Source organism: Stegostoma tigrinum, chromosome 29 (genome assembly GCF_030684315.1).
Source record: "Stegostoma tigrinum isolate sSteTig4 chromosome 29, sSteTig4.hap1, whole genome shotgun sequence".
In the NCBI taxonomy this organism is placed as follows: Eukaryota; Metazoa; Chordata; class Chondrichthyes; order Orectolobiformes; family Stegostomatidae; genus Stegostoma; species Stegostoma tigrinum.
In genome coordinates this window covers 44175669-44247757 of record NC_081382.1, presented here as the reverse complement: position 1 = coordinate 44247757, position 72089 = coordinate 44175669, and the positions used below count along the sequence as shown (strand labels likewise).

At 48.4% G+C, this 72089-nt stretch overlaps 1 protein-coding gene across 3 annotated transcripts; it reads left to right on the top strand.

Annotated features, from left to right (window-relative positions):
- The first annotated feature begins 18908 nt into the window (after positions 1-18908).
- olfm1b (olfactomedin 1b) lies at positions 18909-62029 on the top strand. 3 transcript variants are annotated; one of them, XM_048558607.2, is made up of 6 exons: positions 18909-19758; positions 28810-28959; positions 36282-36437; positions 41162-41381; positions 42462-42568; positions 58413-62029. In XM_048558607.2, exons 1-6 carry the CDS (start codon positions 19492-19494, stop codon positions 59085-59087), a joined length of 1575 nt encoding a protein of 524 aa, XP_048414564.1. In that variant the 5' UTR covers positions 18909-19491; the 3' UTR covers positions 59088-62029. The 3 variants fall into 3 exon arrangements, with proteins under 3 accessions (XP_048414564.1, XP_048414566.1, XP_048414565.1); XM_048558608.2 differs by lacking the exon at positions 18909-19758 and adding an exon at positions 25253-25593; XM_048558609.2 differs by lacking the exons at positions 41162-41381; positions 42462-42568; positions 58413-62029 and adding an exon at positions 40279-40658 and having other exon boundaries at positions 19350-19758.
- Positions 62030-72089: the final 10060 nt, after the last annotated feature.

Below are 72089 nucleotides of genomic sequence, written 5' to 3'. Positions count from 1 at the left end.
ACTGAGGACGAACGGTCAGTCCTCAGTAAGGGGCTCACCTTTGTCCCCCTACAACCACACATCAACCAATACCAGTCACGATTGGACACAGAGCAGTTTTTCCGCCGTCTTCACCTCCATGCCTACTTCTTCAACCGGGAACCTAACCCTCCCTCCACTGACCCCTTCACCCGCTTCCAACACAAGTCCTCCTCCTGGACACCACCCCCAGGCCTCCTACCCTCCCTCGACCTCTTCATCTCCAACTGCCGTCGAGACATTAACCGCCTCAACCTCTCCACCCCCCTCACCCACTCCAACCTCTCCCCTGCAGAACGGGCAGCCCTCCGCTCCTACCCCAGCCTCACCATCAAACCCGCAGACAAGGGTGGTGCAGTGGCAGTATGGCGCACTGACCTCTACATCGCCGAGGCCAGACGCCAACTCTCCGACACCACCTCCTACCGCCCCCTCAATCATGACCCCACACCCGAGCACCAAACCATCATCTCCAACACCATTCACGACCTCATCACCTCAGGGGACCTCCCACCCACAGCCTCCAACCTCATTGTTCCCCAACCCCGCACGGCCCGTTTCTATCATCTTCCCAAAATCCACAAACCTGCCTGCCCTGGTCGACCCATCGTCTCAGCCTGCTCCTGTCCCACCAAACTCATCTCCACCTATCTGGACTCCATTTTCTCCCCTTTGGTCCAGGAACTTCCCACCTACGTCCGTGACACCACCCACACCCTCCACCTCCTCCAGGACTTCCAATTCCCTGGCCCCCAACACCTCATTTTCACCATGGACGTCCAGTCCCTATACACCTGCATTCCGCATGCAGATGGCCTCAAGGCCCTCCGCTTCTTCCTGTCCCGCAGGCCCGACCAGTTCCCCTCCACGGACACCCTCATCCGCCTAGCCGAACTCGTCCTCACACTTAACAACTTCTCTTTTGACTCCTCCCACTTCCTACAGACTAAGGGGGTGGCCATGGGCACCCGCATGGGCCCCAGCTATGCCTGCCTCTTTGTAGGTTACGTGGAACAGTCCCTCTTCCGCACCTACACAGGCCCCAAACCCCACCTCTTCCTCCGGTACATTGATGACTGTATCGGCGCCGCCTCTTGCTCCCCAGAGGAGCTCGAACAGTTCATCCACTTCACCAACACCTTCCACCCCAACCTTCAGTTCACCTGGGCCATCTCCAGCACATTCCTCACCTTCCTGGATCTCTCAGTCTCCATCTCAGGCAACCAGCTGGTAACTGATGTCCATTTCAAGCCCACCGACTCCCACAGCTACCTAGAATACACCTCCTCCCACCCACCCTCCTGCAAAAATTCCATCCCCTATTCCCAATTCCTCCGCCTCCACCGCATCTGCTCCCACGACAAGACATTCCACTCCCACACATCCCAGATGTCCAAGTTCTTCAAGGACCGCAACTTTCCCCCCACAGTGATCGAGAACGCCCTCGACCGCGTCTCCCGTATTTCCCGCAACACATTCCTCACACCCCGCCCCCGCCACAACCGCCCAAAGAGGATCCCCCTCGTTCTCACACACCACCCCACCAACCTCCGGATACGACGCATCATCCTCCGACACTTCCGCCATCTACAATCCGACCCCACCACCCAAGACATTTTTCCATCCCCACCCCTGTAGGCTTTCCGGAGAGACCACTCTCTCCGTGACTCCCTTGTTCGCTCCACACTGCCCTCCAACCCCACCACACCCGGCACCTTCCCTTGCAACCGCAGGAAATGCTACACTTGCCCCCACACCTCCCCCCTCACCCCTATCCCAGGCCCCAAGATGACATTCCACATTAAGCAGAGGTTCACCTGCACATCTGCCAATGTGGTATACTGCATCCACTGTACCCGGTGCGGCTTTCTCTACATTGGGGGAACCAAGCGGAGGCTTGGAGACCGCTTTGCAGAACGCCTCCGCTCAGTTCGCAATAAACTACTGCACCTCCCAGTCGCAAACCATTTCCACTCCCCCTCCCATTCTTTAGATGACATGTCCATCATGGGCCTCCTGCAGTGCCACAATGATGCCACCCGAAGGTTGCAGGAACAGCAACTCATATTCCACCTGGGAACCCTGCAGCCTAATGGTATCAATGTGGACTTCACCAGCTTCAAAATCTCCCCTTCCCCCACCACATCCCTAAACCAGCCCAGTTCGTCCCCTCCCCCCACTGCACCACACAACCAGCCCAGCTCTTCCCCCGCACCCACTGCATCCCAAAACCAGTCCAACCTGTCTCTGCCTCCCTAACCTGTTCTTCCTCTCACCCATCCCTTCCTCCCACCCCAAGCTGCACCCCCATCTACCTACTAACCTCATCCCACCTCCTTGACCTGTCCGTCTTCCCTGGACTGACCTATCCCCTCCCTACCTCCCCACCTATACTCTCTCCACCTATCTTCTTTTCTCTCCATCTTCGGTCCGCCTCCCCCTCTCTCCCTATTTATTCCAGTTCCCTCTCCCCATCCCCCTCTCTGCTGAAGGGTCTAGGCCCGAAACGTCAGCTTTTGTGCTCCTGAGATGCTGCTTGGCCTGCTGTGTTCATCCAGCCTCACATTTTGTTGTCTTGGATTCTCCAGCATCTGCAGTTCCCATTATCTCAGGGCTCATTATTCTGCTTTTCACACCTTCGCTAGACTGGTGCTTTGCTTCTTCACTGCAACCACCATCATTCCCTTTACTTTTGGGTCCAAGACACCTTTAATACTTAATCATCCCATCCTGCACCTTATCCCATACCTTCCCTTTTGTTCTACCTCACACCCTCTGACCTATGTAAAGCCTATTATGGGTCTGGTGGGAGGCATATGCTGGAAATGAAGTCCCATATCTCCATGAGCCATCCCAAACACACAAATGGCTCATTCACACAAGAACAATGATCAGGATTACTGCTGCGACTGAGTGTCGGTGGTGGAGGGAGTGGGATGTTTGTGGATGTGATGCCAATCAAGTGGCTGCTTTGTCCTGGATGGGGTCAAGCCTCTTCAGTGTTGCTGGAGCTTCTCACATCCAGGCAAGTGGGGAGTATTCCATCCCACTCCTGACTTGTGCCTTGTAGATGGAGGACAGGCTTTGGGGATTCAGCCACTGACCTACTCATGTATGGACTGTATTTATATGGCAGACCAATGCAGTTTCTGGTCAACAGTAACCCTGGATGTGACTAGGGAATGCTGGGGACCACTGGAGGAGGCTGAGATAGATCATCCACTTAGCACTACTGGCTGAAAATTGCTGCAAATACTTCAGCATTTTGCACTGATGTGCTTGGCTCTTCCATCATTGAGGGTGGATATATTTGTGGAGCCTCCTCCCCCAGTGAGTTATTTAATTATCCACCACCATTCACCACTGGATGTGGCAGGACTGCAGCACTTAGATCTGATCCATTGGTTGTGGGATCGCTTAGCTCTGTCTATACAGAGGCAAAGAGCTGTATAGCATGGAAACAGGCCATTCGGTCTAACTTGTCCCTGCTGACCCGATATCCTAAATTAATCTAGTCCCATTTGCCAGCATTCAGCCCATATCCCTCTAAACCCTTCCTATCCATGTCCCCATCCCGATGCCTTTTAAATGCTGTAACTGTACCAGCCCCCACCACGTCCTCTGGCAGCTCATTCCATACACACACCACCCTCTGTGTGAAAGGGCTGTCCCTTAGGTTGCTTTTAAATCTTTCCCCTGTCACCTTAAACCCATGGCCCTCTAGTTTTGGTGTGTAGCGGCTAGGCCAGGCATGGTCCTCAGTGTTGCTGGAGCTGGGGGTGGAGGGGGGTAGCGGGGTGGGGGGGATGCTCTCCAGGAAGACACACGGCCCCTTCCTACATTAATGACTTTCTTACACTCTTCCCCAATCAACCAATGACAATTCACAGGCTTCAATTTTTTATTATTTAACCTATTTTGCCTAGCCAACTGTTACAGAGACGTTCTTATATACTTCTGGGGCTAGTGGGACTTGAACCTGGGCTGGAGGTAGGATCACTATCACTGCACCATAGGTGGGCCTGCTTGTTACCAATTCACCAGCCAATGCACATTTGACCATTTAGCCATCCCAGAACTTTATTCAATGATGAAAATTTCAGATTGGTTCCTTTTTGTAATTTTGGAATTTCACTGACATAAAGCCCCAACTTATGAATCTTTCTCTCCAAATCCAACCTTCGATAGCCTTCCTTCTCAGTTAAAAACAGCAACTTTTTTGTTTAAAAGAATGGGCTGAAATAAGAAAGGGCTGTTTCAAAGATTGCTGAAAGAGTCCTGTTTAAAAGTAAGTACCAATACTCATTGCATGTGTGGTTTACACAGCTACCGGTTTAAGAAGTGGGGGGATTCTTGTTACAGCTAAGCTGGACCAAGGGGTGTATACGAAAGACAATTCAGTCAGGAACGGGTAGCTGAATGGTCTGTGGAATTGTGACCAGTCATCAATAACAAAGGCCTTCTGCTTGGCAACAGCTCTGCAATTGGCTCCCAAGTGCCTGCACAGCTTATGGGTGTGAAGGTTTTTTCCTGATACCATTATATCACCCGAAAGGAGGAAGCAGTCCCGTTGCTGCAGTTAAAAACACCTCAAGTCTGCAGGAGGTCAGTCTGTTTCCCCTCACCAGTTCCTGGAAGCTGATGTTTTTAATCAATAAAGAAGAAATTTTGTAAGTTGTGAACCAGGCACTACATGTCTCCTGCCGCAGGTGAATGTTCTTAGAGAAGAAAGATTGAGAAGCAGCAATTCCTGACAAGCCAAAAGCATTGTCTCAGTGACCTCCCGCGGTCAAAGGCCATTGAACTGCCTTTGCAGTCTTTCCTGCCACCCAATACACCCACATTTTTGTGAGCGTCTGGCTGTATGTCAGTCAGCGTGTGTGTGTACAGGGAACGTATAAAGCAGTTAGAGTTTTGATAAGTAATTATACATTGATGGTTCATAACTGTCTACCTCTGGCTAAAATCTATTTATTTACAATAATAAGTAATTTTTGTCAAGAACCCGGTCTGTGCTGTCTGTCAAAATGGATCTAAAAGACAGGAAAATTGGGAATGAGAGATAATGGAAACTGCAGATGCTGGAGAATTCCAAGATAATAAAATGTGAGGCTGGATGAACACAGCAGGCCAAGCAGCATCTCAGGAGCACAAAAGCTGACGTTTCGGGCCTAGACCCTTCATCAGAGAGGGGGATGGGGAGAGGGAACTGGAATAAATAGGGAGAGAGGGGGAGGCGGACCGAAGATGGAGAGAAAAGAAGATAGGTGGAGAGAGTATAGGTGGGGAGGTAGGGAGGGGATAGGTCAGTCCAGGGGAGACGGACAGGTCAAGGAGGTGGGATAAGGTTAGAGATTCCCTGAGGTTGGTCCGGAGGGAAATTGGGAATGTTGACTTTTTTAATTCACTCATGGAATGCGAGAGTTGCTGGCCAGGCAGCATTTATTGCCCATTCCTAATTGCCCAGGCGGCTGTCAAGAGCCAACTACGTTGCTGTGGGTATGGAGTCACATGTAGGCCAGACCAGGTAAGGTTGGTGGATTTCCTTCCCTAAAGGGCATTAGTGAACCAGACGAGTATTTCCCAACAACTGACAATGGATTCATGGTCATCATTAGACCTTACAGAAATCATGGGGCTTGATTTCCAGCGCTGCCCAGTGAGGGGTGACACTGTGTCACCTCCCTCTTTCCTCTCTGTGGCTTGTTCAGTTTGCACCCTGCTCAGGCCGTTTCCCCCTGACATGACTCACTTGGGATCATTCCCTGTGGCACAGGAATAACGAACATGGGCTCAAACCCCAGCCAATGAGCTTGGTGAATGTAGAGATTTTTATCTGTACCTTCCAGTAGATGAAATTCAGGATCAAAAACAAAGTTGCTGGAAAAGCTCAGCAGGTCTGGCAGCATCTGTGGAGGAGAAAACTGAGTTAACATTTCGGGTCCAGTGACCCTTCCTCAGAACTGGACCTGAAAATCACCGGGCCCGACACGTTAACTCTGTTTTCTCCTCCACAGATGCTGCCAGACCTGCTGAGCTTTTCCAGCAACTTCTGTTTTGTTCCTGATTTACAGCATCCTCAGTTCTTTTGGTTTTTATTTAATATGAAACTCAGAATCATGAAGGTGAACGTGTCCTCAAGTTAGCTGTACTGAACAGTGTGGCTGCCCACAACATGCCACCCCCAGACTCTACAGCAAACTGGAACAGATGGCAGCTCAGTCACAGACAGCCTGAGAGAGAGCGCATGTGAGAGAGGGAAAAAGAGAGAGAGTGAGTGAAAGAGACATACAGACAGGGACAGAATGTGAAAGAGAGATCATGAGAGAAGGAGTGAGAAAAGAGGGGAATGTGCAAGAGAGAGGAAAAGAGAGAGGGCACATGAGAGAGAGAGGGAGTGAGAGAGAGTAATGTGAAAACATTGCCAGCTGAGCATCACTAAAGAAGGTGAACTGGCTCCAAGAGAAAGCAGTGTTCTCAATCAGATTCTGTGACAGCAGCAGTGTACAGTGCCCACAAATGTTGACAAAGTAATCACTTCTTTCAGGCATGTGGACAACACCATAATAATAGACCAGCACCAGCCATCAATTACTTAGCTCATCATAAGTGGAATTAATTCCATCAGACAATGGAATCAAAACGTGCATTACAAAAATAATTGATTTAAAAGGTTTTGTGAATCCATGCTGAGAGGCACAGAGAGGTGAGCTCAGTCTCACTACAGGATTGCTGGCTGACAGACTCTGTGGCAGAGCAGTGAGGTACAGAACAGGACCCAGCAATGCTCTGCTTTCTGCCTGTTCTATTTAAAGTCATTCAGCAGTAATCACCCACAGACTGCAGAGAGTGGGAACAGCTCACAGCCTGAAAACCTAAATACAGCACGTTACAGTAAAAAAATTGACACTGGATTCTTCACAAAATGCAGCACCCACACTGGGAATTTAAAAAAATCACTTCCATTACATTTCCCAAAGCGCTTCATTTGGTTTGCACTTTATTGCCGGCACAGGCACAGGCCGTTCACCCTATCTGCCCTATGCTGGTGTTTCTGCTCCACCCGAACCATTTTCACTCAATATTATTCCATTTATTTGTCCTTCATGTCTTAATCCATCTTCGCCCTTAAATGTATCAACATGTTTCGCCGTGATCACTCCCTGTGGGACCGAGTTCCACATTCATCCCACTCTCTGGCTAAAAAAAGTATTCTTCTGAATTCCTCATTGGCTTGAATATGGTTGGTTTATACTGATGTTCCTTTATAAGTCAATAAATGAAAACATCTTCTCTACACCCACCATGTCGAAGCCTTTCACAGGTCACTGTTCAAACTTCCCTGTTCTTGAGAAATGAGTTCAAACCAGCTCAGCCTTCCCTGATAGTTACAGCTTCACATTCTGGCGTTGTAGCTCAGAAGAACTTTTGGTAGCTTTCCCATAGCTTTGATAGTCCTCTGGAACAGGGATTTCAGAGTCTGTTATTAAGGATGAGATTGCATAGTGCTTGGAACTGCATGGTAAATTAGGGCCAAGTCAACACAGCTTCATCAAGGGGAGGTCATGTCCGACAAATCTGTTAGAATTCTTTGAAGAAGTAACAAGCAGGTTAGACAAAGGAGAGCCAGTGGATGTGATCTATTTGGATTTCTAGAGGGCCTTTGATAAGGTGCCTCAAAGGAGACTGCCCAATAAGATGGTGTTATGGTCAAAATACTGGCATGGATAGAGGATTGGCTAACTGGCACAAGGCAGAGACTAGGATAAAGGGGCAGTGACTAGTGGAGTTCCATAAGGGTCCATGTTGGGACCACAATTATTTAGGTTATACATTTACAATCCGCACCAAGGAGCTGAGGGCATTGTTAAGTTTGCAGATGGCACAAAGATAGATGGAGGGTCAAGAAGCATTGAGGAAGCAGGAAGGCTGCAGAAGGACTTGGCCAGGCGAGGAGAGTGGGTTAAAGAAATGATAGATGGAATACAGTGTGGGAAAGTGTGAGGTTAAGCAGTTTGGTAGGAAGCATAGAGGCATAGATGATTTTCTAAGTGGGGAAAGGTTTTAGAAATCTGAAGCACAAAGGAAATTGAGAGTCCTAGTTCAGGATTTTCTTACAGTTAACAAACAGGTTCAGTTAGCAGTTAGGAAGGCAAATGCGATATCGGCATTAATCTCAAGAGGGTTAGAATACAGGAGCAGGAATGTACTGCTGAGGCTGTATAAGGCTCTAGTCAGACCGAAGCTGGAATATTGTGAGAAGCTCTGGGCCCAGTATCTAGGCAAGGATTTGGAATTCTGAGGAGGTTTACAAGAACGATCCTGGGGATGAAGGGCTTGTCATATGAGGAGCAGTTGAGGACTCTGGGTCTGTACTCAATCGAGTTTAGAAGGATGAGTGGGGGGGATGGTCTGATTGAAATTTGGAGAATACTGTGAGATTTATATCGGGTGTAAGTGGAGAAGATATTTCCATTAGTGGGAGAGACTGGGACCAGAGGGCACAGACTCAGAGTGAAGGGATGACCCTTTAGAATCGAGGTGAAGACGAATTTCTTCAGCCAGAGGGTGGTGACTCTGTGGAACTCATTGCCACAGAGGTCTGTGGCTGCCAGATCAGTGAGTGTATGTAAGACAGAGATAGATAGTTCTTAATTAGTAAGGGGATCAAGGGCTATGGGAGAAGATAGGAGAATGGGGTCCACAAACATAAGAACTACAATTGAATGACAGCATGGACCTGATGGGCCAAATGGTCTAATTTGCTTCTGTATCTAATGGTCTTATGGGATACTGAAACAGTACCCAATGTCACAACGTGGTTTAACCGAGGCTCTAATGTAATGTTCTGACTTTTCAATTCCAATCCTCTGGAAATGAATCCCAGTGTCTGAAATGCTTTTGCAGCGATAACATACAGAAGGAATTACAATACTCACTGGGGTCAGTAGGTCCTCAATCTGCTATTGGTCATTCTCATTGATGATGAAATCCTGGCTCAGGACCCCAAGAGGTTGCTTAAAAGTGTGAACAGGAAGTAAGATAGAAATTAAGGGAGAGGGAGAGTGAGTGAGAGAGAGGGACAGGGAGAGAGGGAGACTGAGTGAGAGGCTTGAGGATGGAGTTTATATGCAGGGTGGGGGCAGGAAGTGTTCCTCCTTTGGCCTTTTCAATGTTGCTGAGCCAAAAATGTAAAAAGTCCAACTCAAGAAAGACCACTGCTGAATCATGCGATGGGGAAAAGAACAGATGAGATAAAAGGAGTAAGCAGGTGAGATCATTAAGGCAACAGTGAGCACAACATAAAGTTCAAGGCAAAGACCACAAATGACATTAGTGAAATAATGAGCAGGCTGCCCTTGTCTCAGGGATGATAGCTACTCAAGGTCACAGTTTTTGTAGTGGGTCTTCAAGTGACTGAACAGACTGATTCAAGATCTTTGGGTGCATAGGGCAGGATATCCTACGAACTGCTGGGATTTACAGAGCAGGATTTCCTCCTCTATCTTCACTGCAATTGCTCTGTGTCATCATTGAAGTATTTATACTCAAAGTATGATGCAGCCCAATTCATAAACTGACACCAATCTGATCATGTTTTTCTTGGTCATTAATGTCAATAACTGACATTCTTCAATTCAAGTTTCAGGATACCTTTGTAACATTTTCTTTGTTCTTTGGGATTGCTAGATGTTTGAGATAAAACAGGACCTGGTGATGGAGACATATTTCAGGAACCCAGACACGGTATCCAGTCTATCACAGAATCATAGCGTCATACACCGCACTGATAATCTAAATCTATATAGGGCTCAATTTCCAACTCTCGGCCCATAGTCTTGAATGTTATGATATTGCAAGTGTTCATCCAAGTACCTTTTAAAAATTATGAGTTATTCTGTCTGAACTTCGTTCTTGGGAGGCGCATTCCAGAACCACCACCCTCTGGAGCTAATACTCTAAATCCCTTGTCTTTCACTTTAAATGCATGCTCACTTATTATTGATCCTTTGACTAAGGGAAACAGCTATGCTCTATCCATCCTGTCCATGCCCCTCATCTTATATATCTCTATCAGGCTCCCCCTCAACCATATCTGCTCCAAGGAAAACAACCTGGATCTGTCCAGCCTCTCTTTGTCACTGAAATGCCTCATCCCAGGGAACATCCCTTCCAGGAGAAGCAACACTTCACCTGCACTTCCCAGATCCAGTCTACTGCATTCACTGCTTACAAGGTGGTCTCCTCTACATTGGGGAAATGAAGCATAGACTAGGTGACCAGTTTGCAGAACATCTAAGTTCTGCTCGCAAAAAAGACCCTGAACTACCCATTACCTGCCACTTTAAAGCATCACCCAGCTCCTTGACCAACATGTCTATCTCTGGCTTGCTGCAGTGTTCCAGCGAAGCTCAGTGCGAACTAGAAGAACGACACCTCATTTTCCACTTTGGGACCCTGCAGACCTCTGGACTCAATGATGAGTTCAATAATTTTAGGGCCTAAACTCTCCCATGTCCCAGCCCCCTACCCCACACACCAGGCCTTATTAACACAATGCTTGCCATTATAGTCTACCTGTTATTAGTTGCTAATAGTCCCCATTAACAACTATTCACCGCCCAACCTGATCATTATCAACACTTTGTCTGTCCAACTGCTCTTCTTTCTCTTTAGGCTCCATCCTATCGTTTACTGTCTACCCCACCCCTTCCCCCTTTCTCTGCATATAAACTTCCCAGCCACCATCTTTTCTGAGGAAGGGTCACCAGAACCAAAACATTAACTCTGATTTTTCCTTCACAGATGCTGCCAGACCGGCTGACCTTTTCCAGCAACTTTGTTTTTGTAACTTCATTGGGAATCTTCTCTTCACCCTCTCCAGTGCAATCCTTCCTGTACTGCAGTCACCAGAACTCCAGCTGTGGCCCAACCAAAGTCCTGTACTGTTCCAACATAACCTCCCTGCTCTTGTGATCTGTGCCAAGACTGATAAAGATGTGTCCCAAATGCCTTTTGAACCGATTTAATACCCTGTCCTGTCACTGTCAGAGATCTGGGCACAAGCTCCCAAATATCAATCTGTTCCTCTGCGTTTCTTAGTATTCTGCCATTCAGTTAGTACTCCCATGTCTTGTTTCTTTTTCCAAAGGGTAACACCTCACATTTACCAGGGTTAAGTTCTGTCTGTCACTGACCTGCCCGTCTGACCAATCCATCTATATCCTTCTGTAACTAATATCTTCCTCTTGACTGTCGACAATTCAGCCAACCTTTGTGTCATTCACAAACTCACCTATCATCCTTCAACATTTTCATCTGCATCATTAATGAATGTCACAAACAAAGCGGTCCCCAGTGCTGATCCCCCTGGGACACGACCACACACCAGGCTCCAGCTGCATAAGCAGCCTGTAGCACCACCCTCTGTCTCTACAAAACCCTGGTGAGACCACACTTGGAATATTGTGTCCAGTTCTGGTCACCCTATTATAGGAAGGATGTGGAGGCTTTGGAGAGGGTGCAAAGGAGGTTTACCAGGATGCTGCCTGGACTGAAGAGCTTGTCTTACGAGGAGAGGTTGACTTTTCTCTCTGGAGAGAAGGAGGAAGAGAGGTGACCTGATCGAGGCGTACAAGGTAATGAGAGGCATGGATAGAGTCGATAGCCAGAGACTTTTCCCCAGGGCAGGACTGACTGCCACGAGTGGTTTTAAGGTGTTAGGAGGAAGGTATAGAGGAGACGTCAGAGGGAGGTTCTTCACCCAGAGAGTTGTGAGCGCATGGAATAGTTTGCCAGTGGTAGTCATGGAAGCGGAGTCATTAGTGACATTTAAGCGACTGCTGGGCGTGCACATGGACAGCAGTGAATTGAGGGGAATGTAGGTGAGGTTATTTTATTTTTGGATTAGGATTATTCCACGGCACAACATCGTGGGCCGAAGGGCCTGTACTGTGCTGTACTGTTCTATGTTCTACGTCCTATGTCTCCTGTCACTAAACCAGGTTAGAAACTAGCATTTTGCCAGGGTTTTGCCTGAGACCTGCTGGAGTTGGTTTAGCATTTATTCAAAGAACGTCCCATTGAATCCAGGGAATGCAGCTGAGGTATTCCTGATGGAACTTCTCTCGTCTTGCTGTATGTCGCTAATACATGGCCCTAGCCTCACTGCAGAGCAGGAGCGTGGTGGCAGCACTTGCTCTGTTGGACAGTTGATGACCCGTGTCAGTCTTTGTTGTCAAACACTTACTGACGAGGCCTGTCAAAGGCTGAGCTGGTGCAACTGGTCCACTGTTGGTTCTCGTTGTCAATGGTCACCTCCTTGAGGAGTGGCTTCCAAAGTCTGGGAAGAGCTCCCTCCTGCTTGTGTGTTAACGCAAAGGGGACATTGTCTAGTCCTGCATCACAGCTTTGCTGATAACCAGCATGGCCCCTTGTACAAAGCTTAACTTAGTTTCTAATAAGCAAATTATTTTTGAGTTGACTTAGATAATTTGGCTAAAGTGTCTCTTGTACTCGCTAGTAGTAGTAAAGAGAAACAAAATAATTATTTTCTCACATTAAATAAGAATTTTCAGTTTCGGTACAACTCCTGGAATTGTGCAGTTTCCAACAGACTCCTCCCATCAGTGTCAGAACAATATCATTCTGTCAAGGGCCGGAAGAGGCCACTCAGCCCATTGTAACTGCTCCCCCATGAAACAGGATGATTGCTGATCCAATTACTCCACATTCCCGCTCACCTGATAAACTTCCACCACTCCCCATACACTCTTGCTTATCAAGAATACATCTGCCACTGCCTTCTACATATTCACATTCTGCTCCCATTGCCTTCTTATTAACGACCCTCTGTGCGAACAAGTTTCACTTCACCTCTGTTTAGAATCAGCAACCCTTCATTTTTAAACAGTGACCCCTGGTTTTAGACTCTCCCAAAACAGGAAATATCCTTTTCATGTTTATTCATCAAATCAGCTCAACATCTGATATGGTTCTTGATTAGTAAGGGGATCGAACATTACAGGGAGAAGGCAGGGGAATGAGGTAAAGAAACATATCACCTATGACTGAGTGGTGGAGCAGACCCAATGGGCCATATGGTCTAATTCTGCTCCTATATTTTATGATCTTACAGATATGTTTTGATCAGATTACCTTATTTAAACTCCAGCACATACAAGCTTCATCAATCTAAAATGTTTCCACATAAGACAACCTGCCTATTATAAATATTACTCCAGTAAAGCTCATGTGAAATACCTCCAATACATTTACATCCTTCCTTCATTAATATTGTACACAGCACACTAAATTTGGTCTCGCCAGGGACCTATACAACTGATGAACAACCTCTCTACTTATGTATTCAATTCCCCTAGCAATAAATAATAACATTCTAGGAGTTTTCCTAAGTAATTGTATCTGTACAATGACCTTCTGTCTCTCCAGCCAAGTGGCTGATAGAAATTGTAAACATTGAAGCCCCAGAACTGACCACTGTGGCACACCACCCATACATCTGCCAGCTATAAAAAGACTAATTCATGCCTACACCCTGCTTCCTGTAAGCAAGTAAATCTTGTATCCATGTCAAAACATTACTCTGCATTTTCATTTTCCACAATAATCTTTGATGTGGCACCTTTTGAAACGCCTCGGGAAAGCTCAGTCCAGTTCTCTCGCTGGTTCACCTTTATACGCTGCACACATTCTTTCTTTAAAGACCTCCAAAAACTTGATCAAACATGATTTTCCCTTCATTAGCCACATTGATGCTGCCTGATTACTTTGAACTTTGTGCCCTGCTATGATGTCTTTGATAATAATTTCTAATGTTTTCCCCCGTCAGGTGGTGAGCTAACAAACCTGCAGCTTTCTCTTTATGAATAAAAGAGTTATATTCATTATTTTTTGATCTTGTCTTGTCGGTTCCTACATGGACCATGATGACGGAATTCTCCCTCCCAACCTCCCATTATAGTCACTAGGGTTGGTTCAGTGCAGTGATGTAGAAATGTGTCACACTCTGGCAGAAAAATAAGCAGCTTTCCTTGAGGGAAAGAACAACTCAAGGTGACAAGTCAAGGAGGCAAAGTTTGAACAGCTTAAGGCTGGCACCCAAAGACGAATCAGGGACGGAAAAGACAAGTGATGGATCCAAATGTCAGTTTATAGTCGTGACATGAAATGCTCTTCTGAAGACATTGGTATTACCTATAGACAGGGACTAAAGAACAAAACCTTCTTCACTTAATGGGAGGGGTGTTTCCATGCTTCAGAATGACAATACCATCCATCAAAGGGCAAGTGAATACTTTGGAAACAAGATTATGTTAAGGCAACGAGAATGGAGTAATGGGAAATACTGACAATAAAACAAAACATTTATAACATCGATCAGTAACATTTCAGGAAAAATCTACTCAACTGGAAAGCAAGAACAGATCACACATGGTAGATGAATACAAAACTGGCAGGAAAATTGGAATGAAAGAATAAGAAGCCACTCAGGTAAACAGAAATTAGAGGATGATGATTGGGAATACAAAGAGGTTGGGAAAATGTCAAAAAAAAATGAAGAAAGCAAACAGAAAAGACAAAATAAAATTAACGTAGTGCAGAGATAGAAATAAAAGATATCAGGTTTGGGACAGAGTCCCAAAGAGATACATTTGATAAACATATAGACCATGAGAGCAAAATGGCAAAAATATTTAATATTTACTTTGTCTCTTTATTTACTGGAGCAGCTAATATAACATTGGATTGTGTAGGATTTACAGACCATTCCAGCCTCCAGTGTGTGCCAACACTTATGTTCCACTCAAGCATCATCCCATCTTTCTTCGTTGAATTCTGACTGGGCAAAAAGGGATCATTTGACCCATTGAATTTTCACTGGCCCTCTGAAGAATATCCCACCAAAATCAGCCCCTATCCCTATCCCCGTATTACCCATGGCTAGTCCACCTAACCTACACATTCCCATGTACTATGAGCAACTTAGCATGGCCAGTCCACTTAACCTGCACATCTTCAGACTGTGGGAGGAAACCGGAGCACAGAGACCTTGCAAACTCGACAGATGTTTGCCTGAAGCTGGAAGTGAACCTGGATCTTCTGATGCTGTGAGGCAGCAGGGCTAACTACTGAGGCGCCTCACTCCATTGTAGTCAGCTATTCCCTTCTCCCTTATTTGCTGCCTAACTTCCCTGAAATCCTTCTCAGAATCACAGACAGTTACAGCACAGAAGGAGGCCATTTAGCCCATTGTGTCTATGCTGATCCTCTGAAGGAGAAATGCACCTTGTACCACGGTCCTGCCTGTTCTCTGTCTCTGTAAAATTCTCCATTTTGGGTAATGACCCAGTTCCCTTTGGAAAGTTATCCAATCCTTTTCCAACTTCCCACGTGGGGCATTCTAGCCCCTAACCACTGAGAATGTGAAAATATGTTTCCACATATCACTTTGCTTCTTTTACTAATTCTTTATTTTAAAACTTTTTACTTATCCTTTAACAAATTACTTTGGCCAACTATTCTGCTCTGGTTCTCAAAACTTCTAGCCAATGGGAACAGCTTTCATTCTGTCTCCTGTCCAGATCCTTCATGGTTTTGGCCACCTTCTCTCAGTCTCCACACCTCCAAGGAGAACAGTCCCAACTGCTCCAATCCATCCTCATCACTGAAATTCCTTATCCCTGGAGCATTCTCAGGAATCTTCTCTGTATTGTCTTTGCTGCCTTCCCATCCATCCTACAATGAGATGCCCAGAACTGACAGAATACGCCAACTGATGCTGAGCCAACTGTTCATACAATTTAAGAACATGTCCTTGCTCTTGGACTCTGTACCCCTATTACTAAAACTGAGGACACTGTATGCCTTATTTACAGCCGCCTCCACCCGTTCTGCCCACCTCAATTATCTATGCACATATACCTCCAGGTCCTTCTGCTCCCGCAAGCCCTTTTGAGTGGTATCCCTTATTTCATCTTATCCCTCCATGTGTTTTTTACTGAAGTGCATCAACTTATATTTCTTCACATTATGCCTCTGCAACCTATCCCCAATTTGTCAATGCTATTTTAAAGTTTTACGCTGCCCTCCTCATATGTTACAATGTTTTCCAACTTTGAAATTGCTTTGAACACCTATATCCAGATCATTGGTATATATCAGAGAAAGCAAGGGTCCCAGGGCCGACCCTGGAAAAATCCAATACAAATCTTATTCCAATCTGAAAAATATCCATTAACTATCACTCTCTGTTTCCTGGCACTCAGCCAATGTCGTATTGATGTTGCTACTGCCCCTTTTATTCCACAAACCCTAAGTTTGCTCACAGGTCTGTTGTGAGGCATTGTTTCAAATGCCTTCTGAAAGTACATAGACAACACGTCCACAGTATTACTTTCATCAACTCTCTTTGTTACTCCATCAGAAAAAAACTACCAGAGAGTTATTTCAACGTGATTATCTTTTACAGAATTTATATGTCCATGAGGCTGTTAATTTGGCCCAAACTAGAAGGTTCCTCACCCCGGGGTGAACTGACTGGCTTATGGCTGTTGAGCTTATCTTTCTGAGCTTTCTTGATCGAGCGTGTAATATTTGCAATTCTCCAATCCTTCAGCACTACCCAAGTATAAGGACGACCAGAGAATTGATGGCTGCAATTTCCATTCTTACTTCCCTCAGTAACATTGGATACATCTCATCCAATCCTAGTGCTTGAGAATTTTAAGTACAGGCAGTTTCTCCAATATCACTTCCTTATCACTTTTAAACTGTTCTGGTAACTGAAATATCTCCTCTTTAACCTGACCTGGGTAGCAACTTGCTCAATAAAGATGGATGCAAACTATTCATTTAATACCACAACCTTATCACCTGCCTCCTTGTGTAAATCTCTAATCAGCCTTGCTCCTCTTTTTACCGGTTAGAGGCACTTAGAAGAGTTTTGGATCCCTTTCCTTGTTAACTGCCAGTGTCTGTTCATATTCTCTCTTTGATTCTCTTTTTCTAATCGCCTCTTAAATTTCTTACTCAGCAGTGTTTTCTGTTATATTGTCATTGGGGAAAATCGTAATTAATTAACTTTAATGAATTATTTCAAGAAGTAATAGAAAGGGCAGATAAAGTAATGCATCAAGTATAATATATTTAGATTTTCAAATGGCCTTTGATAATGTTCCATACTGGTAGATCGTTGGTCTAGTTGTGTTATTGTTAGGCCATTCATACAGAGACCCGGTACAGTTCTGGGGATCCGGGTACAAATCCTGTCAGGGCAGGTAGTCGAATTTGAATTCAGTAAAAATCTGGAATTGAGAGTCAAATAAGGACCATGAAACCATTGTCAACTGTTGGAAAAATCCATCCAGTTCAACTAATGTCTTTTAGGAAGGGAAATCTGCCATCCTTACTTGGTCTGGCCTACTTGTGAATCCAGACTCGCAACAATGCAGTTGACAAAACTGCCCACTGGGCAATTAGGAATGGGCAATGAATGTTGGCCTCATCAATGATGCCCACATCTTCTGAACAAATGAAAAAAGAGGCACATAAGGTCTGGGGATAGATACACAATAGGTAGAAAGCTGGTGAGGAAACAGAAAGCAGAGAACAGGGTCTTAAGTTGCTTATTTAAGCTGGAAAAATATTGACATGTAGTTTCCACATGAGGATTGTAGAGAAATGGTTGATCTAATTAAATACTAGAAGAACTGTGGGTGCCGTAAATCAGGAACAAAAGCAGAAGTTGCTGGAAAAGCTCAGCAGCTCTAGCAGCATCTGTGAAGAAAAATCAGAGTTATTGATTTGGGTCCAGTGACCATGCCCCAGAGTCAGTTCTGAGGAAGGGTCACTGGACCTGAAACATTAACTCTGACTTGCTTTCACAGGTGCTGCCAGAGCTGTTGTGGTTGATCTCACTCCAGAGGGTTCCACAGACTCCCAACCCTCAGAGAGAAGAAATTATTCCTCATCTCCACCTTTAAAGAGAGGCCCCTCATCTATAAACTGCGCAACCTTATTCTAGATTATCCCACAAGGGAAACAACTGCTGAGCAGTTATCCTGTCTGAACCTCTCTGCACCTCACTTCAATATGAACATGTTTCAGTTAGAATAAAATCATTCATGGGCTGTGGCCATTGCTGGCAATTTAATTTTTGCCCATCCCTTGTCGCCCAGAGGGCAGTCAGGAGTCAACCACATTGCTATGGATCTGGAATCACATGTAGGCCAGACCAGGTAAGGATGGCAGATTTCCTTCCATAAAGTGATATAGTGAAGCAGATGGGTTTATGACTATCAGCAGGTAGACAGTTAATGTTCTTCGATTCTTCATTCTTCTAAATTCCAATCAATATAAGGCCAACTTGCTCAACATTTTCTGAGCTGACAAATCTTTCCCCAAGGAATCAGCCGAGTTAAACCCTCTCTGATATGTCTGCAATCTTTAAATAAAGGTTGTGGAGACTATGCCCAGTATTCCAGGTGTGCTCTGAGCAAAGCCTTGTACAGCTGCAACAAGACTTCCCTGGTTTAACAGTCCACCCGCCTTGATTAAACATTTACTGCAGCCCTTCCATTTGCTTTTCCTATTCCCTTACTGGAGCTGAATATTAATGTTTGTAACTCACTGACCATGACAGACAAAAGCCTCTCTTTGCAACAGCAATCTGCTTTTGTGTTCCTCTTGATAGTCACAAGAAACCTCTTCAATCCCTGAGCCTCTTCAATTCTCTCTCTCTCTCTCTGTGGCTGTGCCCTCTCTCCATCCCCATTTCTCTCTCTCTCTCTCTCTCTCTCTCTCTGTGGCTGTGCCCTCTCTCCATCCCCATTTCTCTCTCTCTCTCTCTCTGTGGCTGTGCCCTCTCTCCATCCCCATTTCCCTCTCTCTGTGGCTGTGCCTTCTCTCCATCCCCATTTCTCTCTCTCTCTCTCTATCTCTGTGGCTGTGCCCTCTCTCCATCCCCATTTCTCTCTCTCTCTCTCTCTCTCTGTGGCTGTGCCCTCTCTCCATCCCCATTTCTCTCTCTCTGTGGCTGTGCCCTCTCTCCATCCCCATTTCTCTCTCTTTCTCTCTCTCTGTGGCTGTGCCCTCTCTCCATCCCCATTTCTCTCTCTCTCTCTATCTCTCTCTCTGTGGCTGTGCCCTCTCTCCATCCCCATTTCTCTCTCTCTCTCTATCTCTGTGGCTGTGCCCTCTCTCCATCCCCATTTCTCTCTCTCTGTGGCTGTGCCCTCTCTCCATCCCCATTTCTCTCTCTCTCTCTCTCTCTCTCTCTCTCTGTGGCTGTGCCCTCTCTCCATCCCCATTTCTCTCTCTCTCTCTCTCTCTCTCTCTCTCTCTGTGGCTGTGCCCTCTCTCCATCCCCATTTCTCTCTCTTTCTCTCTCTCTGTGGCTGTGCCCTCTCTCCATCCCCATTTCTCTCTCTCTCCCTCTCTCTCTCCGGATTGATGTCACATCCTGTAGCTGCTCTTGGATCCAGCTCCAGCTCCGGCTTTCGGGGATTCGCTCCGGATCCTCGGCTCCCGGTGCCCCCGGGGCTGACATGCGGCTGCGGCCGGGAGCCTGAACGGGACCGAAGCGCCGAGAGAGCGGGGGCCGTGCGGAGACACCGGCAGCGGAGCGGGAGAGGGATGGAGCCGGAGCAAGGGAGGGGGCGCGGCCGCGTCCGGATCCTCACCCTCGGGATTTTGCTGCTCAGCAGCCAGCTCAGCCAGGTAGCGGCCCCCGGCCCTGGGGGGTGGAGGGGACAGGGTCCGGGGAGAGGAGGGGGAGCGGGGATATGGCCCCGGGTGGGGGTGACGGGGAGGGCAGGGGGTCCGGAGGGATGTTGATTGAGTCTACAGCACCCTGGGGGGGGAGGGAGTTGGTGTTGTGGGGGGGGGGGTGTGGGTGATGAAACAGGGCCTGGGCTCCCAGTTTGAGGGCTCCCGATGTGTTGTTGGGGCGTTGGGTGGGGAGCGGGGTGTCGGTGTTGTAGAGCCTGCGGGCTGCTTTTTTGCCCCGGCTTTGTTCCTGGGACGGCCCCCATGGAGAGTGGGCTCACGCGGGAACAAGAGTGAGACTGTGGATGCAAAGTGATTGTGGAAAAATGACTGCAGCAAACTTAACCATAACTCGTTCGGAGAGGAGTAATTCCAGAACCGATCGTATCAAAAGCAGTTTAAACCGCGAGGAGGAAAGGGAATGAGAGGGGAAAGAGAAATAAAGTGAGGGCGGTGAGCGCTGGAGAGGCAGAGACAGTGAACGGCGGGAAGATAAGGAGCTCAATTACAATGGCGGTGAGAGAGAGGGAGAGATGGAAAGAAAGTGGGAGAGAGGGAGAAAGAGAAGTGAAGGAGTTAGAGAAAAGACGAGCGGCAGAGACGGACAGAGCTGAAGGCTCCGGCGGAGCAGGTCAGGACCACGGAGAGCGACAACGTTGGCAACGAGAGGCCAGAGCCGGGCGCTGCCCGTGTCCGACTCCCCTGCAGACCCAACGGGGAACTCAGCAAGAGCGTTGGTGGGGAATTGTGTGGGTTTCGTTTTGGCGAAGCTGGATAACCATATGGGAGGGGTGGGATGGGGGGGGGTTTGAAGACCTAGAAGGGTTGGGGTAGAGTGAGATACAGAGTGGATGGAAAGAGGTCCATGTGACGCTGAAACTCCAGCACAAAGAAGGTGGGCCGAATGACCTGTTCCTGTGATGTTAGTGTGTTACTGAGACAGATGTAGTGACAGGAAGGGAAGAGGCAGGAGAGTCGTTAAGAGTACAGTAACCTGTTTCTGGCGGGAGATTGTGTAGTGTTTGATCTGAAATCTGCTGGAACTAATTAATTGTTGCTACAAACCGAGTGCTACGAGGTTAGTTGTGGTTAATGGTGGTTATTGGTGATTAATGATAATTAGTGGTAGTTAATTATGGTTAGTGGTGGTTAGTGATGGGTGGCGTTCGGCGGTTTTAGTGATAGTGGTGATTGGCGTGTGAATGATGATTTATGATGGTGGTTAATGATACCAAGTGCTGGTTAGTAGTGTTAATGATCGGGTGCGCAGTGGTTATTAATGTTTAGTGGTGGTTAACGATAGCTAGTGATGTTAGAAATGGTTAATGTTTAACCCTGTCTTTCTATATTCCTGACCAACAGCCTGATTCTTACGGGTTGCAGATGTAAATCGTTGATTGGGTTATTTTGTGTAAATATTGGGAGGGATTAGTTTTCTTTAGACAGTTTGCTGAAAGATAAACTTCATGTTTGCGATCGTGTGAGATTGTCTGCTGGTTAATATTTCTCGACGTTTACTCAGCGTGTGGTTTGCTGCTTGAGCTGGTGCTCGAATCCGGATCCCACCTACACTCTCTCCACCTATCTTCTTTACTCTCCATCTTCGGTCCGACTCCCCCTCTCTCCCTATTTATTCCAGTTCCCTCCCCCCATCCCCCTCTCTGATGAAGGGTCTAGGCCCGAAACGTCAGCTTTTGTGCTCCTGAGATGCTGCTGGGCCTGCTGTGTTCATCCAGCCTCACATTTCATTATCTCAAATGTTCCGAGGTTTGCTGTACCACCGCCTGCAGCCGCACGGCGGCGACATAGTCCAAACTTTGAAGTCAACGGGCTGCTAATCCTTAAAGTGTCCAGTCACTCCCGTCCTTAAAGCGACAGGCCACCCAATCCTTAAGGTGACTGTCCTCCTCCTTAAGGTGACAGGCCACTGCGTTCTTAAAGTGACAGACTCTGCAAAATCAAAAAGGTACGGGAAGACTATCTAATCCATGCACTATCACAGCACATTAGATCTTATCTTCTCTTAACCATTCTCCTCTACCAAAACTGTTCCATGGTGACACGACTGTAACTATCTTGACTGAGAAATCTGAAAAAGCCTCCTTCAGAAACTAGACTGGTGTGAGAATTAGGCTGTATAGTAGGCCTCATACTGTTTACAGTCTGCCTAGTCAGAGAGTCATAGGGATGTACAGGATGGGAATGGGCCTTTTGGTCCAAATCATCCATGCTGGCTTGATATCCTAACTTAACGTGGTCGCACATGCCAGCATATCGCCCATGTTCCTCTAAACCCTTCCTACTCCTATGCCCAACTGACAGCAAACATTCACCACAAACTTTATTTGCTCTCTACTGTGTGTATGAATTATTACCTGGATGGGAAACTCTTCAGTTCAGTTCCCTCTCCACTAAAACCTACTGACCACTGTAGACATACAGGAGCTACAGAACATGGATGATGTCAGTGTTGGCACCTATTCTGTACTAGATTTTCAAGCTACTCTCTATCTCTTCACTTCCTTATACAAGAGATTTGTTCTGCCCTTGAATATGTTTAAAACAAAACCCGTTTCAGTCAAATATTCCACTTCATGTAAAAATTGAAGGAGAATATACTGAGTATTCCCAAGGTTTTGGAAGCCACTCCTCAAGGAGGTGACCATTGACAACGAGAACCAACAGTGGACCAGTTGCACCAGCTCAGCCTTTGACAGGCCTCGTCAGTAAGTGTTTGACAACAAAGACTGACACGGGTCATCAACTGTCCAACAGAGCAAGTGCTGCCACCACGCTCCTGCTCTGCAGTGAGGCTAGGGCCATGTATTAACGACATATAAGAGAGATAGATTAATTAAAAACTGTTGCTGCACTTTTTGGATTCAGTGGGATTCAACAAATGTTAGTGTCTTTTTTTGAAGTTAATTCTACCAGCATTCAGTCATGAAGCATTCAGCAAACCAACTGTGATCAAAACACCACTACATCCGGGTGGCGGAGAGGTGTCTCCATCAGGTCCTCAAATAACTAGTGTCCTAGGGAGGACAGTGTAACAATCTGCAGCATTGATCTCAGTACCAGCTCACTGACAAACCTCATCACATGCAGATGTGCACACAAAGATTGTGCATTGATTTAGCACGATAAATCAGGATATATCTCAAAACATTCACAGGAATGAAGGAGTCCTTGCATTGTCGGAGGGACAATGCTGAGGGAGTGCGGCAATGTTGGAGGTCAGTACAGCGGGAGGGCCGCACTGTTAGAGTTTAATTTGTGCAGTGAAGTTCCCTCGACATGTTCCATGGCGGAGCTGCTACCATGCTGCTGTCCATGGTGCTGACTTTGCTCCCCAGCTGAGGGCGCGACTGCTGGCGGCTTGCTGCTGCAGTAAGTACGAGAGATGGCTGCAACATGCTCTGACAAACCGACCATGCCCAGTTTCCATGGCAATACCATGTTTTGAGAATTCAGTGAATGCTAAGATGCTGAAGCAATAAATCTTTCCAGATTCTGAACCGTAAGGCAAATGCAGATTTCATTTTACACTTTGTTGAACCAAGTGACTCTCACTGGGGTATGGGCTCCCACACACACTGACTCTCTCTGGGGTACAGTCCCACACACACGGACTCTCACTGGGGTACAGTCCCATACACACTGACTCTCACTGGGGTACAGTCCCACACACACTGACTCTCACTGGGGTACAGTCCCACACACACTGACTCTCACTGGGGTACATTCCCACACACACTGACTCTCTCTGGGGTACAGTCCCACACACACTGACTCTCACTGGGGTACGGCTCCCACACACACTGACTCTCACTGGGGTACAGTCCCACACACACTGACTCTCACTGGGGTACAGTCCCACACACACACTGACTCTCACTGGGATACAGTCCCACACACACTGACTCTCGATGGGGTACAGTCCGACACACACTGACTCTCTCTGGGGTACAGTCCCACACACACTGACTCTCACTGGGGTACAGTCCCACAAACACTGACCCTCACTGGGGTACAGTCCCACACACACTGACCCTCACTGGGGTACAGTCCCACACACACTGACCCTCACTCGGGTACAGTCGCACACACACTGACCCTCACTGGGGTACAGTCCCACACACACTGACTCTCACTGGGGTACAGTCCCACAAACACTGACTCTCACTGGGGTACAGTCCCACAAACACTGACCCTCACTGGGGTACAGTCCCACAAACACTGACTCTCACTGGGGTACAGTCCCACACACACTGACCCTCACTCGGGTACAGTCCCACACACACTGACCCTCACTGGGGTACAGTCCCACACACACTGACTCTCACTGGGGTACAGTCCCACAAACAGTGACCCTCACTGGGGTACAGTCCCACACACACTGACCCTCACTCGGGTACAGTCCCACACACACACTGACCCTCACTGGGGTACAGTCCCACACACACTGACCCTCACTGGGGTACAGTCCCACACACACTGACCCTCACTGGGGTACAGTCGCACACACACTGACCCTCACTGGGGTACAGTCCCACACACACTGACTCTCACTGGGGTACAGTCCCACAAACACTGACTCTCACTGGGGTACAGTCCCACAAACACTGACTCTCACTGGGGTACAGTCCCACACACACTGACCCTCACTGGGGTACAGTCCCACACACACTGACCCTCACTGGGGTACAGTCGCACAAACACTGACCCTCACTGGGGTACAGTCCCACACACACTGACCCTCACTGGGGTACAGTCCCACAAAAACTGACTCTCACTGGGGTACAGTCCCACAAACACTGACCCTCACTGGGGTACAGTCCCACACACACTGACCCTCACTCGGGTACAGTCCCACACACACACTGACCCTCACTGGGGTACAGTCCCACACACACTGACCCTCACTGGGGTACAGTCCCACACACACTGACCCTCACTGGGGTACAGTCCCACACACACTGACCCTCACTGGGGTACAGTCCCACACACACTGACCCTCACTGGGGTACAGTCGCACACACACTGACCCTCACTGGGGTACAGTCCCACACACACTGACTCTGACTGGGGTACAGTCCCACACACACTGACTCTGACTGGGGTACAGTCCCACACACACTGACTCTCACTGGGGTACAGTCCCACACACACTGACCCTCACTGGGGTACAGTCCCACACACACTGACTCTGACTGGGGTACAGTCCCACACACACTGACTCTCACTGGGGTACAGTCCCACACACACTGACCCTCACTGGGGTACAGTCGCACACACAAACTGCCCCTGAGTTTCTCACTGTCTCTGGTATGAGAGATGCCCTGTGCTCGTTGTGACTGTGACCACGGGCGGGGCTCGGATAAGAATCGTTTTGATTGGACGGAGCTGCAGTCGGTGGGCGTGGCGTGTTGGGGGCGGGGCTGACTGCCGCCTCTCCGGGCCGCAGTCAGTCGGATGCAGGAGGCGGTGAAGGCGGCAGTTCTGGGTCAGTTAGCCTGGTGCACCTTGTCGCTGCTGCAGCATGTCCCGGTGCCAGTGGCGGCCGTGTCCCCCGCCCCGGTGATGCCGGTTTTCCGCTGCCTTTCCTCGCTATGAAAGATCTGCAGAGCCCCCGCAATGACGGTGCCTTTGCTGAAGATCGGAATCGTCCTGAGCACTATGGCCATGATCAGCAACTGGATGTCCCAGACCCTACCGTCTCTGGTTGGCCTCAACGCCACCAGGCTAAGCGCGGCTAGTGCTGGAAGCCTGGACCGCAGCACTGGGGTAAGGGTACTAACTGGACGGTGACGGGGTACCTGGAGGGTAAGGGGTTTTACTGGGGTTGAGGGGGTGCTTGAGGTGTGGTATGTGGAAACAGGTGAGTGAGGAACTGAAGTCACAGACAAAGAGTAACAGGGGTGTGTAAGGGAATGTGTCTAACAGAAGGGTAATGTGTGGTTTGTAACGGGCGTAAGCGACTTGGGGATGTCGTGGTTGGGGGTTGTGGGAGTAACAGAAAGGTAATGGGGTAGGAGGGATAATGGGTAAGGGTTGGGTTAATCAGTGAGTGAAATAGGAGTTGGGGTGCACTGAAAGGTGATTCTGGGGAAAGGCAGCTGGGAACAGGGCAAAGGAGTGAAGGGTAGTTGGGATTGAGACTGGGAGCAGGGCAGGGAGACTGTCATAATGGCAGTAAGTGGAATAATATTGGGGTGGAGGTGGTTGGGAGGGGTCAGTGAGTGATGTGGGAGGGAAATGGGTGAGGGACCAGGTTAGGTTGAGGGAAGGGCTGAGGGAGAGGATCAGTGTTTGGGAGGAGATAAGGATGAGGGAGTGGGAGGGTGAGGGAGGCACTCAATATCTGGGATGTGGTCAGTATGAGGGATGGAGGGTGTCAGTGTGAGTGATATGGTGGAGGTGAGAGTGAGAGTGGGGTTCAGGGTGGGGAGATTGGCAAAGGGAGATTGTGTTCTGCTGCTGGCCATCTGTGGGTGGAGTGTTTTCTGTGGGAGCATCAATTGGGTCAGGTCTGGCCTTGTGCTCTGTAAATCAGACCCCAGTTATCAATTCCACTTTCAATCTTCGAATCTGACAGAGACATTTGTTTCATGAAATCAATTCCAATGCTGGCTTCAGTATAACGCACTAAATGTTAGTGTTGATGTCATTCTGGAGCTAGCCCTGTTGCTCTTGAACGAATCAGCAGTTTGTGATTTTTGCCATAAGGCAGAGCATGGGGGAGGCTGAGGGGTGGAGGAGTACAGCGTGTTACAGTGTGAAAGAATCATGTAAATTATACCAAACAGAAACAGGCCACTCTGGCACGCATTCCTCCCACAGCCCATAATCATTTCAGTCTATCAGCCTCTCCTTCTATTCCTTTCTCCTTCGTGTTTATCCAGCCTACTCTTAAAAATAGTTTATACACTTCACCTTCACTATTCCCTATGGGAGCGAGTTCCACCTTCCCCACTGCTCGCTGGGTGACGAAATTCCTCCTGAATTCCTGATTGGATTTGTTAGGGCCTATGGTGTAACCTGTCCATTTTTAGATTTGTCCTTGGAACTTATATTTACTGTACAGGCAGAGGAGAAACAGCAATCAGGCTTGTGCATGGTATTCCAACTGTGGTCTAACCAAGGTTCCATATCATTTTAATGAAGCTTTTCCACTTTTTAATTCTATCTGTGCCCAAATAAATTCTAGTGAGTACTTCTCTGTGGTTTTACTCAGTGTCATTCTTTTTAGTGATTTGTCTCTGTCTGCCCAGAACCCCCTCTGATCCTCAAATCCATTCGAATTGTTATTCTGCAAGTGATATGTGACTGTTTATTTTAACTGAAATGTGATGCTTCACAGCTACCTTTGTTGAAATTAATTTGCCAGCTATATATCCACTCTGTATTCACATTTTCTTATAATTGAAGAAGACATCCCTGACTCCAGCCCCACCATTTAGTTTTGTCTATGTATTAATTCTATTTTAGATTCCAAGTGACTGTGAAAACAGTGATGCTAGCACAGATCCATTTGAAAACTATTTCCCACTCTCTGCCACTCAAATTGACTGTCCTTTACCCTGGAACCAAAACAAAAAACAATGGATGCCAGAGATCTGAAACAAAAACCAGGAACTGCTGGAGAAACTCAGCAAGTCTGTCAAGGGAAAACAGTTAACTCTATAAAAACCGAAAGAGCTGCAGATGCTATAAATCAGGAACAAAAACAAATTTGCTGGAAAAGCTCAGCAGGTCTGGCAGCATCTATGAAGGAAGAAACACAGTAAACGTTTCAGGTCCGGCCCTGACGAAGGGTTACTGGACCCAAAATGTTAACTCAGTTAACTCTACGAAGGTAAAAACACTATTCTCTGTGTGCAGATGCTGCAAAATTTGCTGACTTTCTCTAGCAATTTCTGCTGTTATTTGGTTTCTTCACCCTGCTCTGGTTGCTATCTTCAGTCAGCTAGACAGCCATTCTACTCTTTGTCCCTGACATTGCTTGCCCTGAATTTATCTCTTTATCTGATACATGGCACCTTACTGAAAGCTCTTAGAAATCTAGATACATTCCATCTCCTACCTTACTCTTATCAAGTTTCATTTCCACTTCTTGAAGGAATTCAATAAAGTTGGTCAGACAAGACTTCTTTTGGAGATCCATGTTGGCTGTTCTTTATTATTTCATATTTCCATGTGAGGGTGCAGATGATGTTCTAAAATTCAACAGGGTGAGTTAAATTGGGTAAAGATGTGAAGAACAATTTATTAAATTTACACCTGTGTAGTTTAAATATCGATTTTAAAGTAATTAATAATTAAATATTTGGCTTTTTCAGTGGATGATTGGTGCAATCAGATGATTTGACAGAGAAACCGTGCAAATGGAATTGATGTCTTGACATTTACAGCATTCAGAATGGTTAGGCAAGGGTGGGAAAGATAATTTATTTTTGACTTTAATTCTGAAGTGTTCAACCCGTAGTGAACTGCAGACAGGCTTGGAATGGTTAGCTCTGGTGCATTCTCGGGAAATGCTATCTATTGAACAGAGGAGCTCTCATCAACAATTGAGCAAATGGGTTTGTAGATAGTGGACAGATTGTAAGTCAGGGGACTGTGTGAAGTAACTCTGGAAACTGTCTATAGATTATTAGGTGCTGCTACAGGCATAGTCCAGGTGGTGGATGTGCGAGGTCTGAGAAACATTAAGGGGGCAGGCAGCACAGATTCCCATGCACAGGCTAAAAACCACAGCCAAACACAGATGGTGTGACTGGTCTATGGTCCAACACAATTTTATGGTGTCTGTATGTGTATTCTGTAAGGCTGGAATGCACTCTAAACCCCTGCTGCATTTGTCCTTTTCATTATCCTTGAGTGGTTTAGTCCAATCAATCCCAGTCTCCAGGGGGTGTCTGACTCTCAGTTTGTTGCTGGCTTTGTGTAATTCGCTCTGATTTGCTTGGTCATTCTCTTTTTCTCGCTGTCCTGCTCCAGGTGTTACCAGACAATGCTGAAGATGGTTGGCGTGTATTCAGCTCTGCCCCAGACAGTGAGGGCAGGTGTATCTGCACTGTGGTGGCACCCCAGCAAACTCTCTGCTCACGTGATGCCCGCACCAAACAGCTGAGGCAGCTCCTGGAGAAGGTAAGGCAGTTCCACAGTGTCTAGGGTCAAGCAGAGACCGCTACCACCCCTCATCCTGCTTCACCATCCCCCAACCCCTTCAACTCCTTCCCGACTCCCACCTCTTCCCCACTACTTCCACCCGCTTCTGGAATGGAGTGAGGAGGCAGTGGCACCAGGATAATGGGCCAGACAGGAGACACATTGGAAATCTTCAAATTGCACCTGCCCTTGAACACATCCTTGCCTTTCAAATCCAAATCTACCTTTCCCAAAATCTTTTGAATCCAGTTTGTTTTCCAGGCAAGTACCAAACAGCACTTTGCCAGTTTCACACTTGACACCCTGCAGGATCATGCTAACTGTGTCTGTCTGTCCCTCCGCCTCTCTCTCTCTGTCTGTCTGTCTCTCTCACTGTGTCTCTTTCCATCTCTCTTTGTCTCCCTCCTCATTGCTCTGTTTGCAGCCTTGAATATTGTTAACCACACTCCTCAATTCTCATGGGGTTAAAGATGAATACAGCATTGATGGAGGCCATTCGGTCCATCTGGTGCATGTTGGCTCTTTCACAGACCAATCTGGTTAGCCTCAGCTGGTGGAGCAGCTCTTGCCTGATGGCAATTTTATTTCTGCAATTACAGCCACATGATCAGCTACCTTGTGATCTCTGCTCCCCTAGGATCTCTCATTGTTCCTCTCTGTTCCTTGCCTACGTGATCCACAATGAGATCATCAGGAAGCTCTAGCAGCTCCCCAAACAATGCCAACAACATCTGGCTATATCTAGCCACCGCCCATTTCAATTCCTCTCTTGGCTGATTTGCCAGGCCTGATTATCTGATTTCCAATATTGGGCAAGCAGAAATTTTCTGCAATTAAATATTGCAAAGATCGAAGCTATTACCTGCTCCTTCTCTGCAAACGTTGCAAATTTCAGCTGTCTACGTGGTTTCTATTCCTGGAAACTGCCTTCAGTTCATTTGAGCTATTTTCGGCTTTGGTGTCGTTTTTGATCCCCAGCTCAGTATCAGAACAGATATCCACCTTGTCACTGCATCTGCTGATTTTCAGCTTGGTAATGTTACTCTATTCTACACCTGCCTCGATCACGCCCCCCCTCCCCCTCCTCTTCCCCCACACCCTCCTTCCCCCTCTCTCTCTCCTTCCCCGTCTCTCTCTTCCCACTCATCCCTCCACAGTCTCTCCGTTCCCCCCCAACCGCTCTCTCTCTTTCTCCTCCCCACCCTGCCTACTTTCCTCCCGCCCACTCTCTCTCCACTCCCCTCCCTCTCTCTCAACAACCTGTGTCCTCCCGCCCTCCTTCGTCCACTCTCTCCCTTCCCTTCCCCCCGTCTTCTCCCTTCGCCCACCCCCTTCCCTTCGCCCACCCCCTTCCCTTCGCCCACCCCCTTCCCTTCGCCCACCCCCTTCCCTTCGCCCACCCCCTTCCCTTCGCCCACCCCCTCGCTTCGCCCACCCCCTCGCTTCGCCCACCCCCTCGCTTCGCCCACCCCCTCGCTTCGCCCACCCCCTCGCTTCGCCCACCCCCTCGCTTCGCCCACCCCCTCGCTTCGCCCACCCCCTCGCTTCGCCCACCCCTTCGCTTCGCCCACCCTTTCGCTTCGCCCACCCCTTCCCTCTCTTGCCCACCTCTTCCCCCATATCTCCCTTCCCCCATCCCCCCCACTCTCCCTTCCCCCTCCCCTCCCGCCCCTCCCGTGTCCACCCCCACTCTCCCCCCCCCCCACCTCTCCCTCCCCCCCCCACCTCTCCCTCCCCCCCCCACCTCTCCCTCCCCCCCCCCACCTCTCCCTCCCCTCCCCCACCGACTCTCCCTTCCCTCCCCCCCTTCCCCGCCCCTTCCCTTCCGCCCCTATCCCTCCCCCCCCTCCCTTGCCCACCCTTCCCTCGCCCTCCCTTCCCCCCCTCGCCCCACACTTCTCCACCCCCTGTCCCTTCCAACCAATCTCCCTTTCCCCCCTTCCCTCCCCCCTCCACCTCCCCCGTCTCCCCCCCCACGCCCGTCTCCCCCCCCACGCCCGTCTCCCCCCCCACGCCCGTCTCCCCCCCCACGCCCGTCTCCCCCCCCACGCCCGTCTCCCCCCCCCACGCCCGTCTCCCCCCCCCACGCCCGTCTCCCCCCCCCACGCCCGTCTCCCCCCCCCACGCCCGTCACCCCCCCACGCCCGTCACCCCCCCCACGCCCGTCTCCCCCCCCCACGCCCGTCTCCCCCCCCCACGCCCGTCTCTCCCCCCCCACGCCCGTCTCTCCCCCCCCACGCCCGTCTCTCCCCCCCCCACGCCCGTCTCTCCCCCCCCCACGCCCGTCTCTCCCCCCCCCACGCCCGTCTCTCCCCCCCCACGCCCGTCTCTCCCCCCCCCACGCCCGTCTCTCCCCCCCCCACGCCCGTCTCTCCCCCCCCCACGCCCGTCTCTCCCCCCCCCACGCCCGTCTCTCCCCCCCCACGCCCGTCTCTCCCCCCCCACGCCCGTCTCTCCCCCCCCACGCCCGTCTCTCCCCCCCCACGCCCGTCTCTCCCCCCCCACGCCCGTCTCTCCCCCCCCCACGCCCGTCTCTCCCCCCCCCACGCCCGTCTCTCCCCCCCCACGCCCGTCTCTCCCCCCCCACGCCCGTCTCTCCCCCCCCACGCCCGTCTCTCCCCCCCCACGCCCGTCTCTCCCCCCCCACGCCCGTCTCTCCCCCCCCACGCCCGTCTCTCCCCCCCCACGCCCGTCTCTCCCCCCCCACGCCCGTCTCTCCCCCCCCACGCCCGTCTCTCCCCCCCCACGCCCGTCTCTCCCCCCCCCACGCCCGTCTCTCCCCCCCCCACGCCCGTCTCTCCCCCCCCCACGCCCGTCTCTCCCCCCCCCACGCCCGTCTCTCCCCCCCCCCACGCCCGTCTCTCCCCCCCCCACGCCCGTCTCTCCCCCCCCCACGCCCGTCTCTCCCCCCCCCACGCCCGTCTCTCCCCCCCCACGCCCGTCTCTCCCCCCCCACGCCCGTCTCTCCCCCCCCACGCCCGTCTCTCCCCCCCCCACGCCCGTCTCTCCCCCCCCCACGCCCGTCTCTCCCCCCCCCACGCCCGTCTCTCCCCCCCCCACGCCCGTCTCTCCCCCCCCCACGCCCGTCTCTCCCCCCCCCACGCCCGTCTCTCCCCCCCCCACGCCCGTCTCTCCCCCCCCCACGCCCGTCTCTCCCCCCCCCCACGCCCGTCTCTCCCCCCCCCCACGCCCGTCTCTCCCCCCCCCCACGCCCGTCTCTCCCCCCCCCACGCCCGTCTCCCCCCCCCCCCGCCCGTCTCCCCCCCCCGCCCGTCTCTCCCCCCCCGCCCGTCTCTCCCCCCCCGCCCGTCTCCCCCCCCCGCCCGTCTCCCCCCCCCGCCCGTCTCCCCCCCCCGCCCGTCTCCCCCCCCCGCCCGTCTCCCCCCCCGCCCGTCTCCCCCCCCGCCCGTCTCCCCCCCGCCCGTCTCCCCCCCCGCCCGTCTCCCCCCCCCGCCCGTCTCCCCCCCCCGCCCGTCTCCCCCCCCCGCCCGTCTCCCCCCCCCCGCCCGTCTCTCCCCCCCGCCCGTCTCTCCCCCCCGCCCGTCTCTCCCCCCCGCCCGTCTCTCCCCCCCGCCCGTCTCTCTCCACCCCCTCCCGTCTCTCCCCTCCCGTCTCTCCCCTCCCGTCTCTCCCCCCACTTCCCCCCCCACTTCCCCCCCCCCTCTCGCCCCCCCCCTCTCGCCCCCCCCCCTCTCGCCCCCCCCCTCTCGCCCCCCCCTCTCGCCCCCCCCCTCTCGCCCCCCCCCTCTCTCGCCCCCCCCCCCTCTCGCCCCCCCCCTCTCGCCCCCCCCCCTCTCGCCCCCCCCCTCCTCGCCCCCCCCCCCTCGCCCCCCCCCCCTCGCCCCCCCCCCCCTCGCCCCCCCCCCCCTCGCCCCCCCCTCCTCTCTCGCCCCCTCCTCTCTCGCCCCCTCCTCTCTCGCCCCCTCCTCTCTCGCCCCCTCCTCTCTCGCCCCCTCCTCTCTCGCCCCCTCCTCTCTCGCCCCCTCCTCTCTCGCCCCCTCCTCTCTCGCCCCCTCCTCTCTCGCCCCCTCCTCTCTCGCCCCCTCCTCTCTCGCCCCCTCCTCTCTCGCCCCCTCCTCTCTCGCCCCCTCCTCTCTCGCCCCCTCCTCTCTCGCCCCCTCCTCTCTCGCCCCCTCCTCTCTCGCCCCCTCCTCTCTCGCCCCCTCCTCTCTCGCCCCCTCCTCTCTCGCCCCCTCCTCTCTCGCCCCCTCCTCTCTCGCCCCCTCCTCTCTCGCCCCCTCCTCTCTCGCCCCCTCCTCTCTCGCCCCCTCCTCTCTCGCCCCCTCCTCTCTCTCGCCCCCTCCTCTCTCGCCCTCTCCATCCTCCTCTATCTCACGCCCTCCCCTCACTTCTCTCCCCCTCTCCACTCCACCCCCCCTGTTTCCCCCCACTCTCTCCCCCCCACTCCTCCTCCTCCTCTCTCTCTCTCTCTCCCTCTCCACCCCCTTCTTCTCCAACCTCCTCTCCCTTCTCTCTCTCTTCCCCCCGCTTTCTCCCCCCTCTCTCTCTCTTTTTCTCCCCGCTTCCTCTCCCCTCTCTCTCTCTTTTTCTCCCCCCTTCCTCTCCCCTCTCTCCTTCTCTCCTCCCTCTGTCTCTGTCTCTTAGCTGGCTAATGGTCTCCAATCCGGCCCTGTTAACATGCCCTCTGTAACCCTCGTACTCTTTGAGAACACTACTGTCTGCATTGCAACTCGCACCAAATCTCATTCATCATTTTTCTCCCATGGACTCCCCCTCTAACAATACCACCTTCTTCAAATCTTTGTGCTGTTTACAAATTCTCCAAGACTCATTCCCCTGCTACCACTGTAACTTTCTCTTTACACATATTGTGTGCACTATCCATCAGTTCAATCCTGGCAGTCGCAGCAGGCACTGGCTGTTAATTGATTATAAATGGATGTGGAGGAAAGTCAGGAGTTTGGCACTCGGTAATAGAACCAACTGCAGCCATAATGGGCCAAATGGCCACCTTCTGCACCATAATAATTTTGTGATTCTGAGCGATTATCTTAACTGACTTATTTAACCCAGGATATGACTCTTTCGTTTGAAGCTTTTGTTTGTCAAGGGAGTGTGTGTTTGTTGAGAATTATGAATTATTTCTTTGAATGTTTGCAGTTTCTCAGCTATCATCCCAACTTTTAATTTCCTTTCCCCAATCCATCCCCATGAACTAATCTCTCAGACCTTAGTCAGGTCTACTTTATTCAGATTTAAAACCTCAATTTCAAATGTAACTACATCACTCTCAAACACCATCTGAAATCCTCTCTCTCTGAACTCTCTGCATAGAGGATTCTTTACAAATTAACTCTCTCATTATATGATGCTAGGTCTAAATTACCCTATTCCATTGTTAGATCCTTGATATACTATTTCAGAGTATGAATGACTGTTCTCCAGCAGACATTGTTGCTCTCTACCGATGTTAATCCAGCTGTCAGACTGTCACTCTGTAACCCCTCTTCCCCTCAGCACCGTGTTACTGATTTCTATCTGTACTGATGTTATACCAGCTTCCTCACACTGTCACTTAGTAACCCATCTCCCCACGTAGTGCACTGTGTTACTGACTGTCTCTGTACTTATGCTAATCCAGCACCCCGACACTGTCACTAAGTAACCCTCTACCACCAGACGGCCCCATCCAGTGCCCTGTGCTACTGATGTGAATGCAATAATTGCATGGTGTTGGGGTTTGGATGAAGAGGCAGTAATTACTGCTACATTTTTGGGGAGTGCTGACTATCTGGGATCATTCTGCTGTCCTCACTACATAGTAATGCATTGAGGTGAATACTTACTCATCGCTTTTTTTATCCCGGTCCCATGGTGTTAAACCTCGGTGTTTGGCAGGAGTATAGAGGGGACCAGGGTCAGTGCTCTCCTACTGCTGAGGTGAGCTGGCAGTGAGAATACCTGCCAGACCCACAGGCACCCAATGCCACATGTTTGTGCTGCCTTGCCAGCTCAGTGAAACAGCCAGAGGTCCATCAAAAACAAAGACTCTCTGCCCAAGGATAGGGCTGCAGCAGGATCCATGGCTCAGGTCACCTCCCTGGGGGAAGGGAGGAGGCTCCTTTAACTCCAAAAAGCCCTAGGCTTTGTCTCTCAACATGTTCAGGGTTGGGTCCATGTCTCTGAAGGTGCTGAGGTGACCTCATGCTCCCCAGCCTGCCTCAGCAGCTTCTCCTAATGGGGCCTTCAGCCTCCACCATGAGCCTGGATGACATTCTGTACTTGGCTGCTTGCTGTGTGCCCTGTCACTCAGAAGGCTGGCTCTCAGTCTGGCCCACAACAAGGTGGACCCCAGGCTTAATTTGGCCCCATGCAAAACCCAACGCATGGTATCTGAGATAATGGGAACTGCAGATGCTGGAGAATCCAAGATAACAAAGTGTGGAGCTGGATGAACACAGCAGGCCAAGCAGCATCTCAGGAACACAAAAGCTGACGTTTTGGGCCTGGACCCTTCATCAGAGAGGCCCTCTGATGAAGGGTCTAGGCCCGAAATGTCAGCTTTTGTGCTCCTGAGATGCTGCTTGGCCTGCTGTGTTCATCCAGCTCCACACTTTGTCAGCATGGTGTCAGTGTCCCTTCAGTTTTAGAATATGAACCATCATTAGGCAGAAGTACAGTCCCTTTGCTAAGTGATTCCATTCTATCCCAACTCACTGTCCATTGCAGAAATGATTTTCATGTAGACAGCCTGTGTCCCAATGCCCTTGGCTCCTGACTGTAACTACACCGGGGAGATAGTGAATGCTGGCCTTTGCACAGTGTCTGTATGTATAATTGTCCCTGTTTACCAGATCACTGCTGTCTCTCTGACCATCCACCCACACACTGAGGTCCCACCACCTTCACTTTATTATTGTTTCATGGGAAAAGGGCATCGTTGGTTAGACAACATTTATTGCCCCTCCCTAGTTGCCCAGAGGCCAGTTATGAGTCAACCACATTGCTGTGGGTTTGGAGTCACATGTCAGCCAGACCAGATAAGAATGGTCGTTTTCTTCCCTAAGGGACACGAGTGAACCAGGTGGGCTTTTACAACAATTGGCAATCAATTCATGATTATCCTTAGATTCTTAACCCCAGATAGCTATTGAATTCAAATTCCACTATCTGCCATGGCAGGATTCGAACCCAAGTCCCCAGAATATTATCTGGGTCTCTGAATTAACAGTCCAGTAATAATACTACAAGGCCATCACCACCTCATTCACTGAGGTCCCTCTGATTTCCCCCCCGCCCTTTCACTGAGGCCCCTCTGACACCCCCATTCACTGTCGCAGGTGCAGAATATGACTCAATCCATCGAAGTTCTGGATCGCCGAACCCAGCGAGATCTGCAGTATGTGGAGAAAATGGAGACACAGATGAGAGGCTTGGAAACAAAATTCAAACAGGTGGAGGAGAGTCACAAAGCGCATCTCTCCCGACAGTTTCAGGTAGATTGGGTGCCACAGTTGATTTATGTTCTGCTTGTGGGGTTACTTCTTGGGACGGAGCAATGTTTGGGGTCATTGAGTAGTTTGTCAGTGTCCAGTGTCACAGACACCCCTTTTCTGAAGGGAGTCCAATGTGCAATTGAGTTGTGATCTCCTCTGTTGCAGGAAATGCCATTGAGCCTGTCAGCCTGTCATGCCACATTTACTATGAAACAAACCCAGTCACAGGCTCCTCCAATATCTTTTACCTTAGCGTGGGGAAAACTGATGGAAATCTCTTAAACTGTGAGCTCTTTCTCAATAGCTAATAAACTTGTCCCCTTCAGAGGTCTCAGAATTAACTTTTGCAGAGGGAGATTCACAATCACTTCCCTCAAGAAGGTACATTAACCTTACATTCACTAATTTTGAAACTTATGGGCAATATATACATAAAACATGAGAGGAGGCCATTCAGCCCATTGTACCCATCCCAGCACTTTGTTAATCAGAGAAAATGCTAGGAATATTGAATAATTAGTTTCCCTGCACCTTTACTGAGAAAACAGAGATGGGGAGCATGACGTTAGATGTCAAAAGTATAAAGCTTATTTAAAATAGGAAAAGGGAAGATAATTAATAAAGTAATCAAATCAGTATAAACCCTGGTCCAGTTGGATTATATCCAATGCATATTAAAGTTCAGGAGGAGAAGCAAAGACACTGGTACGTTTAAAACAATTGGTTAGATATTGTCAGGGCACTTGTGGACAGCTAATGGGATCAATATTTTCAAAAGAAATGTGAAAGAAAACCAGGGGACTATGGAACAGTTAGCTTAATGTCAGTTTTAGGAAAGGTAGTAAATTCCTTGCAAAATAGCAAAAATAAAGAAACGCCAGCAAGAAGACTAAAAGGGAAAGTCATTCCTGACTAACCTTATTGGAGTTTTTGAAGAAGTAACAGACTAGCTAAGGGCAATACAGTGGATGTCATATTGAAACTTTTAGAAGGTCATTGATAAGATACCACAAAGTAGATACATATTAAAGTCAGAACATGTAGAATCAGAGTCAGGTAGCTCAATGCATAGAAAGTTATTGATAAAACACAGATGAGAGCAGTGATTAAAGATAATTATTTAGAATGGCAGGTGATGGGAAGTGTTTTTTTTTTGACCAGGATAAATCTGGGATCATTGCTGTTCTCCATTTCTTTAATGAATTAGATTCATGACTTGGATGTGCAATTTTAAAATTTCTGGCTGGATTTGTTATTTTGAGGAAGACAGCAACACAGTTCAGGTTAAGTTGAATATACATGGAGAAAGGGCCTTAATTGACAATAGTTCAACAGATTGTTTGTTTATTTTTGCTGTTCTTCCACAAAACATTGATATTGCTGGCCAGGCCAGCATTTATTGCTCAATCCTAATTGCCCTTGAACTGAGTGCGCGGATCAGCTATTTCAGAGGGCAGTAAAGAGTGAACTGTGTAGGTTTGGAGTTACATTTTTGCACATTCTCCCCGTGTCTGTGTGGGTTTCCTCCGGGTGCTCAGGTTTCCACCCACAGTCCAGAGATGTGCAGGGTAGGTGGATTGGCCATGCTATATTGTACATGGTGTTCAGGGAGGTGTAGATTAGGGGGTTTATAGGGGGATGGGTCTGGGTGGGATGCTCTTGAGGTTTGGTGTGGAATTGTAGGGCCACTGTAGGGATTCTATGATTCTTTGTGATTCACATGTAGGCCAGACTGGGTGATCTGGAAGGTTCCCTTCCCTTAAGGCCATAAATGAAACAGATAGAATCTGACGCCAATTGCTGAAGGCTTTGTGGTCATCGTTACCCAGACTCCCACTCAGTTTCAGTAGTAGTTGAGACCTATTTCCTTCTGAATATTAGCCTGGACCCCTGGATGACTAGTCCATTGACATTACCGTGACATCTCTCTCCTTCAGTGGCAAATATGGAAAGAGAAATACACACCTGGGATAATTCCAGCCTAAATGGTGCAAAGGGTCAGCGGGCTTTGGGGGACAGAAGCACAAATCATTAAAGTAAGCACTCAGGTCAATAACACCATTAAATAAAACAAACCCTGTGGTTCATTTTTTCAGTGAAGGATTTGAAAAGTAGGGAGGTTCGATTAACCCACTGTAACTCTTTGGTTAAATCACACTTGGAGCAGGGAGTGCAATTCTGGTCTCTATGGTTACATAAGGAATCAAGAGGGGCTGAAGGAAAGCAAGAAAAGATTAACATGGACAATGCCAGAACTGAGAAGCTCCAACCATCACGAACAGCTGAAGAGGCTCGGGTTCCATTTCTGGAAAGATTTCAGTCAGGTAGATTGGCAGGTGTTTTCAACTTGTTGACCAGAAATCAGTGCCTTCAACAGAAGCACACGGCTAACAAATCCAGTTAGGAAGTTGAGGAACCACTTTTACTCAGATTGGGGATGGAACTGAAGAGAGAAAGGAATAGAAAGACAAGAATGAGACAGAGAAGGGGTGTTCGTATGGAGTACAGACACAAGTATGGTGCGGATGGGCTGAAGGGCCTTTCTCTGTCCTGGAAACACAATGCAACGTCCGCAAAACTGTCAGTTCATCCCAAAGGTCAGGAGCTGCCCCTGTCCATCCTCCATATTTGACACCCTGCTTTAGGCTGGGAACACAATGGTAGACACATCCCAGAGGACCTGGACTCTGCACCTCCTCCACCTGCCCATTCCCAGTCACTAAGACTGCTCAGAATTGAGTTGCAATGGGTTTGGCTACACAGTCATCCCAGTTTTAGATCAGTGGGATGCTCTGCTCGTTAGTTTACTGAATGTTGTTCAAGGTGGGTGGAGTATTGATGGAGATAGCATCTCCCACATCCAAATGTCCCAGTGACAGGAGCATTGCTCAAACCTTGTAATTATTACTTAGTTATCTTAAGCAAATAGTAGAAACCGTTGGAAAGCAGCTAATGCTGACTGCACTGGGGGTAATGAATCTGAAATACTCCTGTTCTCAATTGCACCTACACAATGCAGCTGTTTCTAAGTTCATTGCAGGTACAATCAGACACATTTGGAAAATCCTAAATTTGGCAATAAATTCAACATAAAAGTTTCTCAATCATATTCCCAGAGTCCATAGGAGCTGTACCCCAGTGAGAGTCAGTGTGTGTGGGAGCTGTACCCCAGTGAGAGTCAGTGTGTGTGGGAGCTGTACCCCAGTGAGAGTCAGTGTGTGTGGGAGCTGTACCCCAGTGAGAGTCAGTGTGTGTGGGAGCTGTACCCCAGTGAGGGTCAGTGTGTGTGGGACTGTACCCCAGTGAGGGTCAGTGTGTGTGGGACTGTACCCCAGTGAGAGTCAGTGTGTGTGGGACTGTACCCCAGGGAGAGTCAGTGTGTGTGGGACTGTACCCCAGTGACAGTCAGTGTGTGTGGGAGCTGGACCCCAGTGAGAGTCAGTGGGTGTGGGAGCTGGACCCCAGTGAGAGTCAATGCGCGTGGGAGCCGGACCCAAGTGAGGGCCAGTGCGCGTGGGAGCCCGTACCCCAGTGAGGGCCAGTGTGTGTGGAGAAATGACACCACTAATATTTCACTCCATTCTTTACAATAAGCAGTAATAATTTGGGAAGTAATTGTCCTATGTCATTTTGCAAATGCAGTGGGCATCGATTAAAGTATATGTTTCAGCTCAAGCACACCTTACTGATGGAGCGAAATGATGGGAGTCTGGCCTTCCCTGTGTTGCTGTCCAGATTTGTGGAAGTGTCTGGGTTTAAAGTTGTTTCTTGTGTTTCTGGGAGTTTGGAAGATGATAGTAAACTCCTCTATAGTATCGCTCTGACCTTTGTTTGTTTACAGGGCTAAGTTTAAGAAAGTTTTTTTGAAAAGCCGCATTGATTGAACGAAGACACAAGTCCAATTCTTTGTAACCGTGGACTTGGGCTCCCGACCTTGCACTATTATATAGTTTAAAAAAAAATCAAAAAAACCACATGAAAATTTTAAGGCTTTCTTTAATACTTATAAAGCTGACTTGTTAAAGCTTTGCTGTGATTCTCCTGCATGTTAAGCCGTTTAACCATCAATCGTTTTAAAAAAAATAAAAATTTATATATAAATATCAAAAAAAATGTCAATGCATCTCTACGGAATGTCCTTTTGTTACGTGATTTGAAAGCATGTTAACCCAATCGCATTCTAAAAAATAAAAAAAAATAAAGGCTTTTTTTCCCAAATTATTCTGTTGTAGTGTTCACTGTCTGCTCCTTCAAACAGAAAAGAGCCAGTGCCCCTGGTAGCCAGAGCCCAGGGACTGTCAGCACCACACTCCTACACACAGGTCTGAACACAATCCAGGCTGGTATTCCAGTGCAATACTGAGGGAGCCCAACACTCTCAGAGGGCTCCTGTCTTTCCAATGTTAAGTTAAACTGATGCCCCCTGCTCCCAGCGCTGTCAAGGATGTGTGCAATCTCTTCCCCAGTGCCCCGACCCTTCCCAAGATCATTGACACTGATTACCTGGCCCTGGCCGCTGGTGGGATCTTGCTGTCTGCATACCTGCTGCAGGAAATGCGACAGCCATGACTAGAATTCAGAAGTGCTTCATTGGCCATAAGGCACTCTGAGATGTCCTGAAGTCAAGGAAGGAACAGGGATTCTTTAGAAGGGGTCTTGGGGAGCTGTTGGGATTTTTATTTTCCACGCTTGCGACTGAATGGAGATTATTTTACCCGTTGCAGGCCCTAAAATCGAGAATGGATGAACTGTTGCCTTTAATCCCCGTGCTGGAACAGTATAAAGCTGACGCCAAGTTGGTGTTGCAGTTTAAGGCGGAGGCGACGAACCTGACGGCTGTATTGGCCGAGCTTCAGGAGGAGATCGGGCCGTTCGACTACGAGGAGCTCCTGGCCAGAGTCTCCAATCTGGAGAACAGGTTACGAGCCTGCATGCAAAAATTAGGTAGGCCCCGTACCGCGCGTCTGGAATGGCTTATGTGGAATTGGCTGTCACCCATCCCCACCCCACCTCGCAGGTTGAGAAGGGGTGCTGCTGAATCGCGGATTAGTGGGGGCCACAGATTCTCTGAATGCCACCCCCATCCCACTGCCCATCCTCCCAACACATGCACACACAGGCAAAGGCGGGGTAACATCTCCTCACCCTCAAAAACAAAATCAGCATTTCACCCAACTCCTTCCCTGACCCTTCGTGGTCACATTTCCACAACTTCTTAATAACCCCTTCCGAGTGATGGGGGCAAAGTAGGCTAAGAGCATTGCTAATGGCTGATGGACCCTTGAAGATTTGTAGCCAAACCTTGTTCCTGATCATGGTGAAGGCTTTGCAGGTCTGCAAGGTGAGAGTATCCTGGGGGAGGCACAGAGGCGAGAAGGGATCATGGTCAGTGTCAGTATTTGAGTTTGTTGGGATCTTTCCCTGATTATTTACTTCAAGATGAGATGTGTTGCCTCAGTACTGACTGAGGCTGGAATTTGAGATTCCCCTGCTCCCTGACAGGAAGGGGATGTTTGATCACTGTATCAGGACAATGGACATGGCCCTCTCATTCCTAAACTGGCTGGCTGCTCAGGTAGATCACCACAGTGAGAGTCAACTGTGAGGGGCATCGCCATGGGACTGCTGCATTCAGGATGGTGTCCTTTCTGGCTAGGAACACCCAATGAGACAAGGCCAGTGCCACTCCCCACTCCCCCCCCCCGCCCCTTACTGCCAGTGGGACAGTGCCCAGTGAGGAACCAGGTCACAGTGTCCAATTGCCACCCAGAGCTTCATGACATAAACCAATCAAAGTGTGCACAGAATCATCCCACAATCTCACTATCAGCTCGCAACCAAGCCAGCTACTGTGATCCCACAAGGGACACAGCCCTCTCCCATCCCATTGAGCCACTGGCTGGGAGCTGGGGTGGGGGGGTGGGACGTGGTTGTTTGTGAAGAGTGGAGAATTGTAAACTGAGAGCTTAGCCACATTTGCAATCACTGCCCATCACCACAGTCACACTTTTCCATCAATTCCAGCATGCGGTAAACTGACGGGAATCAGCAACCCATTTACAGTGAAAACATCTGGATCGAGGTTCGGTGCCTGGATGACAGATCCCGCCTCACCAGAGGGGGACACGAAGGTATGTCCCGGCCAGTACCAAATCACTGCTCCCTTCAAACTGAGCTCAGGCTAGTTAATCTCACTGAACGGAGGAGTGGTGCCAGGGTAGCAGACAGAATGAAAAATAGAATGTGGAGGAGAAATTAATCAGAGAGGGGACAAGGAATTTGCAAAAATAAATTGCTGAGTATTTGAAGTAAGCATCTGTCTGAATACAGAGGGTGCAGGGATGAAGAGTTGATGACAGTCTGGAGTGTGGGCATTTTTGTTTGGGATTACTACCCTATTTGATGGGAATTTGAACTGCACTTGACAAGGAAATTATTTTAAACTTTTTTGTAAGAATGCTAAATGGACAATTCTGTATGGAGACAGGAAGGATGCCAATATAACCATTCAAACCTTCACTGCCTACTGCATAAAGCACAGGTTAATGTATGTCTATCTATGAAGAGAACAGACAGGTTAGCATTCAGAGAATGGCCCTGTGACATACATAGGACAATTGACAGGTAATCAATGTGTGAAATGTGAACTAGGAGGAGATGCAAATACATGGGCTGGCATACAGTAGGAGGCTCATTTTGAAAGCAGTGGAATCGATGAGAGTGTCAGTTAGAGCTCGCTGTGACCAGCTGCAAGCTCTGTGTTACAAAGAGGATCTGGAGCTACTGGAGAAAGTGTGAAAGCATTGACAAGATGATTTGCAGGCACACAGTTTCTGTTGTAACTTGAAGAGACTGGGCCTTTCTTTCTTGAAAAAAGAAGGCTTATTGGTGTGGGGAGGGATGGAAGAAGAAAGTGCCATTTTCCAATCCTCTGGGACCCTTGCTGGCTCCAGTCATTCCTGAAAGATCACCACCAATGCCTCTCCAACCTCCTCAGCTACCTCCTTCAGAGCTCTGGAGTGTAGTCTATCCAGTCTGGGTGATTTACGCACTTTCAGACCTTTCAGCTTCCCCAGCACCTTACCCTTAGTGAAGGCCACTATGTTTACCTTTGCCCTTGACTCTCTCAAAGTTCTGGCATGGCACTGGTGTTTTCCCCTTCAACAGGCTGGCAGAGCTCTGGATTCATTCGTTGTACATTTTTGTATTGGAAGAATATACTTTGACTGTCCCCATCTTCTTTGACAGTAGTCCATAGTTCAGCTACTGTTTCTCCTCCAAACGTCTACCTTTGCTTTATTTGACACAGATCCATTCTTATCCACTGATGTCTTCCCCATTTGATGTTTCTTCACCTATATAGTTTATTGTGCCTTTCCAGAGTCAGTCTAAATTTTATGTTACAACAGACACTCTCCCCTAAATGTCCTCCCATTGTCTCTTGATCTCCAACCTCATTCCCAGGAGCATGGCCTCCTTTCTCATTGTAATAGACATATACTATTTGAGGAAACTCTCCTGAACAGGCTGGCAGAATGCATTCCCCTTGGCCCATTATACCGCTCCTATCCCAGTCTGATAATTAAAGTATTCAATAATTACTGCACTATAACTATTATCTTGCTGTAACTTCTTTGCATATTTGTTCCTCTCCACCTTTTACACTAGTGAGTGGTCAGTGGAATACATCGAGAAATTTAGTTGCCTCTTTTCTGTTAATTAGCTCCAGCCAAATAGATTGTGTCCTTGACTCCTCTGGGATATTCACGTTCTCCAACAGGGCAATGCTCTCATCCCCATTTCCACTGTGTGCAGCAATATTGAACACCTAGTCCTGTCTTAATTTGAGCCAGGATTCTTATCACAGCAGCATCACATTTCCACTTGTCAATTTGCACCTGTACCTCACCAATCTATTTACCACAATGCATACGTTCACACACATGCCCTGGAACAATGATTTAGACTTACCTTCTCTTGCACTCTGAGCCCACTGAATAACCTACTGCTCTTATTCTGGTGTCATCTTTTTCTCCCAGTACCCTCACTAACTCTCTATTCAATCATCTCCTGTTTCTAACACTCTTTTCCCAATAGCAAAAACCAATCAGCCCAGGCCAAGTTAATCAAACAGAATTTGAACCACAGAATGAGATAGATTGGATGGAGCTGATGATCTCAGTCAGCGAGGTGGATTTTATTTATTAGATTCCCTATGGTGTGGAAACAGGCCCTTCAGCCCAACAAGTCCACAGCGCCCCTTGGACCATCTCACCCACACCCATCCCCCTATAACCCACACACCCCTGAACACTACGGGCAATTTAGCATGGCTGATCCACCTAGCCTGCACATCTTTGGACTGTGGGAGGAAACCGGAGCACCCGGAGGAAACCCATGCAGACACAGGGAGAATGTGCAAACTCCACACAGAGAGTCACCCGAGGCTGGAATCGAACCCGGGTCCCAGGCGCTGTGAGGCTGCAGTGCTAACCACTGGGCCACAGTGCCACCCCCTTTTAAAGAAGGTCTATGAAAAGGTCAGAGAAGCAGTGGTTTAGTGGGAGAATTTCCAGACCTTGAGGCCACAGTCACTGAAGTCAGGCCCACAAATGGTGCCATGATTAAAATCGGGATTGGGCAGTAGCTGGACGAGATGGAGGAAGGTAAAGGCAATGGACAGAACCCTAACCTAATGGCTAGCTGCTGCCTCCCCGATGGTGAGGTTATACAGTTGATGCTGAGAATGGAGCCACATAATTCAGGAAATAGTTTCATGCTTTAAATTGAGGGGTGATAGATATAGGACAGATGTCAGAGGTAGTTTCTTTACTCAGAGAGTAGTAAGGGAATGGAACGCTTTGCCTGCGATGGTAGTAGATTCGCCAACTTTAGGTACATTTAAGTCTTCATTGGACAAGCATATGGACATACATGGAATAGAGTAGGTTAGATGGGCTTCAGATTGGTATGACAGGTCAGCACATCATCGAGGGCCGAAGGGCCTGTACTGTGCTGAAATGTTCTATGTTCTATGTTCTATGCAAGTTCCTGTCTTTCCTTTTTCCAGCTGAGTTCAGGGATCTGAGCAAATCCAACCTGACCCTGGCCATTTCAGTGAATTCTTAAAGCTACTAAGTATACAATAAAGATAAAGTTCCTATAATGCAACCTGACCATAAGACTGCTGTCTCATTAAACAAAGCGACAGCTGGTTGTGGTATAACCTGAGGGTCATCAGGTGAGGAGGGAGTTAGAAAAAGAGAGTCCTTCATGGTAACCTCAGACTGTGTAGGAATTAAACCCACACTGTTGGTGCCATTCTCCATCACAACCCATCTGCCCAAACAACTGAAATAGGTAAACAACAGCAATTCAACAAAGGTAAAAAAAGGAGGGTCAGTACTGAGGGAGCACCACACTGTCGGACGGTCAGTGCTGAGGAAGCGCCGCACTGTCGGAGGGTCAGTGCTGAGGGAGCACCGCACTGTCGGAGGGTCAGTGCTGAGGGAGCACCGCACTGTCGGAGGGTCAGTGCTGAGGGAGCGGGCACTGTCGGAGGGTCAGTGCTGAGGGAGTGCTGCACTGTCGGAGGGTCAGTGCTGAGGGAGTGGGCACTGTCGGAGGGTCAGTGCTGCACTGTCAGAGGGTAATTGCTGAGGGAGTGCTGCACTGTCGGAGGGTCAGTGCTGCACTGTCAGAGGGTAATTGCTGAGGGAGTGCTGCACTGTCGGAGGGTCGGTGCTGAGGGAGTGCCGCACTGTCGGAGGGTCAGTGCTGAGGGAGTGCCGCACTGTCGGAGGGTAATTGCTGAGGGAGTGCTGCACTGTTGGGAAAGTCAGTGCTGAGGGAGTGCTGCACTGTCGGAGGGTCGGTGCTGAGGGAGTGGGCACTGTCGGAGGGTAATTGCTGAGGGAGTGCTGCACTGTCGGGGGGCAGTGCTGAGGAAGCGCCGCACTGTCGGAGGGTCAGTGCTGAGGGAGTGGGCACTGTCGGAGAGTCAGTGCTGAGGGAGCAGGCACTGTCGGAGAGTCAGCGCTGAGGGAGCACTGCACTGTTGGGAGGGTCAGTGCTGAGAAACACCACACTGTCGGAGAGTCAGTGCTGAGGGAGTGCTGCACTGTCCTAAAGGCTTTAGTGAGGGAGCTTTGTGTTGCTGGATGTTTAATCCTGTTTGGAGTGAAGAGGTTGCATTCCTCTGTCACACTGGTTTAATGCTGTTATTATATGCAGCTTCAGAGATAATGGGAACTGCAGATGCTGGAGATTCCAAGATAATAAAATGTGAGGCTGGATGAACACAGCAGGCCAAGCAGCATCTCAGGAGCACAAAAGCTGACGTTTCAGGCCTAGACCCTTCATCAGAGAGGGGGATGGGGGGAGGGAACTGGAATAAATAGGGAGAGAGGGGGAGGCGGACCAAAGATGGAGAGTAAAGAAGATAGGTGGAGAGGGTGTAGGTGGGGAGGTAGGGAGGGGATAGGTCAGTCCAGGGAAGACGGATAGGTCAAGGAGGTGGGATGAGGTTAGTAGGTAGCTGGGGGTGCGGCTTGGGGTGGGAGGAAGGGATGGGTGAGAGGAAGAACCGGTTAGGGAGGCAGAGACAGGTTGGACTGGTTTTGGGATGCAGTGGGTGGGGGGGAAGAGCTGGGCTGGTTGTGTGGTGCAGTGGGGGGAGGGGATGAACTGGGCTGGTTTAGGGATGCAGTAGGGGAAGGGGAGATTTTGAAACTGGTGAAGTCCACATTGATACCATATGGCTGCAGGGTTCCCAGGCGGAATATGAGTTGCTGTTCCTGCAACCTTCGGGTGGCATCATTGTGGCAGTGCAGGAGGCCCATGATGGACATGTCATCAAGAGAATGGGAGGGGGAGTGGAAATGGTTTGCGACTGGGAGGTGCAGTTGTTTGTTGCGAACTGAGCGGAGGTGTTCTGCAAAGCGGTCCCCAAGGTGGGGTTTGGGGCCTGTGTAGGTGCGGAAGAGGGACTGTTCCACGTAACCTACAAAGAGGCAGGCCCTCCGCTTCTTCCTGTCCCGCAGGCCCGACCAGGCCCCCTCCACCGACACTCTCATCCGCCTAGCTGAACTCGTCCTCACACTCAACAACTTCTCTTTTGACTCCTCCCACTTCCTACAGACTAAGGGGGTGGCCATGGGCACCCGCATGGGCCCCAGCTATGCCTGCCTCTTTGTAGGTTACGTGGAACAGTCCCTCTTCCGCACCTACACAGGCCCCAAACCCCACCTCTTCCTCCGGTACATTGATGACTGTATCGGCGCCGCCTCTTGCTCCCCAGAGGAGCTCGAACAGTTCATCCACTTCACCAACACCTTCCACCCCAACCTTCAGTTCACCTGGGCCATCTCCAGCACATCCCTCACCTTCCTGGACCTCTCAGTCTCCATCTCAGGCAACCAGCTTGTAACTGATGTCCATTTCAAGCCCACCGACTCCCACAGCTACCTAGAATACACCTCCTCCCACCCACCCTCCTGCAAAAATTCCATCCCCTATTCCCAATTCCTCCGCCTCCGCCGCATCTGCTCCCACGATAAGACATTCCACTCCCGCACATCCCAGATGTCCAAGTTCTTTAAGGACCGCAACTTCCCCCCCACGGTGATTGAGAACGCCCTTGACCGCGTCTCCCGCATTTCCCGCGACACATCCCTCACACCCCGCCCCCGCCACAACCGCCCCAAGAGGATCCCCCTCGTTCTCACACACCACCCTACCAACCTCCGGATACAACGCATTATCCTCCGACACTTCCGCCATTTACAATCCGACCCCACCACCCAAGACATTTTTCCATCCCCTCCCCTGTCTGCTTTCCGGAGAGACCACTCTCTCCGTGACTCCCTTGTTCGCTCCACACTGCCCTCCAACCCCACCACACCCGGCACCTTCCCCTGCAACCGCAGGAAATGCTACACTTGTCCCCACACCTCCTCCCTCACCCCCATCCCAGGCCCCAAGATGACATTCCACATTAAGCAGAGGTTCACCTGCACATCTGCCAATGTGGTATACTGCATCCACTGTACCCGGTGCGGCTTCCTCTACATTGGGGAAACCAAGCGGAGGCTTGGGGACCGCTTTGCAGAACACCTCCGCTCAGTTCGCAACAAACAACTGCACCTCCCAGTCGCAAACCATTTCCACTCCCCCTCCCATTCTCTTGATGACATGTCCATCATGGGCCTCCTGCACTGCCACAATGATGCCACCCGAAGGTTGCAGGAACAGCAACTCATATTCCGCCTGGGAACCCTGCAGCCATATGGTATCAATGTGGACTTCACCAGTTTCAAAATCTCCCCTTCCCCTACTGCATCCCTAAACCAGCCCAGTTCATCCCCTCCCCCCACTGCACCACACAACCAGCCCAGCTCTTCCCCCCCACCCACTGCATCCCAAAACCAGTCCAACCTGTCTCTGCCTCCCTAACCGGTTCTTCCTCTCACCCATCCCTTCCTCCCACCCCAAGCCGCACCCCCAGCTACCTACTAACTTCATCCCACCTCCTTGACCTGTCCGTCTTCCCTGGACTGACCTATCCCCTCCCTACCTCCCCACCTACACCCTCTCCACCTATCTTCTTTACTCTCCATCTTTGGTCCGCCTCCCCCTCTCTCCCTATTTATTCCAGTTCCCTCCCCCCATCCCCCTCTCTGATGAAGGGTCTAGGCCCGAAACGTCAGCTTTTGTGCTCCTGAGATGCTGCTTGGCCTGCTGTGTTCATCCAGCCTCACATTTTATTATATGCAGCTTGTTCTGAAGGCTTTCCCCACATTCTCAGTCCCATTAAGATTCTGATGGGAGGTGATGCTACCTCACCGACTGCAGCAAAAGTGTAACTGTTTAGTTTAATTAGCAGAATGGTCAATTGTTTCCCTTTATAACCTTGATCTACAACAAGAGGGTCTTTCAACAGGTTTCTTGAATTTCACAAATATAACTCAATCATATTCTTTAATAGAGTGTCAAGACTGTCTATTAATTAACCAATACTCAGACTTAAACAACTTTTACTCTTAATCCTACCCACATATTTGCCAAGATTTTATGTGTTTCAAAGCAAATGCACAGAGAAAGATGAATTGCCCAGTCAGTCCGGATCCTAGAGCTGGAATAGGGAACAGCTTTCAGTTTTCCATTCCAGGGAGGAGTTGGGTTTGGTGGTGATGTTACTGGATTAATAATCCCAGGACCCAGGCAAATGGTCTGAGGAAAATGGAAATTGCTGGAGAAACTCAGCGGGTTTGATAACATCTGCAGTAAGAGGAACAGAGTTAATGTTTCAAGTCCAGTGACCCTTCTTTAGAACAGATGGCAGCTAGAGAAAGGTGGTACATATGTTGATGACAGGCAGGTGGGAGCAGGGAAGTGAGCACATAGTTGAAGGAGGAATCCAGAGAGAGAGAGAGAGAGAAGCAGAGTTAGTCACTAACTCTGATCTTTTCAGAACTGAAAAGATTATGAAGTCCAGTCCCTATACACCTGCATTCCTCATGCAGATGGCCTCAAGGCCCTCCACTTCTTCCCGTCCCGCAGGCCCGACCAGTCCCCCTCCACTGACAACCTTGTCCACCTAGCTGAACTTGTCCTCACCCTAAACAAGTTCTCTTTCGATTCCTCCCACTTCCTACAGACAAAGGGGGTGGCCATGGGTACCCGCATGGGCCCAAGCTATGCCTGCCTCTTTGTAAGTTATGTGGAACAGTCCCTCTTCCGCACCTCCACTGGCCTCAAACCCCAGCTCTTCCTCCGTTACATTGACCACTGTATCGGCACCGCCTCTTGCTCACAAGAGGAGCTCGAACAGTTCATCCACTTCACCAACACCTTCCACCCCAACCTCAAGTTCACCTGGGCCATCTCCAACACATCCCTCACCTTCCTGGACCTCTCTGTCTCCATCTCAGGCAGCCAGCTAGAAACTAATGTCCATTTCAAGACCACTGGCTCCCACAGCTACCTAGAATACACCTCCTCCCACTCACCCTCCTGCAAAAATTCCATCCCCTATTCCCAATTCCTTCATCTCCACTGGATCTGCTCCCAGGATGAGGCATTCCACTCCCGCACATCCCAGATGTCCGCGTTCTTCAAGGACCGCAACTTCACCCCACAGTGATCGAGAACGCCCTTGACCGTGTCTCCCGCATTTCCCGCAACACACCCCTCACACCCCGCCCCCGCAATAACCATCCAAATACAATCCTCCTAGTACTCTAATACCACCCCACCAACCTCCGGATACAACGCATCATCCTCCGACACTTTCGCCATCTACAATCCGACCCCACCACCCAAGAAATTTTTCCATCCCCACCCTTGTCTGCCTTCCGGAGAGACCACTCTCTGCGGGATTCCCTTGTCCACTCCACACTCCCCTCCAACACCACCACACCCGCACCTTCCCTTGCAACCGCAAGAAGTGCTACACTTGCCCTCACACCTCCTCCCTCACCCCCATCCCAGTCCCAAAGATGACTTTGCACATCAAGCAGATGGTCACCTGCACATCTGCCAATGTGGTATACTGCATCCACTGTACCCGTTGTGGCTTCTTCTATATTGGGAAAACCAAGCGGAGGCTTGGGGACCGCTTTGCAGAACACCTACGCTCGGTTCGCAGTAAACAACTGTACCTCCCAGTCGCAAACCATTTTAACTCCCCCTCCCAATCCTTGGACGACATGTCCATCATGGGCCTACTGCAGTGCCATAATGATGCTACCTGCAGGTTGCAGGAACAGCACCTCACATTCCGCTTGGGAACCCTGCAGCCCAATGGTATCAATGTGGACTTCACAAGCTTCAAAATCTCCCCTTCCCCTACTGCATCCCAAAACCAGCCCAGCTCGTCCCCTCCTCCCTAACCTGTTCTTCCTCTCACCTATCCCCTCCTCCCACCTCAAGCCGCACCTCCATTTCTTACCTACTAACCTCATCCCGCCCCCTTGACCTGTCCATCCTCCCCAGATTGACCTATCCCCTCCCTACTTCCCCACCTATACTCTCCTCTCCACCTATCTTCTCTTCTATCCATGTTTGGTCCGCCTCCCCCTCTCTCCTTCTTTATTTCAGAACCCTCTCCCCATCCCCCTTTCTGATGAAGGGTCTAGGCCCGAAACGTCAGCTTTTGTGCTCCTAAGACGCTGCTTGGCCTGCTGTGTTCATCCAGCTTCACACTTTGTTATCTCTACTCGGAGCGTTAACTCTGTTTCTCTCTCCCAAGGTCTGCTGCCAGACCTGCTGAGTTTCTCCAGCATTCACTGTGTTTTTTTATATATTTACATATATCTATACTCTGATTATAAAGGTGAAAGAAAAATCTTAACATGCTGTCCAAGTCTACAGATCCCCGAAGGTGTACGCACAGGTAATCCAAGTGTGAAGAAGGCAGACGGATGTTTACCTTCATCAGCTCAGGCATAGAATATAGGAGCAAGGAAATCTTGTTACAACTTAATAAAGTATTTGTTAGGCCACAGATAGTGTGGCAACCAGAACTGCACAGTATTCTATCAAGAGAATGTGATTACACTGGAGAAAGTGCAGTGGGCATTCACCAGGATGTTACTTGGGATGAAACATCTCAGCTAAAAGAGAGACTGGACAAGATGGAGCAGGAGGCTGAGGGGGGTGTTGATTGAGGTTTACAATTTTATGAAGGATAGATGAGGTAAATTTTGAGAGCCTCTTCCCCATGGCCAATGTGCCGAAGACCCAAGGGGAAGAGTTTAAGGTGAGGAGTAAATGGTTTAGAGATTTGAAAAATAATTTTTTTCACACAATAAGTGTTGGAGTGTAGAACATGCTGTCTGAAAGTATGGTGGAGGCAGGTAGTCTCACAATGATTAAGAAACATCTGGATGAGCACTTAAAATGCAGGGCAGAGTTGGCTTTAGACCAAGTAAAGAGAAATAGGATTATGGTGTAGGTTGGTGTTTGCTGGGTTGGGGTGGGCCGAAAGGCCTAGGTCTACACAGTGTGACTCTTTGACTTTTTATTAAGAGTTTTCAATTCACTGAGGATTCCTCAGGTCAGTTCTCAACAAACGCATTGCTCATTTGGCAGGATCAGACAATCCCCATTGTAGCAGCTGAGACATGTCACAAGATTGTGACTGGGGACTCCCTGGTCAGAGGCATAGCCAAGTGATTCTGTGGCCGACAGCAAGACATCAGAATGGCATGCTGCCTCCCTGGTGCCTGGATCAAGGATATCTTGGAGAGGGTGCAGAATATTCTCAGAGGGGAGAGGAACCAGCAGGAGGTTGTTGTACACAATGGAACTAACGATGTGAAAAGGGTGGGATTCTGAGGAGAGAATGTAAGACGTTAGGCAGGAATGTAAAAAGGAAATGCTTGAGGACAGTAATATCTGGATTACTCCCAGTGCCATGAGCTAGTGAGGGTAGGAATAGGAGGACAGAGCAGATGAATGTGTGACTGAGGAGCTGGTGCAGGGGAGAAGGATTCATATTTTTTGATCAATTCAATGTCTTCTGGGCCAGAAGTGATCTGTATAAGAAGGACGGATTGCACCTGAATTGAAAGGGGACAAATATATTAGTGGGCAGATTCACTAGAGCTGCCCAGGAGGATTTAAACCAGTAAGGTGAGGTGGAGGGGGGAGGGGGGGGGGGGTGGGGGGCAGAATCCCAAGGACATAGTCAGGAAAATGATCAGTCTGAGACTGATGCAGTTGGGAATCAGAGTAAGTCTAACAGACAGGGCAGGCAGGAACAAAGTAGAGAATGAGGTAGAACTGATAAATTAACCTGCATTTATTTCAATGCAAGACGCCTAACAGGTAAGGGAGATGAACAGGTTTGGGAACATGGGACTGGGATATCATAGCAATTACAGAAACATGGCACAGGGATGGACAGGATTGACAGCTTAATGTTCCAGGGTATAGATACTGTAGGAAAGTTTGAAAGGGAGGCTACAGAGGAGGGGGAGTGGTGTTTTTGATTAGGGATAACAGTACAGCTGTATTTAGGGATGATATTCCTGGGAATACATTCAGGGAAGTTATTTGGGTGGAACTGAGAAATAAGAAAGGGATGATCACCTTATTGGGATTGTACTATAGACCTCCCAGTAGTCAATGGGAGATTGAGAAACAAATTCGTAAGGAGATCTCAGCTATCTGTAAGAATAATAGGGTGGTTATGGTGGGAGTTTTAACTTTCCAAACGTAGACTGAGACTGCCATAGTGTTAAGGCCTTGGATGGAGTGAAATTTAAGTGTGTACAAGAAGATTTCCTGATTCACTACGCGGATGTACCTACTAGAGAAGGTGCAAAACTTGACCTACTGTTGAGAAATAAGGCAGGGCAGGTGACTGAGGTGTCAACGGGAGAGCACTTTGGGATTCAGTGACCGTATTTCTATTTGTTTTAAAATAGTGATAGAAAAGGATAGATCAGATCTAAAAGTTAAAGGCCTAAATTGATGATAGTTGGCAAGAAATTTCAAAAGTTAATTGAGGGCAGAAGTTTGCAGGTAAAGGGATGGTTAGAAAATGGGAAGACTTCAAAATGAGATAACGAAAGTCCACAGACAGTATCAGAAATCACACAACACCAGGTTATGGTCCAACAGGTTTATTTGAAAACACAAGCTTTCAGAGAATATACCTGTTGGACCATAACCTGGTATTGTGTGATTTCTGACCTTGTCCACCGTCATCCAACACCAGCATCTCCACATCAGAGAGACAGTATGATCCTGTTAGGGTAAAGGACAAGGCTGGTAGTTACAGGGAATGTTGGATTACTAGAGAAATTGAAGTTTTGGTTAAGAATAAGAAGGAAGCATATGTCATGTGTAGACAGCAGAGATCAAGTGAATCCCTGCAAAAGTATTAAGAGGGAAATCAGGAGGGCAAAAGAGGACATGAGGTAGCTTTGGCAAATAGGGTTAAAGGAGAATTCAAAGGGATTCCACAAATGCATTAAGGACAAAAGGGTAACTAGGGAGAGAATAGGGCCCCTTAAAGATCAGCAAGGCAACCTATGTGTGGAATCACAGGAGATGGGGGAGATATCGAACGAGTATTTTGCATCAGTGTTTACTGTGGAGAAGGATGTGGAAGATAGGGAACGTGGGAAAATAAATAGCAACATCTTGAAAAATGTCCATATTTCAGAGGAAGTGGTGCTGGACGTTTTAAAACACATAAAGGTAGATAAATCCCTGGGACCTGCTCATGTACCCTAGGACTCAGTGGGAAGTGTGGGAAGTAATTGCTGCATCTTCTTGCTGAGATATTTGTATCATCAACAGCTACCGGTGAAGTGCCAAAAGGCTGCAGGTTGGCTAACATGGTGCCACTATTTAAGAAAGGTGGTAAGGAAAAGCCAGTGTTTAAAGCCTGTTGTGCCTGACATCAGTAGTGCGCAAGTTGTTGGAGGGAATCCTGAGGGACAGGATTTCCATGTATTTGGAATGACAAGGACTGATTAGGGACAGTCTATGTGCATGGGAAATTGTGTCTCACTAACTTGATTGAGTTCTTTGAAGAAGTGACAAAGAGCATTGATGAGTGCAGAGTGGTGGACATGATCTGTATGGACTTCAGTAAGGTGTTCAACAAGTTTCCTTGCAGTAGACTGGTTAGCATGGCTAGACCACACAGAATGGACAGAGGACTAGCCATTTGGATACAAAACTGGCTCAAAGGTAGAAGACAGAAGGTGGTGTTAGAGAGTTGCATTTCAGACTGGAGGCCTGTGGCCAGCGGTGTGGCACAAGGGTTGGTGCTGGGTCCGCTGCCTTTTGTCATTTGTGTAAATGATGTGGGTGTGAACATAGGAGGTATGGTTAGTAAGTTTGCAGATGACACAAAATTGGAGGTATAGTGGACAGCAAAGATGGCTACCTCAGATTACAACAGGGGTCTTTATCAAATGGACCGAGGGGTGGCAGATGGAGTTTCATTTAGTTAAATGTGAGGTGCTGCATTTTGGAAAGGTAAATCAGGGTGGGACTTACACACTCATTGCTAAACAAAGAGACCTTGGAGTGCAGATTCATAGTTCCTTGAAAGTGGAGTCAGAGGTAGATAAGATACTGAAGAAGGCATTTGGCATGCTTGTCTTTATTGGTCAGTGAGTACAGGAGGTGGGAGGTCATGTTGCGGCTGCATAGGACATTGCTTAGGCCACTATTGGAATATTGTGTGCAATTCTCATCTCCCTTCCATAAAAGCATGTTGAGAACTTGAGAGGGTTCAGAAAAGATTTACAAGAATGTTGCCAGGGTTCGAGGGTTTCAGCTATAGGGAGAGGCTGAATAGACTGGGGCTATTTTCCTGGATCGTCAGAGGCTGAGGGGTGACCTTATAGAGGTTTATAAAATCATGAGGGGCATGGATCAGGTAAATAGACAAGGTCTTTTCCCTTGGAATGGCCGGAGTCCAAAACAAGAGGGAATAGGTTTAAGGTGAGAGGGGAAAGGTTTAAAAGGGATCTAAGGGGCAACATTTTCATGCAGAGAGTGGTATAGAATGAGCTTCTAGGAGAATAGTGGAGGCTGATACAATTTCAACATTTAAAAGGCATCTGGATAGGTGTATGAATAGGAAGGGTTTAGAGGGATAAGAACCAAATGTTGGCAAATGGGACTAGATTTATTTAGGATATCTGGTCAGCATGGATGGGTTGGACCAACGGGTCCATTTCTGTGCTGTACATCTCTATGAGTCTATCATGAGGATTCTAAAAATAGTTCACCCTGTCCCCCAGTGTTTACAGCTGTAGGAATGAGAGTGTTTTTCGTTGGCACTTCCCATTTTGATTTGTGGAGCCAGATTGTACAAAGTATTGCAGAATCCCACTTCTAATTGCTTCACCATATTGTCAGGGTTTCACTGTGTTTATGCCCCATTTTTTCCCAGGATTCTTTAATCTTCTTATTCCAATCTGTTCACTAGAGCCATTTCTGTCTCAAAATTTCAACTTCAATTGATCTGTCAATCCATTTCTCCTGTAAAAGTAACTTTATTTCCTGCAAAGCTTCAGCTGAATCGGAGACATCCCACTCTGTCAGCTTTATGACTGTCAACATAATTTGATCACAGACACGGCAACAGACCCTGTGGATTTTCTGAAGAAGGGTCTAAGTCCAAAGTGTCAGCTTTCCTGCTCCTCTGATGCTGCTTGGCCTGCTGTGTTTATCCAGCTCTACACCTTGTTATCTCAGACCCTGTGGTTCCCCAGCTCGCCCACTTCAATAACCCACCAGTCCCCACAGACCCCTCCCCAACCTCTGTACTGAGACACAGTGCCCAGAATTCAACATAATCACTCAACATTTATGTTAAGTTGAAGTTATTGTGGCAACGATTCCCAGCAGTAATGTCAGTGCCGAGTTGAACTAATGAGGTAATCTTTATAAATCATTGATGCAGCAGTATTTACAACACCAGACCCAGTTCAGATTACACAGCATGGCAGGAATATTACAGCTTTAGGGGAGATGGTGATGAGAGCAGTCAGCGAGACCGAGAAATGGCTGATGATGAGTGACTGTGCAAATTGAGCTTGTTGTCACTGGAAAAGAGCAGCCTGCAAGATGGTCTGTTTGTGTTTTGAGCACATTAACAGGGGTGGTAGTGTGTCTTGGTGATGTCCCTGGGTCAGTAATCCAGGCAACCAGGCTAATCCCACCAGGGCAGATGGTGAGATTTGAATTCAGTAAATGCTGTATTTTCAAAAGCAAGACAACTGACAACCATTGGCTAAAAAACCTGAACAGTTTCACTTACATTATTCTGGGAAGGAAATCTGCTGTCTTTACCCCTGTCTGGCTGACATGTGATTCCACAGCGTAACTGCCCCCCTGTGATGGCCAAGCACACTGCTCAGTTCCATCAAAACCACATATAAAAGAACTGAAATGAGATGGTACAGCCATCATCAACCAAGGTACTGTCATGTCTGCAGGGATTGGGGGGGGTTAGTGCTGCCTCACAGACTGGTCAAATAAGGGACATTATGGAACATGATCCGGACACCACCACCACCAGCCCTCTATGTATCCTGTCCCATTGAGGAGCAGGTGAGACCACAGTGAGGAGGGAGTGATCCATTGGGGTTCTCAACATTGACTCTGGACCCATGAAGTCTTATAGTAGCATGACGGATTGAGCTAATTGTGGCCTAAAGGACATAGCTGCTAAACTGGATCTGTGGCAGGTGGTGAGGGAGCCAATAAGAGGGGAAAACATACCTGATCTCATCCTCGCCAATCTGCCGAATACAGACACATCTAACCATGGCAGTCTCAGTAAGAGTGACCACCATACAGAGTGAAGAACTGGTGAGGCAGTGCTGAGTGTCGTTCATTTACAAGCTCAGAAATTTTCTAACCAACCTGTTACAACAGACCTCTGGAGCAAGTGGGACGTGGTCCTGGGCCTCCTGGCTCAGAGATAGGGACTCTACCATCCACCATGAAAGGCTAACACCTTATTTTTGGATGATTGTCATCAAGGGGCAGTGTGTAATTGAAAAACAGGAAAAGCTAAGGGTAAAGCTTGGGGGATAGCAGTGGGAACAGTGTGGGGAAGGTGTGTGTGTGCACGTGTGTGTGTGTGTGGGGCTAGTGTGAGTATGTGAGGGGGGGGCGATGTTATTTGTGATGGTTGAGGTATGATTAGGAGGGACCCAGGCAGGAGCAGTGCCAGACAGTGGGATCATGGTGCATAGGAGAACAGCATGGTCAATGCATCCAACACTGCACACCAGGGTCGTGGGAGAGGTTACCATTGTCAGCGGCTCATGGGATGTCATTTGGGACTTGAATGAGTCATTTTGATCCAGAGACTGGAGGGATCCCAATGTGAAATTCTGGGAAAATTGCGCACTGCTATGAATCAGGCCTTATTTTGATCTACATATTAGTGACAAATTCATCTTGATGCTGTCTTGTCTAATTTTTCTCTAGGTTTACTACATGGATGGTTACCATAACAACCGCTTTGTGCGTGTTTATAAGTCCCTGCAGGATTTCATGGGTACGGACAATTTCACAGTGTACCGTCTGCCTCACCCCTGGTCTGGTACTGGCCAAGTGGTCTACAACCAGACCCTGTATTTTAACAAATACCAGAGCCACATCCTCATCAAGTTCCACATTCCCACTGAGCGGTTGCTGACTCAGAGGAGCCTGGACTACGCCGGCTACAACAACATGTACCCATACTCCTGGGGAGGCCATTCTGACATCGACTTGATGGTGGATGAGGGCGGGCTCTGGGCAGTCTATGCCACCAATCAGAATGCAGGGAACATCGTCATCAGCAAGCTGGACCTGGGAACGCTGGAGGTGATCCGGAGTTGGAATACAGGCTATCCCAAACGGAGTGCAGGGGAAGCATTCATGATCTGTGGCACTCTGTACATGACCAACTCACATCTGGGTGGAGCCAAGGTTTACTATTCTTACAACACCAACACTTCCACCTACGAATACACTGACATCCAGTTCCATAACCAATACTCTCACATCTCCATGCTGGATTATAACCCCAAAGATCGAGCCCTTTACACATGGAATAATGGTCACCAGGTTCTATATAATGTCACGCTATTCCACATCATTAAATCCGATGAGTTATAAGGCCATACAAATTCCTTCCTTTCCACAATGATACAGTCAGTATAGCGATATGTAGATCTGTAAGACCTGTGCTGGCGTTTATATATATTCTGTAGAAAGGACATGTAGCATCACTAAAGTTTTAGTTTGGTCTCTGGGCTGTTCCTGTCTCCACATGAGGGGGTTTACTCAATTAGCTGATGTCCAGCTTAATTCTTGACTCAAAACAGTAAATCAATGGACGAGGTACTACCTCCCTCCCACCTTCCCTCTCTCCCTCTGTGTTCTCATACACTCTTCCTCTATTTCTTCCTTCCCTCTTGTCCATCCTCTCCCTCACCACTTTCCTCCTGATTCCCTCCTCACTCCCCTTTCTCCCCCTCCCTATCTTCCTCTTCTTTCCCCTCCCTCACTTTCTCTCCCTGCCTATTCACCATCTACCCACTTCGCCTTCCTCCACAGAGCTTCCAGTGTTGAGGATGGTAGGACACAGATTGTTGCCGTTGAGCATGGGACCTGCAGCAGGAGCAGCCACAGGAACTAAGCCCACTGATGAGTCAGAGACCTCTTTGCTCAATCTTCAATATTTTGGTGAATTGCAAGGGGCAGGGAGTAGAACAATTCCCCATCTCTCTTCCCCCACAATTGAAAATACCCCACCTCTGCAAAAAACTGTCTCTTCTACCGGTTACCATGGGACTGGCTTATTCTAGACATTCAGCTTTTGGCTAATTGGACTTCACCCTCACTGTCACTGGACTACAACCTTCTGCAGTGTTTCTCAGCTGCCTCATTGTCACCTAAAGGAAGTTACTATTTAATCTGAAGAGATGTAATTATTTGAGAAACAGTTTTAGCATCAAGTCCATTGTGCGATGAATTGTGTGTCACAGCTTGTCAGTGACACAGTGTAAAAGCCCAGTTAACGTCTGTGTGTTGGATAACTACTGTGTCAGCTGCATCAGATTAATTCAACTATATTCCCTATCCTAGCACCTGGTACTTTAAGACTCTGTTCTGAATTCAACCCAGATTGATTTGTAGAGTTTAATATTTCATATCAGTCCGTCCTGATGCGCAAATCACTTCATCACATTAGTTAATTCTCTATCCAATTATCAACTGTCAAAATATTGCTTCATTCTTTTGCAAAGCGGTAGGTTTGTGGGAGTGAAGGTGAGTGAGTGTACCTGTGCATACGTATTTGTGATTGTTTACATTTCTGACGTCAGTCTGTGTGTGCACCATCAATCTGTTCATCTGAGTCTGTCTCGCGTATACCTGTGTTTGTCTCCGTTACTGTATACATGTGTATGTATATGGGGCCATGTTGTGTACATATGGTTGGGTGGGGGGAGGGGTGATGGGGGTGTGTCCATATCCATGAGTGTGTACGTTGGTGTCTACACATCTCTTTTGGCCTCTGCCTGTCAGCGTCTGTCAGTTTATGCAGAAGACCTGGTTTGTATCAGAGTGTTTGATGAATGTGTATCATTGTCTTTACGGGCATCTGGTGTATTGTTTATATGGCAGTGTGTGTATGTCTTTCTCTTTCTGTGACTGGGGATGCCTCAATGTCTGGCAGTTTGTCTCAGTCTGCCAATCCGACAGTATCTGTGTGTGAATGAGATGGTCTGTGTGGGTGCGCCTTGATCTATGTGTGTGTGAGGTTTTGAGTGTATGTACGTGTGTGTGTGTTGATCTGTGTGAGTGTGAGGGTTTGAATATATCTGTGTGTTGTGAGAGTGAATGTTGGTCTGTGTGATTGTGAGGTTTGAGTGTGTCTGTATGTTGGTCTGAGTGTGAGGTTTGAGTCCGTGTTTGTGTATGTGTTGTTCTGTGTGAGTGAGGTTTGAGTATCTGTTGTGTTTGGCTCTGTGTGTGTGAAGGTTTTAATGTGTCTGTGTAAGTGTGTTTGTGTGTTGGTCTGTGTGAGTGTGAGGTTTGTGTGTGTGTTGGTCCGTGTGAGTGTGAGGTTTGAGTATGTCTTTGTGTGTGTTTGTCTGTGTGAAGCTTGAGTGTGTCTGTGTGTGTGTTGGTCTGTGAGTGTGAGGTTTGAGTGTGTGTGTGCCCGTGTGTGTGTTAGTCTGTGCGAATGTGAGGTTTCAGTGTGTCTGTGTGTGTTGGTCTGAGTGAGTGTGAGGTTTTGATTGTGTCTGTGTGTGTGAAATTTGAGTGTGCATGTGGTGATCTGTGTGACTGTGAGGGTTTGAGTGTGTCTGTGTGAATATGAGGTTTGAATGTGTGTGTGTCGGTGTGTGTGAGGGTTTGAGAGTATCTGTGTGAGTGTGAGGTTTGAGTGTCTGCGTGTGTGTTGGTCTGTGTGACTGTGAGGGTTTGCGTGTGTCTGTGTGAGTGTGAGGTTTGAATGTGTGTGTGTCGGTGTGTGTGAGGGTTTGACAGTATCTGTGTGAGTGTGAGGTTTGAGTGTCTGCGTGTGTGTTGGTCTGTGTGACTGTGAGGGTTTGCGTGTGTCTGTGTGAGTGTGAGGTTTTGAATGTGTCTGTGTGAGTATGAGGTTTGAATGTTTGTGTGTCTGTATGTGTGAGGGTTTGCGTATGTCTGAGTGTGTTGGTCTGTGTGAGTGTAAGCTTTTAAGTGTGTCTGTTGGTCTGTGTGAGTGTAAGGTTTTAAGTGTGTCTGTTGGTCTGTGTGAGTGTAAGGTTTTGAGTGTGTTTGTGTGTGCGTTGGTCTGTGAAGTTTTAAGTATGTCCGTGTGAATGTGAGGGTTTGAGTGTGTCTTTGTGTGTGTTGGTCTGTGTGAGTGTGAGGGTTTGAGTGTGTTGGTTTGTGTTTCCTTAGAATTTTATCTCTTGTTCTCCACCAATGGCAGTGAAGAGAGGGGTTGGCATGTGCTGCTACTGACTGTTGTAACAGGAAGACAGTGCGACTGTTAAAGTCAACCTCTGTATTTGCCTCTTTCTATTTTATCATTAAAAGGAGTCCAAGAAGAGTTATAAACAGCCCCTGTGAATCCTTAAGTCTTTGTGCATTTGATCAGAGACTTTTACTTGACACATTCCTTACCCTGTGGAAGGTGATGTGGCTGTGGTACCTGTATTCCTTACCCTGTTGTAATTTCCACAGTGACCTGCAAATTCCCCCTTTTGCAGTATTTCTCCAACTCCTTTTTGGCAAGTTCCTGTTGAATCGGTTGCCACTACTCTCAGGCAGCAATTCCCAGATCACAACCATCCACTGTGTCAAAAACATTCCCCATCTCTCCCGCTCTGGCTCACTGACCAGTTCCTTTTCTCTAGTGATAATGGGAACTGCAGATGCTGGAGAATCCAAGACAATAAAATGCGAGGCTGGATGAACACAGCAGGCCCAGCAGCATCTCAGGAGCTCTAGTTACTGAGTGTCCAGGCACTGCAGACTCTTTATTACTTGAACAACATTCCATCAAGTGGACACCTTGAAATTTTCCTTTGCCTCCACTCTAAGGGGAACACACCCAATGTCTCTGGTCAGTCGTGCAGAAACCTCAAACTCTCTCTCTCTCTAACCCCTGTTGATTAAGCTTTGGCAGTAATTGATGGGATAGTTAATAGAATTACAGAAAGTAGTTACACCTTGGAGAGAGACCTTTTAGCCTGCCATGTCTATGCTAGCCTTCTAAGGAGCAATTTACCTTGTGACACTCACCTGCCTTTTGCCCATGATGCTGCATGTTTAACATCACAAATGATGATCCCATTTCCTTTCAAAAGTCTCCACTGACCCTGCCTCCACCATACTCATGGGCAGCACATTCCAGAGCCCAATCACTCACTGGGTGAAGACATTTTGTCTCATTTACTCAGTGCTTCTTTGGCCACTTGCCTCTGCTTCTCAATCCTTTTGCCAATGACAGCCCATCAGCTCTGTCCTGATCCCTTTGTTTTTGAACACCTCAGTCGTCTCCTTCCAGCCTTCTCTTCTCCAAGGACAATAGTCCCAGCTTCCCTGACCTACCTACCCAGTGAAGGTCCTCATCCCTGAAATTCTTTCCAGACTCTCTAATGCCCTCACAGTACACAGTCCTCCAGCTGAGGCCACACCACGGTTTTGGAACAGATTTAGCACAGTGGCCACGCTCTTGTACTCTACTCTCTGATGAATAAAACCAAGAAGACTGCATACTTTATCAACTGTCCTGCCACTCTCCGTTACTGATGCACATTTATCCCAAGCCCCCCGATTCCTGTACTCCCTGTAGATCTGTACCATTTATATTTGAGTGTTTCTCTACATTCTTCCTACCAAAATCCATCACTTCTCAATGCTCAGCATGGAATTTCATCTTTTGCTTGACAACCCATTCCATTGAGCCATTTATATCCTTCATCCCACTCAGTTCACAATGTTTCCAAAATTTTCTATCAGATACAAATGTTAAAATTGTACGCCATTCCCAATACAGGTGCTGTCTCAAGGAGAGCAGAGGTCCAACACAGAGCTTGGGGAAACTTCATGTCATAGCATCCCCTAGCACAGAATACATCCTGTGACCATTCCTCTCTTTCCTGTCATTCAGCCAATTCTGTTTTCATGTTGCTCCTTTCATTTTGGCTCCATGAACTATAACCTTGCTATCAAAATTGTTGTGCACCATGTTATAAATGCCCTTCTGGAAGATTAGGTTTACCAGATCAACAGCACACCCCCTCAGCATTGAGTCCTTCCATTATCTCATCATTAAGAACCTCTATCACCTTCTCAAAAAAAAAATGACAGGTCTGTAAACACAATTTCACCTTTATGAATTTATGTGAACTTTTTTTGATTAACTCACATTTGTATATAGAAAAATATATAAACTTTATCTAAACCTGTGCTGTCCCTGTCCTGGAGTGTTTGATGGAGACAGTGTAGAGGGAGCTTTAGTTTCAGTTTAAAAATGTAAAAAGAGCTTTTTTTTAATTACACATGGTATTGGGTGTCACTGGCTTGGCCCACATTTATTGCCTCTTCCTAGCTGTCATTGAGAAACTGGTGGTGTTTTGATTTGATTTGATTTATTGTGGTCACGTGTGCCTAAGTACAGTGAAAAGATTTGTTTAGCAAGTAGGACAGCAGATCAAACAAGGACATACAGATCATTGGGTGCTAGATGGAGCAAGGCATACAAGGTTACGGCTGCATAAAGCAAGATCAACATTACTTGAAGTTGGAGAGGTCCATTCAGCAGTCTCATAACAGCAGGGAAGAAGCTGTTCTTGAACCTGTTGGTGTGTGTGTTCAAGCTTCTGTATCTTCTGCCTGATGGAAGAGGTTGTCAGAGAGCATTACTGGGATGGGAGGAGTCTTTGATGATATCAGCAGCCGTTCTACAGCAGTGAGAAGGGTAAGTGGAGTCCATGGATGGGAGGTCGGTTTCCATGATGGTCTGGGCTGGACACATAACTTTCTGTAGTTTCTTACAGCCCTGGGCAGAGCATTGGTGGTAGAGGGAGTGAATGTTTGTAGAAGTGGTGCCAATCAAGCAGCTGCTTTGTCTTGGATGGTGTCTTGAGTGTTGTTGGGGCTGCTCTCATCCAGGCAAGTGGAGAGTGTTCCATCACATTCCTGACTTGTGCTTTGTAGATGGTGGACAGGCTTTGGGGAATCAGGAGGTGAGATACTCGCCACAGTATTCCCAGCTTCTGGCCTGCTCTTGTAGCCACCGTATCTATGTAGTGAGTCCAGTTGAGTTTCTGGTCAATGATAGTCCCCAAGATGTTCATAATGGAGACATTCAGTGGTGGTAACACCATTAGATTTCAGGGGGTGGCGATTAGATTGTCTCTTATTGATGATAGTTATAGCCTGGCATTTCTGTGGCATGAACATTATTTGCCACTTGTCAGCCCAAGCCTGGATATTGTCCAGATCTTGTTGCATTTGCACATGGACTGCTTCAGTATCTGAGGATGGTGCTGAAGACTGTGCAATCAGCAGTGAACATCTGCATATCTGACCTTATGATGAAGGGAAGGTCATTGATGAAGCAGCTGAAGATGGTTGGGTCTAGGATACTACCCTGAGCAACTCGTGCAGAGATGTTCTGCAGCTGAGATGACTGACCTCCAACAACCACAACCATCTTCCTACATGTCAGGTCTGACTTTAACCATGGGAGACTTTACCCCCTGATACCCATATTGATTCCAGTTTTGCTCGGGCTCTGTAATGCCACATTAGGTTGAATGCAGCCTTGATATCAAGGGCTGTCACTCTCACCTCACCTCTGGAATTAAGCTCTTTTGTCCATGTTTGAACCACAGCTGTAATGAGGTCAGGAGCTGAGTGGCCCTGATGGAACCCAAACTGAGCGTCACTGAGCAGGTTAGTGCTGACCAGGTGCTACTTAATAGCACTGTTGGTGACACTTTCCATCACTTTACTGATGATTGAGAGTAGTCTGATGTGTCAATAATTGGCCAGGTTGGATTTATCCTGTTTTTTCTGTATAGGACATGCCCGTACATTTTTCCACATTGTTGGATAGATACCAGTGTTGTAACTGGAACAGCTTGGCTAGCAGAGCAGCACTTTTTAGAACAAAAGTCTTCAGTACTATTGCCGTTGAACTATCCAGTGTGTCCAACTGTTTCTTGATGTCATGTAGAGTGAATTGGCTGAAGACTGCTATCTATGGCCCTGGGGACCACTGGAGGAGGCTGAGATAGATCATCCACTTAGCACTACTGGCTGAAGATTGCTGCAAATACTTCAGCATTTTGCACTGATGTGCTTGGCTCTTCCATCATTGAGGATGGATATATTTGTGGAGCCTCCTCCCCCAGTGAGTTATTTAATTGTCCACCACCATTCACCACTGGATGTGGCAGGACTGCAGCACTTAGATCTGATCCATTGGTTGTGGGATCACTTAGCTCTGTCTATCACTTGCTGCTTCCACTGTTTGGTATGCAAGTAGTCCTGTTTGGTGGCTTCACCAGCTTGACACCTCATCTTCGGGTATGCCTAGTGCTAATCCTGGCATGACCTCCTGCACTCTCCATTGAACCAGTGTTGATCCCCTGGCTTGGTGGTAATGACTGAGTCGGGGATATGCCAGGCAATGAGGTTGCAGATTGTGCTGGAGTACAAATCTGCTGCTGCTGATCACCCACAGTGCCACATGGATGCCCAGTCTTGAGTTGCTAAATCTATTTGGTCTGTCCCATTTAGCATGGTGATATTGCCACAGAACACGATGGAGATTATTCTCAATGTGAAGGCGGGAATTTGTCTCCACAAGGACTATGTAATGGTCACTCTTACCGATACTGTCATGGACAGATGAGTCTGCAGCTGGCAGATTAGTAAAGATGAGGCCAAATACGATTTTCTTTCTTGTTGGTTCTCTCACCATTTGTTGCAGACCCAATCTAGCAGCTATGACCTTTAGACCCCAAACAGTTCAATCTGTCGTGGTGTTGCTGAGCCACTCTTGGTGGTGGACATTGAAACCCCCACCCATATTACATTTTGTACCTTCCCGACCCTCAGTACTTCCTCCAACTGTTATTCAACATGGAGGATTATTAATTTATCAGTTGAGGGAGAACAATGTGTGGTAATCAGCGGGAGGTTTCCTTGCCTATATGTTTAACTTGAAGCAATGAGACTTCATGGGGTCCGGAGTCAATGTTGAAGACTTCCACAGCAACAATGACTTGGACGAGGGAATTGAAGGATGGGTCAGCAAGTTTGCAGACGACACAAAGGTCGGAGGTGTCGTTGACAGTGTAGAGGGCTGTTGTAGGCTGCAGCGGGACATTGACAGGATGCAGAGATGGGCTGAGAGGTGGCAGATGGAGTTCAACCTGGATAAATGCGAGGTGATGCATTTTGGAAGGTCGAATTTGAAAGCTGAGTACAGGATTAAGGATAGGATTCTTGGCAGCGTGGAGGAACAGAGGGATCTTGGTGTGCAGATACATAGATCCCTTAAAATGGCCACCCAAGTGGACAGGGTTGTTAAGAAAGCATATGGTGTTTTGGCTTTCATTAACAGGGGGATTGAGTTTAAGAGTCGTGAGATCTTGTTGCAGCTCTATAAAACTTTGGTTAGACCGCACTTGGAATACTGCGTCCAGTTCTGGGCGCCCTATTATAGGAAAGATGTGGATGCTTTGGAGAGGGTTCAGAGGAGGTTTACCAGGATGCTGCCTGGACTGGAGGGCTTATCTTATGAAGAGAGGTTGACTGAGCTCGGTCTCTTTTCATTGGAGAAAAGGAGGAGGAGAGGGGACCTAATTGAGGTATACAAGATAATGAGAGGCATAGATAGAGTCGATAGCCAGAGACTATTTCCCAGGGCAGAAATGGCTAGCACGAGGGGTCATAGTTTTAAGCTGGTTGGTGGAAAGTATAGAGGGGATGTCAGAGGCAGGTTCTTTACGCAGAGAGTTGTGAGAGCATGGAATGCGTTGCCAGCAGCAGTTGTGGAAGCAAGGTCATTGGGGTCATTTAAGAGACTGCTGGACATGCATATGGTCACAGAAATTTGAGGGTGCATCCATGAGGATCAATGGTCGGCACAACATTGTGGGCTGAAGGGCCTGTTCTGTGCTGTACTGTTCTATGTTCTATGTTCTAACACCCTCATGACTGTATACTACTGTGATGCCACCTGTGCTGCGTCTGTCCTGCCGGTGGAACAGGACATATCCAGGGAAATAATGGTGGTGTCTGGGACATTGTCTGTAAGGTATGATTCTGTGAATATGACTACGTCAGGCTGTTGCTTCACTAGTCTGTGAGACAGCTCTCCTAGTTTTGGCACTAACCCCCAGATGTTAGTGAGGAGGACTTTGTATAGTTGACAGGGCTGTTTCTGCCATTGTCTTTTCCGGTGCCTAGGTCAATGCCAGGTAATTTGTCCTGATTTCATTTCTCTGTTGAGACTTCATAGTGATTTATCCAATTGAGTGGCTTGCTTGGCCATTTCAGTGGACATTGAGGGGTCATCGATGTTGCTATGGATCTGAAGTCACATGTTGGCCACACCAGGACAGGATGGTTAAGTGCCTGGAGCATGCTGCCAGAGGAGGTGGCCCTGAAGGACACTGGTGAATCAGAAGGGTTTTTGGAGCAAGAACAACAAAGAACAATGTAACACAGGAATCTCCAAGGTTTCACCAAAGCGTTTTGTCCTTCCATACTAAAACGGTCTTGACTTACAGGATCCATATCCCTCTATTCCCTTCCTAATCACATATTCGTCCAGGTGCTTCTTGAATCTGCTATTGTGTCTGCTTCCACCACCTCTTCTGGCTGCATGCTCCAGGCAATTAACCACCCTTCGTGTGAAAATGTACCTCACACATCTCTTTTAAACTTCTCCCCCTCCCCCTGCCCCAAGAACCCTGAACCTGTATCACAGAGTAATTGACCCCTCCACTCTGGGAAAAAGCCTCATATTTTCCACTCTATCCATGCTATTCACAATCTTATAAACTTCTATCAGGTCACCCCCTCAACCTTTTGCATTCCAGTGAAAACAAGCTCCAGTCTATCCAACCTTTCTTCATAGCTAAAACACCCCATACCAGGCACAATCCTGGCAAGCCTTTTCTGTACCGTCTCCAAAACATCCACATCATTCTGGTGGTGTGGTGACCAGAACTGTACGTAATATTCCAACTGTGGCCTACCTGAAATTCTATAAAACTGCAACATACCTTGCCTATCCTTATACTCAATGCCCCTTCCAATGAAAGTAAGCATGCCATCGGCCTTTTTTACTGCCTTATCTACCTGTGCTGCCACCTTCAGTGATCTGTGGTCCTGCACACCCAGATCCCTCTGCATATCAATACTCCTAAGGGTTCTACCATTCGCTGTATAATTTCCACCTGTACTTGACCTTCCAAAATGCATCAACTCAAACTTGCCCAAATTCAACTCCATCTGCCATTTTTCTGCCCAGGCCTTCAACTGATCTATATCCTGTTGTATCCTCTGACAATCCTGCTCACTATCCGCAACTCCACCAATCTTTGTATCACCTACAAAGTTACTAATTAGACCAGCTACATTTTCCTCCAAATCATTTATGTAGATCACAAGCGGCAGAGGTTCCAGCACTGATCCCTGCAGAACACCTAGTTACAACCCTCCATTCCAAAAAGCATCCTTCCACTGCTACCCTCTGTCTCCAGTGACTAAGCCAGTTCTGTATCCATCTTGCCAGCGCATCCTGATACCATGTAACTTCACCTGTTGTACCAGTCTGCCATGACGGACCTTGTCAAAGGCTTTACTGAAGTCCATATAGACAACTTCAACTGCTTTTCCCTCATCAATCATCTTCATCACCTCATCAAAAAACTCATTCATGTTCGTAAGGCATGACCCCCCCCACACAAAATCATGCTGTCTGTTGCTAATAAGTCCAATTGCTTCTACATGCTGATAGATCTTGTCCCCGAGAATCTTTTCCAATAACTTCGCTGCCTAATTTTCTAACAATGGATTCAAGGTCACCTGTAGATTCTCAGTTTTTTTATTAGATTCAATTTCCACCATCTGCCATAGTGGGATTAATTGCCCCAGTTAGGGAACCCATATTCTATGAGTCTAGCTGGGTGTCCTGTCATAATCACGACATCCTTCCCCCTCTGTGTCCAAGGACATAAGCAGATCCTTTTTCTTGGACAGCCTTGGGACAGGTTCCTCAGACCCAGTGCTCAGCATGTAACGCACGGGAGCTCACCTCTTGCACCAGGGGTGCCTCGGTAGAATTACATTCCCTTCTTCTGGCAGCAAAGGCATTGGGGCACCTACATTGACCATGTTAAAGAAGCAAACAAAGAAACCTACAGCACAGGAACAGGCCCTTCGGCCCTCCAAGCCTGCGCCGATCAAGATCCTCTGTCTAACCTGTCATCTATTTTCTAACGGTCTGTGTCCATTTGCTCCCTGCCCATCCACGTACCTGTCCAAATATATCTTAAAAGACGCTAATGTGTCTGCGTCTACCACCTCCACTGGCAACGCGTTCCAGGTACCCACCACCCTCTGTGTAAAGAACTTTCCACGCATTTCTCCCTTAAACTTTTCTCCTCTCACTTTGAACTCATGACCCCTAGTAATTGAGTCCCCCACTCTGGGAAAAAGCTTTTTGCTATCCACCCTGTCTATACCTCTCATGATTTTGTAGACCTCAATCAGGTCCCCCCTCAATCTCTGTCTTTCTAATGAAAATAATCCTAATCTACTCAACCTCTCTTCATAGCTAGCACCCTCCATACCAGGCAACATCCTGGTGAACCTCCTCTGCACCCTCTCCAAAGCATCCACATCCTTTTGGTAATGTGGTGACCAGAACTGCACACGGTACTCCAAATGTGACCGAACCAAAGTCCTATACAACTGCAACATGACCTGCCAACTCTTGTACTCAATACCCCGCCCAATGAAGGAAAGCATGCCATATACCTTCTTGACCATCCTATTGACCTGCGTTGTCACCTTCAGGGAACAATGGACCTGAACACCCAGATCTCTCTGTTCATCAATTTTCCCTAGGACTTTTCCATTTACTGTATAGTTCGCCCTTGAATTTGATCTTCCAAAATGCATCACCTCGCATTTGCCCAGATTGAACTCCATCTGCCATTTATCTGCCCAACTCTCCAGTCTATCTATATTCTGCTGTAATTTCTGACAGTCCCCTTCACTATCATCTACTCCACCAATCTTAGTGTCATCAGCAAACTTGCTGATCAGACCACCTACACTTTCCTCCAGATCATTTACATATATCACAAACAACAGTGGTCCCAGCACAGATCCCTGTGGAACACCACTGGTCACAGGTCTCCAATTTGAGAAACACCCTTCTACTACTACCCTCTGTCTCCTGTTGCCCAGCCAGTTTTTCATCCATCTAGCTAGCACACCCTGGACCCCATGTGACTTCACTTTCTCCATCAGCCTGCCATGGGGAACCTTATCAAACGCCTTACTAAAGTCCATGTTTATTACATCTACAGCCTTTCCCTCATCAATCAACTTTGTCACGTCCTCAAAGAATTCTATTAAGTTGGTAAGACATGACCTTCCCTGTACAAAACCATGTTGCCTGTCACTGATAAGCCCATTTTCTTCCAAATGGGAATAGATCCTATCCCTCAGTATCTTCTCCAGTAGCTTCCCTACCACTGACGTCAGGCTCACTGGTCGATAATTACCTGGATTATTCTTGCTGCCCTTTTTAAACAAGGGGACAACATTAGCAAGTCTCCAGTCCTCTGGGACCTCACCCGTGTCTAAGGATGCAGCAAAGATATCTGTTAGGGCCCCGGCTATTTCCTCTACTGCTTCCCTCCGGAAACTGGGATAGATCCCATCCGGACCTGGGGACTTGTCCACCTTAATGGCTTTTAGGATACCTAACATTTCCTCCTTCCTTATGTCAACTTGACCTAGACTAAGCAAACATCTATCCCTAACCTCAACATCCGTCATGTCCCTCTCCTTGGTGAATACCGATGCAAAGTACTCGTTAAGAATGTCACCCATTTTCTCTGAATCAGCACATAACTTTCCTTCTTTGTCCTTAAGTGGGCCAATCCTTTCTCTAGTTACCCTCTTGCTCTTTATAAATGAATAAAAGGCTTTGGGATTTTCCTTAACCATGTTTGCCAGCAATATCTCATGTCCTCTCTTAGCCCTTTTAATCCCTCGTTTCAGATTCGCTCCACATTCCCGATATTCTTGCAATGCTTCGTCTGTCTTCAGTCACCTAGACCTCATGTGTGCTTCCTTTTTTCTCTTGGCTAGTCTCACAATTTCACCTGTCATCTATGGCTCCCTAATCTTGCCTTTTCTATTCCTCATTTTCACAGGAACATGTCTCTCCTGCACGCTAATCAACCTCTCCTTAAAAGCCTCCCACATATCAAATGCTGATTTCCTTCCTTGACTTTAGGAAATACATAACTTCCCTGCTGGAAAATGGAGACCCGTTATCTGTGACCAACACTTCCTTGATTCTAGGCACTTGTCAAACCAGCAGCCTTTTCGGATGTTCTGAGAGATAGG

Excerpts from the sequence above, each read along its gene's own strand:
- olfm1b (XM_048558607.2), top strand. The coding sequence starts at position 19,492 with ATGTCACATCCTGTAGCTGCTCTTGGATCCAGCTCCAGCTCCGGCTTT. Across the intron at positions 41,382-42,461 it reads AGCCTGCATGCAAAAATTAG|CATGCGGTAAACTGACGGGA; the intron begins GTAGGCCCCGTA and ends CATCAATTCCAG. Across the intron at positions 42,569-58,412 it reads CACCAGAGGGGGACACGAAG|GTTTACTACATGGATGGTTA; the intron begins GTATGTCCCGGC and ends ATTTTTCTCTAG.